Genomic DNA, 72,089 nt, shown 5'->3' with positions numbered 1-72,089 from the left:
CGCTTCACAAATCATATTCTAAAGGGTCAACCCAGGATGAGCTTTGTACAATTCGATTAGGCGGGGGTGGGATGAGGATCTGCTTTGGGGCAATATCAAAACAAACAGAAGAGTGGTAGGAAGTTGCTGGGGTGGGGTGATTTGGCACAGAACAGGGTAGAGCGAAGAAGGGGGGCAAGAACAGAAGCAACTCGTCATGGCACAGAGAGATGCGTGGTGCCTGGAATCCAATGGTGTTGTGAAAAGCTATGGAGCAAGGGCATTTTGGCACAAGCATTCATTCAACCCTTCCTTAATGCATGTCTTTCCTACCTGGCTTCCATCTAGAATGGACCAATTAAACAAGCAGGCAGTTCAGTGTATGCGATGGGATGGCAACCAGCATGAAGAATGTGTGGGGAGGGACACAAAAACACCACCAGAGAGGGCTGGAGGGGGAGAGGACCCCCTATCCAGGGAAGAGAAGTGCAAGAAGATGGAAAGCTATTGGTGGGGGGGGGGGGGGAGAAATAACTGTTGGAGGCATCGAGCCAAGATGGTGTGAGATGCTGTACATCGTGTACACTGAGTAGGAGTGGGAGCAGAAGGATGGAAAGGCCAAGAAATACAATGGGAATATGGGAGCATTTCTTTTAGATGTCAGTTTGGTACAAGATGGGGAAAAGATTATTAGGAGAAGGGGATGCATTGACCCAGGAGCCAGAAGTACAAAACGAATGGAAAGTCAGGGAGGGGGAAAGTAACAGATGCCGAGAGTCAGGAACAGGATGGGAAAGCAGTGAGTAGTGGCTGCAGATTATTGGTACTATGCGGGGGAGGGGGGCATAGGGAGGGGAAATTAGTTGGGATGCAGGGGCAGTGTGGGGCTGGGCGAGGGGACAGCATGCAAGTCACCTGAGTGGGAAATGGGGGAAGAGCGGGTGCACACAGGGAAAAAGGAGTGGGGTAGATTCCTCGGAGGGAAAGCCGCTTAAAGATCAGCTTGAGCGAAGTTGAAGGGGCAGCGTGGAAGGGGGGGCGGTCAGTGCATATGGGGACCGGCGGGAGGGGCAAGCAAACCTGGAGGGCGGCGGCATAAAAATGTGATGGGCAGAGGCACAAGTCTTCCGGGGGCAACATACAACTGGGAAGAGAGAGCACGAAACCGAGCGAGGGCAGCTGCTAAGAGGGGCACACATAGGGAAGGGAGAAATGGGGACTCATCAGCCACACAATTAAATGGCGAGCGAGGGAGAGCAGACAAATAACCGGGGACGGGGAGCCTGGGCGTGTGCTTAAGAAGCGCCCTCCCCTTGCCCCCCCCCCGTTTACCAGGGAGGTGCTGGGCCGAGGCCATGGAGCGCCCAGCTGGCTGCCCTGGGGCGCCCCGGGGGGAGCCGTGTGGGTGGACCTCCCCCCTCCTGGGGGGGGAGCAGCCTCGTCATCCCCCCCGGGGCGCAGTGCCCGGAGCGCCTGCCTAGGCAAGGCACCACCTTTGCTACCCCCACAAATGCTTCCCCCACCCCCCCGGCCGCCCTTATCCTGCTCGCCAGACGGATTCTTGCACGCAAGGGGGGGGGGTCGATGCAAGGGGGGGCTGGACTTACATCACCTCCCAGCTTGGTCGGGAACGCTCCTTCATCCTGAGGCGGTGAAGACTCTGCAAGCGGGCTGCTGTGGGGAGGTGCTTGCTGTGGGGCCGCCGGTGCGGGGAGCGACTCCCCCCCCTTTGTTTTTGTTGCTTCTTCGGCCCCCTACCCCCCTCGCTCCCCGGCGGATCGCGCTCCGGCTCCCCCTCCCCCAAGCTCACACCATAAAGTGTGCTTTCATCAGGCTGGCAGCGCCACAACGCGTCCCACGTGGTGGCATCACCTTTTGTGGCCTACGGCGGCCCTGCCACACCTCCCCATTGCCAGAAATAAGGCGGGGGGAGAGGTGACGATCGCGGTGTGGAAGGGGAGGCAATGTTTGCAAAGCGTCCTCTTCCCCCGCCGCCGCCGCCGCCGCCTGTGCCGGCTGGCCTGGTACAGTCTCCCCTCTCTGTTTCACTTGCTGTTCCAGCTCCTGTTTCCTGCTCCTGATAATGCAAACACGCAGAAACACACATTCACCAGAAGCAGGAAACTGTCACACGGCAAAAGAGGTACTTACTTCTTCCTTTTTTTTTAAAGAGAACCTGCCACAACAACAACGCCCCCCCCCCCCCCGCGTCCTTGCTGTGAAACTGATCACAGAACAGCAAGCCAAGCCACAAAATCAACTTGGTGCAACTGAGAAAGGAGTTGGGGGTGCCCTTTCGATTGTGATTATTTATTCATTCATCTTCGGTTTCAAGTCACCGGATAGTTTTTGAAGTGCGAGGTGATAAAAGAGTGGCCCTAACTTGTGTCCGTTCCACCCTTTTGCTTACTTTCACAACCCTGCACCAACCCTACAATTCAGAATGCTGTTGGAATTAGGGTGGGAAAGCAAATGCAAAAGCAGCAAATTCTGAAGCTTGATCCAAAATAGTCAGCAAGACTTTAAGTTGTAAAAGAAACTGTCAACATGACAGCAAAAAGGCAACCACTGAAAATATAACTGAGGATATATTTAAATACAAACAAAATGAAAGTGTCCAAAATCCTAAAAGTCAATTGCAATTCTGAATGATTACATTACCTGGAATGAATGCAAATATATTTTTCCATCTCCTATTACAATGTTTAAGTATAGAGGATGTCAAACACAGACTATATATCTCATATCCCGTAAAAGACAAAACATTAATTCAAGAGGTGGAAAAGAGCATTATGTCACAAACAATTATATAGGGTGAAAGGATTTCTAACGGTATAATATCCAACGGTTCCAATATCCAACGGTATAACATTATCAGGCACAAATCTTTTCAAGTGTGGTAAACTACTTTGCAGGCAATAGGCATATTTTATGTATGTAAAAGCCTTCATGAAGCCCTCTGCAAAATCATCTATAGGTTGTACTTGATGTATAAAAAGAATGTATAAAGTATGTATGTAAGTGACCTGCTGCAAAAATAGAACCCTTTATGACATGCAGCACATAAAATAAACATTACATTCAGTCATGGAAAATTAACATCAAGTGTGTGACAAAAATGGGTGGGGGGGAGCAGAATAAGTACTTATGTATTTTTATTATAATCCTTACGATCTACTGCACCGAATCCATAAAATCCAAAGTTTAACTGAGAAATCAGAAACTGAGTCACTTTTAAAATTACAGGTTAGTCATGTCACCTATCAGGGATGCTGTAGGAGTGAATTTCCGGCACCGGCAGGGGACTGGCTTTCCAGCTCTATGCTTCTGTAGCATACCTTATCAAATACTCTTCCAAGGTGAAGGCCCAAGTAAACAACATAAAGATCTTGGAAACATTGCACACTTCACAGGGGTTCTTCTCTGTAAAGGTTTCTCTGGTGATTTTGCTCCTGTTCCTCTGGAATTTACCACTCTTTGCAAAGGATGGAGTCTACCTAGGGAGGGATCATTCAAACCTTGGTAGAACTTTCATACAAATCTACCTAGTAGAATTGTATTTTGAACATGAGTTACCCAAAAGAATGGCAAGTCCTAATCACATGTGATCTGAAAAATGCTATATGCATGCGGTGAGGATGAATTGTCCCCCTGCTCTCTAGCTGGCCTCTAAGGTTTGGCATGGGCTGCACTGGATGTTTGCCTGGTTATCTTTGCCATCATAAAGACCAGAATTGTCTGGTCATAAAGAGTTGTTTGTTTTTAAGGGGCAATAAATGGAGAGCTCCAAGATACAGCATCCCTACAGTAATTTTAGCAGCTGCCCTTTTAGTGGCACCCTGAGCAATAAGGAAATTAGGGAAGGAACTAAGAACTAAAAACTAAAGAAAAGGAATTAGAAGAACATTAGGAATCTGTTCTGATAAAACCAAAGGCTCCTCTGGGCCAGCATATGGTACAATTAGTGGCCACCCAGTTGCTTATGGGAATCCTTCAAGCATGAGAACATGAAGACAGTGATACCTCTCACTCCTGTTTCCAGCAACATGAGGCAATATCCAGAAAGAAAAGGTGGAAAGCCTAAAGGCTGCTTAGGATATAACTCTGGGCTGCATTACCTTGGGTAAAATGATCATGAAATATCAGCAGTACGGCCTGAAACTGATCTTCTGATGTGCCATCATTTCCATTGTTCACACGGAGGTGAATTTCTGCATTCCATCACTGCAAGGCCTGCTTTGAAGCCAATGCAGCTCTCCGAAACCAGGTCTGCTGTTTTCTTGGCCCTGTTGTTTAAAAAAATACCTCTCCTTCCAGGTTAAATGCAGCTCTTAAAGAACCAGAAAGAATTAGCGTCCATCTCACCACCCTTCTGATCCTGAAGATGTTAGCTCTTGGGTGGGGAGGAGGAGAGAGGGCCTGCAGCTCAGCAAGTTCTGCTGTTACCAACCAGCTTCCAGACATGGTCCCCTCCTGCTGTCTCAGGAGCCTCACCTATGGAAATTAATGGGTTAGGGTAATCTGCATGGCAAAGCTCTGTTAGCAACATGGAACCGGGGCATGGTTCCTTCCAGAAAACAGAAGCCAGTGAAATTCTTCATGTGGTTTTGGGGTTGCCAGCATGGCCAAGGAAGACAAGATGCAATTCATTAAAAAGTAACACAGTCCTTGGCAGTCCAAATGGGAACAATCATGCCTTGAATTCTTGGAGAACTGCTGCCTGTCAGCCTTCCCTAACCTGGTGCTCTGCAAGTGTTTTGGATTCTAATTTACGTCAGTCCTACAAGCATAGTCAAGAGTCACTATGACAGAAGCATAGTCCCAAACATCTGGAGGGCACCAGGTTGGGGACTGCTGGAGTGGACTAAAGGTACCATGATGAAGCTAGACATAAAGAGGTTTCAGATGGCCTTGTACGAAATATTACTGTTCAGTTTTGTCATACTTGTATGGCCTACCATTCTTTCTCCATGGAGCTCAAGGAAAGGAATCCTGGTTCCTTAAAGAGTTCTACATCCAAGCACTGATGCCAGCTTAGCTTCAATGAGGTAGTTGCATCTAGTCCCATCAGACCATGCCCTGTGACCCTGCTTAAGCTTGAGGGGTCCATCAACCACATGTTCAGACAGATGGGCTGGATGTTGAGACCAGCCTTCTCCTATATGATTTTTTCAGATTTATTGGACTGCGAAGTCCCATAACTCCCAGCAAGTATGGCCACTGGGGATGGTAAGAATTATGGTCTGAACCATCTGGAAGGCACCAGATTGGAAAAAACTAGTTTAAACTCTGAAACCAAGCCTAGCAGTTGGTTTACCACTCCATAATGGTCAGACCCACATGTCATTTTGAGATAGATCTAAAGCCTGGGTGTGGGGAGGCAGGTGACTCCCCCATTGCCATGGCTTCCGGCTGTCACATGAGTCATGCAGACATACTGCATACTAGCATTTTCTCAAAACAACCCAAGTCCACTGATGCGCTGCCCACTGATGGTCTTCTCTGCCCATTATAAAATAGGCTTTCTTCATCCTTATCCCCAGCCCAGGTACTGATGTTACCTGCTCACTGTAGCCAAAATTCTAAGCAGCTTGCTCAGAGCTGCACTTTCCCATTGTTGTCATCCATTATAGTCCAACAAGGACTGAAGGTTTGTTGAATTCAGTGGTTCCTTGTGCTTCGCAGACTCAGTGGTTCCTCAGGCCTGATGCCAGAAGTGAAACTTTTCAATTCAGCAATTTAAAAATTGTGTCTCAAATGCTAATTTTACTAATTATTACAATATCGATTTTCAAGCTAACATACAGTTACGTAACCTTTTCTCTTTTGTAAATATGTACTTGATACTATGTTTGTGATATTTTCTATTTTTCTAATACAATGGCAATATATAAATTAGAATGACCACTACAAACACAAGACTTAAAACTATTCAAGGAAGCAATTTTAAAAATTGTTTCTCAAATGCCAATGGAGCTAAATATATTTTGTTCAGACAAGTGCCTGAAAGGTGTGCAAAGAGAGAGAGCTATCAGAGAAGGTCCCAACTCTGCATCTGCTCTCTTGCATCCTCTAGTTCAACTTCACCAACAGGTGGAGAGAGGCCTCTCCCGGAGCTTTTTTTTCCTTCTTAAAATGGCATTTGTATGGGTGGAACAGTTGCAGATACATATCAGAATATTCCTAATGTGATTTACATTGCTATATTCAGAACAGAACCCATTGATTAGCAGCCATTCCATCTGGCTACAGTAGCAGAAATCAGCAGACAGACCCACTCCATTGGCTCAGCTGAAAGACCAGCTGCCATCTGGTTGCTCAGCATCCTGAACTGTCTCCATTGAAGATGGGCATTGTCACTTTAAGAACCAGTGCTGTAGTTTGCTCAGTGTCCTTTCCCCTTCCCAGTTCTTTTTCTATTTGCATCTTGTTATTAGATTGTCAGCCTGCTGGCAAGGACGGTCTCACTTTTTAATCTCTGTACAGTGTCTAATATATTTTAAGTGCCTTATAATAATCATAATTACTGCCAGCATCACCATCATCACCATCTATTATCTTTATCATTAGAATTTTCCAGAGAATTATGCATAATCTTAAGACATGTTTAAAGTTGCATATTTTTACACAACGGTTTCCATCCCTCATGCTTGCATTTCAGGATGTTCACATTCACACTCATAAGGTTTTGAGATTGTGTCAGAGAAGCAATCCATCCAAGAGCAGGCAGAAATATTCACAGTCACCTGAGCTTCACTTAAAACAAATTCACAAGCACTTAAGGCAAAACTGACCATGTCTAATCAACAGATACAGTTTTTAGCATCACCATTTAGCCCTTAAACACCACAGGTAAGGATGCCTTTGAGCATGTGTTCCTGCTGTGAGAATTGATTTGCTAAAGGGCGGTATAAAAATGCCTTAATAAAATCTGGGATTAGCAGGGAGTTGTGCTACAGACTCTACTGTAGGTCCATATCCATCTTGGCCAGTACTATCAACTCTGACTGGCAGCAGCTCTCCAGGGATTCAGACAGGAGACTTGCCCAGCTTTCCTTGGTCTAGCAGGGCTTGAACCCAAGCTCTTCTGCAGGCAAAGCATGTGCTCTGCCACTAGCCACAATCACAGCCCCTGCTGGCTTCAAGGTCTACGAATATTGCTTCCACACAGACTTAAATGGCAACAGCTTTTGCTTAGGCAACAACCAAAGATCTGCTGTGCAGCCTGACAGCTGAATCTAGTTCCTGCAGGGCAGAAAGCAGGCAAGGATGAAGAGGCAAGGAAGATCTGAGAAACATTACAGTCCCAGCAAAGCATTTCAGCCACATCCAAAAATTGAGCTAGATCCAGAGTTAGTAAAACATGGGACTGAGGTAAGTTATGACTAATTTATTCCATTGAATTCAGTGGCTTCACACTAAACATGTATAAACCTGAACCCGGCCCTGTGTGTTTATAACAAAGCCATTATAGAGCGTGTTGAGAGCAACACGGATATATTTATCTTATTTATTTATTTAAAATTGCACAGTGCTTCCCTCAGCGATTCTTACAACAACCTTGCAAAGTAGGCTAGTCCCTCATATTACAGTGAAGGAGACAAACTGCAAGAAGTGGTTTGCCAGAGATTTCAGAAGTGGGCTGAGAGAACTCAGGAGTTCCAATTGAGCACTGTTAGGGTGCAGTCTCATTATCTCCATAACAGAAGCTTCTGAACTCAGAGGCTGGTGAACATCCATGGGCAGGTGTGAGGTGTGGCACTGGCAATCTCTGTTGCCACCTCACTCTGTTTTATATCTAGATGCTTGTGTTTGGCCCTGTAGGTAAATTGCTGGAGAAGTAGGGAGTCCAGGCATGGAGAGGAATCTGCCTAAACCCTCCGTCCCAGCCTCCCTGCCTCCTCTCCTGCAGCACACCCCTTCTGGTCCTCTCCAAGGCATAGTTGTGATCTGGGGTGGAGGTGGCCAGGGCAGGTTGGGTGTGAGGGTGCAGGTCAGGCATGCAACCTTCAGAATTCCAGCTCCAAGAATGGAGATCTCTGATCTGGGGCCCCAGAAAATCCCATGGCCTTCTGGACAATGTCAGTAGGCCACTGAACAACATCTTAACTGCTTCTCCATAATATTTTCCCGGTGTAGATAAAATGGCCTGTAACATGGAGAGCAATGGCAGATAATGAAGGGCCATTTATTGAAAGCCTTAACCAAAACCATTCTGCTTATATATGTGTGTTGGCTTCTATACAGGCCTCTGTATATTCAGAGGTTTGGATATGGGTTTTTATAATGTTTTGATATTTGTAAACCACCCAAGTGACCTTTAGCTATTGGGCAGTATAGAAAAGTAATAAACAAATTTATGAAAGGCAACCGCAGTCTCATTCCAGCCTCTATCCCAGGGGAGTGCAAAAGGTAGATCTCCAGATATTTTGAACTTCAGCTCCCAGAAACCCTTCCCACTATGGCTAAGGTGGAGAATGGTGGGAATAGTCCAAAACATCTAGTGATGTACTTTCTCGTAAAGTCCCACTCTACCCTTTACAATCCAAGATGCAGCAAGGCTTGCTAATGCAAGATTCTAGCAGAGCAAATCACTTGAGACGGCTCAGACAAACCAGTCAAGCTTCACTTTGTATCAATAAGCAGAAATAAGAGCATTGGGTAGCCTGACTTACCAGGAACTTCCTTGCCAACCCCTCAAATGGCTATCACTTGGAACCCATGCGTGAACAAAGCAAGGCAAATAGCACTGCCTTAGATTCTGTCTCTGGGCTGCACCTCATAACCCAAATTATAAGAGGATGCATAAAATAAAATAAAATAAGTGAGGAGGCGGTGCAAAGGAGACAGATATTTTGGATAGAGCGGCAATTTTCGCATGAGCACTTGCAAAAATAGCATTCTGATTAAGCCTGTTTTTGCAGAATTCAGAAATTTCTGGTTTCTTTTTCATTCCCTTCGGTAGAGCAAGGCAGGCATCTCATTGCAGCCTTCCTTGCCATGTCCCAGCTATGCATCACCAGAAAAACAAATCATCAGCATGTGCTAATTTATATGTACAGATGCAAATTTGGAAATAATCACTATAATTTAAATAGAAATACAAGACATCTCACCATAGCGGGGAAGACAGCGCCAGGTGTCCCGTGTACCTCCTATTCCGTTGGCTTTCCAGGTGCACACTATGGATGGCAACCTCAAGGCCCTGTCCTGCCTTCTGATCTGATGGTTGTCTTTAAACCAAACATGGATCTGACGGCCCTTCAAAAACAGGACTGCAGCACACATGGCCATTGTGCTCTCCCCCTCTCCACACAGACATTGATACACACATGCTGTGGGATTTTTAAAATGCAATTATACAAGCAAGACAGAGGAGGAGGGGAGAATCCTCTTTTGTACCCAAGATTTAAAAATAAAATCCTTTGCTCACAAATAGAAGTTGAAAGGAGAAAGAAGGGGAGAGGCAGACATTATTTCCTGGTTTTTCTTTTCTTTTCTCTCCATTTCCCAACTTGCTGCAGAATGCTTTGAAGTACAAATTAGGGCATGCCATCAGCTCTGATGTTAAAGTTGATGGAAGGGAAGCAAAAAATTAAAAAAAACTAAAACTAAAAACGAGCAAACAAATGGAGCACACACAGAGAGCATTTCTCCCATCTGCCTAGCTTTCTTGTGTGAAACTAGGCAAGTGACTCAGAGGCAAAGCGTAACATCTGGAGATATAAGAGAAATCAACGTTTTCCTACGAAGCGGCAAAGGAAGGAAGTCACCAGCTCCACCCCCTCTTCTTGGGCCTCCTTCTCACTGAGGCGGCAAGGCTGAGCCTGAGCTGTACCACTTCTGGAGCAGGTGTTTGAATGCTTCTCCCTGCAGGAAAAGAAAATCCCTTGACTAGCACTCCAAGGAGAACATTCTAGTCTATTCTTTTCCCTGACAGGTTAGTTTCCTAACTGCAAGAAGCACTTTGTATGGAGAAACACAGGGCCTCCACATGCACTCTGAGTTGGTACAGCCCAGACCCAAGTATACTGCCTCAGATGATAAAAGCTGTACCTTTTGCTGGTCCGACACAGCTGGTGAGGTGGCACACATGAGGGCTTAGCTCCACATTTTATCCCCGACTTCCTCTAGCAGAGGGCTAGCAGCGGACAGAGCCAGGGTGAGGGGTATAACGTAAAACTGAGACAGAAGCTCATGCATTGGCACACTGTCACCTTCAGTAGATTCCAGAAACCCCACTCCCTTTCTTCTCTTGGCCTAGGAAAAATCCTGTGGCATGGCCCATGTTTGCAGACTCCTGGAAGACTCGTTGTATAGCCTTTTTATGTGACCAATACATGTGCCGAGCTACCACCAACGCTGAACAAATGACGCATCCAGAGCAGTCTTCCCAGAGCTGGTGCCCTTCAGATGTGTCAAACTACAACCCCTACCAACCCCAGCCAGCATAGCTGCTGATGGGAATTGTCACCCAAGCCTTCTGGAGGGCATCAGTTTGGGGCAGGTTGTCTTAAAGGGACAAGGAAAAGGGTTGGTATCTAGAACAGCAAATTTCATGTGAAAGCTGCTGAATCTTGATAGTGTATTTGGCTTTTCATATTTTGATGCTGCGTAGAGCTAATAAAAATCCTAGCTAGTCATCAGCCTTAACATTCACTCCTTCAGCTGCCTGTGGTTCAAAAGAGCACATATTAACACAAACAAGTCTGCAAGTCAGTGATATATGATCACAATGGAAATCAATCTTTGGCAGTTGAAATACTTGCATATTTGAGTACTGGATAGTTTTAAAGCTACCAGTTAAAGCCACAGTATGCACACTGTGGTCAGGGGATGGAAAATGTTGGATCGTTTTTTAACAGAATTGGGTATGCATACACCTAACTTAATGTGCACTAAGATAGAGGACAAAGCATATGAGCACATCAGGAATGTGTGTATACTGATATATAAAGCAAAATGGGACATATAGTGGGCATCCATGTTGAGTCATAACCAATGAAATTATGAGCCCTATGTGGAAGTAAAAAGAAAAACTGATGAAATTTAGTGGATTATTTCCAGTGTAAAAGGTCAAATGCATGGAGATGAACTTCAGGTGTTATAGAAAGCCTGGTACTAGTTTCAGTTGAAAAGCTCAAAGGTATTATTAAACAAAATGTTCAGTGCTCAATAGTAAATCCAAAAAACGTAGGATTCTGGTTGCTACACTGGACCCAGGTCATCCTGAGGAAGTTATGGTATCCACAATGGCTTTAAGCTCTTTCCACTACCAGTACCAGAGTACTTCTGGTAGAGCAGTTCTTTGGAATTCTGGCTTATCAGGAACTAGAAAAGATGCTGGTATGTGCGATATGATTACTTCTGCTTGGCCTCTCTTGCCAAAGTGGCTAATCAAACAATCCTCTGTAGTTTGTTTAGCATTATGTCTAAAGTGGGATCGCCTAATGTCTCCTAACAAACCAAAAACATAAGCTGTGCTTTGTTCTTGGCTTATAATTCTGGCTCCTTAAGAGAGCATTCTGTGTCTGCAATGCCATCATTTCTTCCAGTCTTTTCTTAACAATTGCCTCCTCTTACTCTATATGAAACTAATAAGAAGCTGACTTATTTTGTAAACCTTGCACCATTATGTTGTTGAACACGGGTGCTTGTAAGCAACTTGCACTTGTCATTTTGCATCTATATGCATGAGTTTTTATCATATACCTACTTTAAAAGGTACAACTCTTTATGGTGATACCTTTTCAAACAATCCAGTTTGGACAGTATATGCATCAGATGATAAGGAATGAGTTGGCTAACAAATATGGTATGTAATAGGCTTGAAATAGCTGTATGTGATTGTTGAAACACAGCAGTCCAAAACCATAGCTTTTTTTCATAATTTCCAGTGGTTATGTCACTCAAGTCCTTATAGCAAGGGTCCCAACCTTTTTGGACCTGTGAGCGAGTGAATTACTGCTTTAGTGTTTGTCACCTCTGTAGCTCTTAGATTACATCTTATTCAGCAAAAAGCTTCACTTTTGTGTTTACCAGACACTATATTGTCTCTTTAATAAGGGATTGCTAATTTGGGTAATAGCTGGTGACACAATAAAACTAATGTTTCTTTTAAAGGTATGCTTTGGTAAAGTCCAGTATTGGCCTCTCTCTGTGAGGGAAGTTATTACATAGATAAATTTTGTACTGGAACAGTCTTTAATGTTCACTGAAGTATACCCTCTTTTGAATTATTTACAGTATTTGCTTCATGGAAAGAAACAAGTAAAAGGGGGAAATGGATTCACTACATCTTCAGCCAGCTAAAAGACTAATCTTTCAAAACTGGATTAACACTCACCTCCTATAATGCAATGGATTGAGGGCTTTACAACACATTTAATAGATGAATGGAAGCTATTTTAAAATGGATGCTTATTTGGATATTTGGTCCCCTTTTGTAGAAGCCTATGTTATTGTCAGAAAGTTTTATGTTGATCAAAGAAATGCATGTACCCATATTAAAAATGGAAAAAATGAATTGAGTGCCCTCAAATGTCATCATGGGAATCATTTGGCTGCACATCACCTTGATTTCATTTGGGGCTAGCATTGCCAAAGCAATTCATTAGTTTCAGAGTAACAAGTTCTCCCAAAAGCAACCTATCCCATGCTGTATATGGGACCTTGAAAATGACCTTCAGGATCATTCTGAGGGTGCCAGCCAACTGTATCAGTCCTGTGCAGCTGATTTGGGAAGGCACTGTTCCTGCTTCTCATATGCCAATGACAGTTACTCATTTTTTAAGCAGACGTGTATGTTAGCAATTCTCTTTATGGCTTGGATATTTGAAGAAACATCTTCACATGAATCCTACTTGGCTATTCAGTGGAGGTTTGATCATGCTTCAGACCCACCATGGTTTGTTAACCATGCTGCAATTGTGCAGTGTTTAATAAGAGTGTGGTCTTGAACTTGAACTGAGCTTGTTCATGAGTAGAATAGGCAGTGTGATAGAGGTTAGCATCAAGACTAGTACTACAGAGATTCAGCTGTCCGCTCTAGCATGAAGTTCATAGTAGATGACTTTAAGTCACTCCCTTTTGATCTCTCAGTGTCTCCTATCTTACAGGGTTATTGTAAAGAAGAATTGAAGGGTGGGGAAAGAGTTATGTACACCACTTTGAGCTCCTTGGTAAAAATACAAGAAAGCTCAAGGATTTTGGATCAGCCACTCTTCTGTGGTCCAAGCTCAAAGAATGAAATGGAAGGATAGAATACAAATGAAATAAAAACCAGAATGGTTACTTTTCATTAGTTTAACGCCATCATTCCCGATGGGTTTTCCCAACAACAGCAGCAGCAACAAAACCTTTTGCAGGTGCAGCAGGGAGAATAAGTCTTTTCAAAAATAAACCACTATTGATTTCCTATACAAAGGGTGATTCATGCTAAAAGGGATTAGTGAATACTATAGCCATAAATTTGGTTGTATAATGTGCCCAAGATACATCTAAAGCAGAATTGATCTAGAATTTAGATAAATTCTAAAGCAGGAAAGCAGTAATCAGTGTTGTTCTGAATGCAGCTGCCATAAAGATTAAGCCTGTGTTATCAGCTCATCATTGGTGATGGAAAGCTCGGTTTGGCTCCAGAAATCTGCAATTTGTGAAGTACCAATTCAATCCAAGTCCCTGAGTAAGTGCAGAATACCTCTGCTGTACCAGATAATTACAACACCCCCTACAGCACTTCCAAAATCTGAGCAGCAGTGTTCCAGGCCACTGTGTTAAGAACCCAGGCAGCTCTGTCCTAGAACCTTTCTTTCCAGAAACGAAGCATTTCAGGAGCCTAAAACTTCGCTCCTGAAAAAAAAATCACCTGTTCCTGCAAAAATATCTTATGTAGGAGCAGGCTTCTCCAGTCAACTCACTATGCTAGGGGGATGGAGAATGAATTCCAAAACAGTCTCCTGCCTTTATTTAGTCCACTGTGTATTTTTGCTGCCTTTTGCATTTCATGGCCTTTAGACTCTATTTACCACCTCTTAACCCCTAAACCATGAATGCCTGTTTCCAACTGATTATCATGTATGAGATGAAATGGGCTTTAGCCTCTGAAAGCTCATGTCACATTAAATTAACATGCCACAAAATTTGTACAACAGGCTTAATAGCTACCTGCTCTGGAGCAGAATAGACGAGTTCTATGACCTTAAAAGATTTAACATTTTGTGGTCTCAGCTTTCACATGCTGAAACACACTTGGCCATACACACAAAAATTGGTAAGAACACAAGGAAAGCTGTAGGAGAAAAAAGGTTTGCTGTAAAGGCAGAAGCAGCTTTTTGAAGTTTTTGCAACTCTATAGTAATTCAGTTAAAGTTTCCAATGCAACCACAAAGGTCCAGTAGAATTTGCTATTGCTAGGGACTTTTGCTTGAATCACTGACCCAAATGCCCTTCCTTGGCTATAATTTAGTATTTATTTGAAATACATACTTGCTCAATTATACTAAGATTATTTCAAGATAATTTGCTTGCTTTTGAATTGATGCAGATTCTTTTCTCAATTTTAGGCATGTACAAGGCCATCATACTGCAAGTCTGAAACAAATGTATTACAAAGGGAAAAATCCCGAGGTCTGGTTACTACAAAATTTAATAAAATCCAGTTTCTATGTTGGATTCATGGAAACCCAAATCTGCCAAACCACCTGAATGCCATTGTCACCTATGGCTGCCCAGCGAGTGCTTGAAATCATGCTATTTTTAATGTTAGTTGTTGCAATACTTTCAAATATTTCAATGAGCAGGCAGGAATTCTTCATTCCTAGTTCTTATACTAAACAGTGGCACACAAAGGGTTGCTTTCAAATGGTTTGTGAAAATCTAATGGTGTAGAGAACACATGCCTACAACTTCAGCTAGATGCAGCTCACAGGAAGCTCAGTTCATTCTCAAAGTAGCTCACCGTGTTTATGGGGTGGGTATCACTAGTGGCACAAGGTGTCAGTACTCCAGGAAAACCACCTGCCTACAAATCCCTTTCATATGGCTGTACCTGTAAACTCTTAGCTAACTGCTCTCTCATTTGAGCGAAGCATTGTATGTATAACCACAGTGCATCTCTATGCAGGGTGGAGGAGAGCAACTGTTTCATGTCTTTCTGTACAAATAGGGGATGGATAACACCATCAGATAGTATTTAAGGGGAGTGGGCAGGGCTTCCAGGGAAAGGCTATGATCCATCTCCCTAGACTGATCCCAGGAAGCAACGGGCCCCAGGATCATCCTAGTTCTCCATCCCTTCATAGAGCAGCAATTTCTGGCTGGTCATGCAGTAAGGACATTTTGATGTACACATCAATTTTGATCACTGACAGATTTTAACTGTTTCCAGACATAACATATTCCAACTTATCTGCACAAGCAGTTTTACCTAGACTTGAGGTAGAACAGGTATACAAGTCAAATTCTGCAAGCTTCCAAATGCATTCCTTTAAGGCTTTCAAGGGAAATTGAACTCAATTGCTTTTCTCTAAAAATATGTAGGAAAGGTTTTGAGTGTGTGCGCACAACTTGTTGTGCTACTAGGAAAGAGATAAATGGTAGTAGTACTTACTTGACAATCTCTCTCTTGCAGCATGCACAGGGTACCTCTACCACCCTTGTTGAAGACAGTGGCTTACAGAATTCTAACTACAGAGAAAAGGCGCTTCAAAGACAGAGGCTGATTTATGCTCTAGCCTCTGCCATTTTAGGAATTAAACACTGAATGGCAAGAGAAAAGAAGACACAGTTTTCCGTTTCCACTACTAACTCAGTGTACTTTATTCGCCTGCAGCCTACAGCTGAACAGCCAACACTGGACAGAGTTTAGTAGCACTGAGGAATGATCAGATCTCCCCTTCACATATCCCTCTCCCAAATTCAGGAATGGCTTTCGTTTTGTGGACAACTTTCAAAGAAAATTCCACCCCAAAGAAAAGGCATTAAGAAAAGGTGGACCCAGGTTTGTAAAAAGCCCATCTTTCAGACTCGTGCTGGAACTTCCTGCTTAGCCACCTGATTTTTTTTTTGTACATTGGTTCCAAAAGTTGGCACTTGGCGCTCCAATTCTGAACCTAGCACTGAAAGGCACACATCAGATACCCTGTACAAGAAACTGGCATGCTTGCTTTCCAATGAAGATGGAAAACTGAAGAGGATCCCAAGATGAGCCTAAGAAAATTGCAGAGGCAGAGAGGGGACACAAGAGAAATAGGTACTCTTTTTAAAAATGCTTTGTAGAAGGCATTAGATTCCCTACCTAACAAGGCAAGCTTGAAAAGCACCCAAGTTTAGAAGCCCCTAAGCATCAATAGCTGCCTAGTTAGAAGCAGGTACATCTCACTCCCCTCTGCCTTCTAAGAATCTTTGAACAGCTACAGAACTGTTGCCTCTCCCCATACACTGTAGAATATTTAAGAAAATGGTCTATAAAAAGTTGTGAAACTTTTATGCAGTTTCACAAGTACACTGTAGACCCTAGCACACAGCTGTACATCCAGCTATTTCTTTGTTAAAAAAAAGACTTCCTGTTTACTTGAAAGACCAACAGAAAATAAAAGTAGTACTGGGGGGAATGTTTGACACCATTTTATTAATCTTCAACTGCAGTGGAAAAATATAACCTTTTACAAGTGCCATCCTGTGTAAGCTCAAGTCAGTATATATATATTTATATAAATTTTTCCTTTTTGAAGTGCAGCAAGACTAATACCGTATCAGAATCAAATAAAGAGAACAAATAGGCCAAGCGGTTTCCAAATCGTACTTTTATCTTTTTTGCTTTGTTTGAACATTTGAATTTCAACCTCATTTTTGCAATCCAAAATATTTCCTGAAGGTTTTTCCCTTGTTTGGACTTTATTTCCTTTTTTAACTCTTTGGCACAATTGTGTGTGGTTCGGGCTACTTTGTTCACGCCAAGAGAGGGGCTTTGTCCCTTTGGGAGTTTTGTTTTTGCCAATTAATAGCAGAGTTATGTTTTATTTCAAAGCCTCACATCCCATTTAGAGAAATTGGATTCTAATCTCTCTTCTAACACGCGAGAGTTTTTCTGGACACCCTCCCCACCTCCCCCCACCCACCCCCTGGTTTCTACATTCACAGTTGAACAAAATAAGGAAGGAAAGGCGCTTTTTAATGAAACAAGATCGTGAAAAAGTGTCACGACGGGAGCTTTGAACATCCCACCAGCGATTCCCTAAAGAAGTCCTCTACTGAGCAACTTCTCTTCCCCCCTCCCCCCTTAACCTCTCTTATTCTTCTGCTGCTTCAAGTAGACTGAACTTGTTAGTTTATGAAATGCAACTGCTAATCTCTTCAGTATTTCTTTTGGGAAAGATTAACTGCAATGACAAAGTTGAGAATGTAGATACCGCCTCATTCACACACACTCACTCTTGAAAGAAAATCCTTCACCCTTCCCGTTTCTCTCGTGCACTGACAGCGTTGTGCGGCCAAAAACTCCCCTCCCCCTGAGAAAGGTGACTGAGGTGGGCTGGGGATTCCACCTCCTCCTTTCTCTCCCGCAACGAAAGCCAGACCTTATGAGCTCTCAAATAGAACCTGAAACTAGCTTTCCTCTTTCCATCATTTCCCTCTTCTCTGGCCAAAAGACACAGAAGTTAGTCCTTGTCTCTTGTCAGAAGAGACTGCATTGAAGTATGGAAATCAATCATTTTCCACTTCCTGGAGGCAAGCGATGACAAGGTTTTGTTGCTACGCAAGTCAGTGATTAGCTCCATTAACAGCGCTGCTGCTGTTTGCCGTGGCTGGATTTTCACCGTGGTGTGTTTTAAGCCTCTCACTCACTCATCCTCTCATTCCCAAACACTCAGCATCCGTGCACACTCCTCACTTCCGGGTTGGGTTTTTTTCTCAATAGATTGGAGATTTCCAGTGGGGGTTTCAGGTGTCATCCCAATGGTAACAGATCTGAAAGGAAAGAAAGCTGATGAGACTCAAAGAAAGATGTCAGGCTCTTCACCAATGGATATGAGATCACTTCCTCAATACCATGGATTTTCAGAACATTTTTTTTGCAGGGAATCCTTTCCATTTGGAAATTTGTCACATCACATGTACGATTCAAAATAAATTTCTACTGCTTGCTGTTTGTGTGTTGTGCTTCACTTATGACAGTGAAGAAAGGTTTTTCTCTTATTCAAACTTTGTTCCCTTTCAAAATCTATGGAACAATAGTGTGCAGTTCATGCTACTTTTGACAATGACCTTATGACAATGAACCAGCAGTACAGTCTAGGGCAGTTTTGTAGTGACAGAAAAGCTCCTCTCTTTTAAGTGAGCTTATTTTCCATGACTGATCTTCTCAATGAGGGACTGCTGGTAGGCTTCCAAGGAACCCTCAATGAGAAACATCTCACAAAATATAGTGGGAAAACTGCTGAGTTCACACATGCCAAATTTAAACTAGCAACATGAAGCTCACATGCTAAGCTATACTGCATCACACCAGCTTTCACTAAGCCGCAGGAATGACATAATTACAAGCAGGGTTATATGCCAAGAAACAAAAAAAATTCTGTTATGCAATCTGAATTAACCAGATATTATTTTGCATGTTTTATGCACCTACAATTTTTCAGCAAATACTAGGAAAATGAGAAGCAAATATTTGGAATAGAAAGAATTAGGGCCATAGACTAATAACTGCAAATTCCTGCTACATATTTATGACTAAGAAAATATTTTCACTGAGAACTTTATGCATGCACCCAACATTAGTTCTCTCTCAACTCCTAATGCAACTCAGCTGATTTGAGGGAGATAAATAGTAGCTTCCTTACCAAGCTTGATTCTTCAGTTTTCTCAGCTCTTTAGTGGCCCAGGTAGCAAGAGTTTTTGTTTTGTTCGTCTTTGACCTTCTTCCTTCAGTTAGCAGTTCATGTATCATGGGCCTAGCTTCTACCAACTTAAGGACATCTTTCCCAAATGCTGTGCACAAATCCCTACAGGAGAACACGAGTACAGAGAGAAATCTTTTTGTAAGTGTGTCTATAATCAGGAAGCTTCCTCCTAATCTTAAGGATTAAGATTAATTAACATAGCATGCTCTGTGTGGAGTTTACAGGTTCCTGTCCCACAGGTGGACAGAACTGATCCTGCAGCTTTGTTAGAAGTTCAAAACCTGCTCATCTTGCACTGACACTTGGCTAAGACCCTTCAAAGCATCTGGAGCCTGCATCTCAGTATCTTTCCCTTCAAAGATGCTCCAGCCTCATGATAGCAGGACCCTTTCTCCTACAGTGCCAAGACTATGCATGTACATTTAAGAAGAGAAATGCTCATCTCTCAATGATTTTGGAAAGTTGGGAGGCAGCTGGTAGAATTTTTATTTGCCTTTTCTATTGAGGGTCCACTACTTTATATTTTGTGCTGCTGTTTTTGGTAATCTTTTAAAAACAGCTATTTGTGAACTGCCCTGAGTGTAGCCAAGAGGCAGGAAATTAGTGAACTGCATCATTATCCCTCCAAAAATGAGGAGCCCCTTCTTTTGGATTTGGATCAGGGTTTGAATTAGCCAACAGATGCCTAAAGATTGAATGTGTAAATGAGTTCAAATAGACCTCTGGTCATCTTATGATATTCAACAGACTACTCAGGTTGTTCAACAGGTGGGTATGTTCATGGTCAAATCATGTCTTTTGATGTGATCCACAGGAAGCCAAAGCTTCAGTGTGGTACTTCTAAGCTACCCACCCCTCCCCAAACACCAATACTTTAGAATTTACCCTATCAGCCCAGCTGCACAGGCTACGACCACATCAGTATGATCTTCATCTGCAGCAATATGGTCAATGAAAGACAAGATGAATTCTACTCTGGGCTGGACCAGCATCACATCCGCTGAAAAGGAAGTACCATTTAGTTTTCATAAATTCATAGCTGCATAGCTAATTTCTGCCTACCAATATTAAAGACCTAAATCTTGTATGTACTGTAATTAACCATTCCTTTTAGAGCTCTTTTCCACAACAGGCAGCTTAGGCTCCAGGTGAGGCCTACAAAACTTTCATCATCTTCTCCATGCCTTTTCTCTACACCTCCCCTACAGTTGCTGGCTCTTTGAAATTCTGATTAGTCATGTTAAATGGCCACCACATTCAAGGCACTGATGGGTATCCAAGTAGCATTTCTTCTCTTGAGAATTACACGTGTATAAACATACTGCAGCCAGAGTAGCTAGTGGTCCCTGAGCAGAGGAAACATGAAGGACTGCTTAATGACCCAGGAAAATACATCACAGGGTGAATGCACGCTACTGCTTCACTACAGAAGAATGCAAAGGACTTATAACAACCTCAGAGGACAGCCCTTTACCACAAAGGTGGTGAGAGATTGGCTTAGGGCCATCTGGTAACTCCAGGCCAAGGATCTGAAAACAGATCACTTAAGCTTAGGCTCTATCTCCAACAGCCAAATATATTCCACAGAGTGTCTTCAACCCCACCCTTACAAAAGGCAGCATCCAACTTGGAAGGAGCCTTTCTCAGAAATTTATTGTTTGGGGAACTTAAAACTCACGATGCACATTCTCTTGATCTCCTTTCAGCCCCTGGATGATGCCTGTATATGCTTCCAGACAGCCTTCTCGTAGTTCATTCAGGTAGTCCACCATGTCATAGTCAGACTAAGGCCAAATGCAAACAGAAATCAGTTTGGGATTGTTACCCCAATGCAATGGCAATGTCTGAGCAATGGCCCAAATTTCCGGGCATTACCTTATCAACCTGGGCTTGAGAAGCTTGCTGTAGAGTATTTAATACAACCTCTAAGTATTTCTTAAATTCTCCTCCAATTGCAAGAGCAATGTCTCCAAACACTGAAAGAATCTGGGGCTTCACAGACCGATGCACATTTTCATTCTGTAAAGGCAAACAGCTATTTTATTCAGAGCTTGAACTGAACCCTTAACAATTACAGCACACATTTGAAAATTCAGATGTTTTGCAGTCCCAAAACTCCTCTCCCCAAAATGGTCAGGAATTGTCTCATTTTATCTCAATAAACTTATAAGGCTGTTCAATAAGCGCTCTGAATAAGTCTCAACAATTCAATGGGAATCGTTTCCAATAAGTGTGTATCAGATCACAATCCTATGCTGCAAAGTAAGAGAGGGCCCCAAGGCCACCCAATGAGCTTCACAGCAGAGCAGGATTTGAGCCTTGTTCCTCAGTCTAAATCCATCACTATTCACTGCATCATGCTAGGATTAGTTTTTTGGTTTCCCCTAGGACTAGCTAGCTCATGCCATCTGGTGCTGAATAGGTATAGGCTGCTTGAAGTTGCATTTTTAATCCAGACCTGCAGATTATGTTTCCATTTACCAAGCAAGCAGGCTGTACATAATCAGGAAGAAATGAAAAAGGCCTAACAATTCAACTTAATGATAGCACAAGTTTTATTCTTGCCTTCCCATTTTTGGCAGTGTAAGAACAATGTTCCCAGTGACCGCAATACTATCCATCACTGGATAACAAGCTTACAGTTTTTAAGCCACTGTGACTTTTGACCTATATAAAATGTCAGTCTATATCCAGTGAAAACAAGTGGGGGGGGGGAGTAGAGTAAAACATCATTTGCACACCAGAATTATTGAGAAGAAACTCACAAGGTAAGAGCATCTTGTCTTGATGAATGCCTACCCACCATGCTAACTACCAGTGGGTCTTCTAATATATTAAGGGTTTTTTCAAAGTTCCATGTGGAACTTTTCTCATTTTTAGATACTATCTGCCAGCTACCTTAGTTCAGACAGTTCATTCTGAGAGAGACTCACCCCCAAGTTTTCTAAAAGCAACTGCATAGCCTCATCACAAAAAGGCAGGATGTTGGACTGCAGAGCCCGGCACAAGTCACCCACTAGGCCCACTGCAGACAAACAGACCTGTGAAGAGAAATGCAGTAAGTTATACACCCACCCAAGCCATGAGTCACTTTTCACCCTCCCCACTCCCCTTGCCAGTGCTGATCATTTCAGCTGTGCCCTATTAAAACGCTAAATAAAGCTAGCAATGGCTCAAGTGTGACAGGTCTGGAAGAGTCATCGCTTTTCTTAACCATTTAGTGCTTAAGAAACCAATCTGCAAGCTAGAAAGATTACTTGGGAATCGGCTTCCAATAATCTAGCACAGGTTTGCACAAGCTGCAGCGTGAATATGGCCTCCAGACCATATGCTGCTGCTATGCATGCTATTAATTATCTAGATCAGGGCCCCAGTGTGGGAATGATGGGAGCTGTAACTCCCTGCAGCCCTATTGTGGTCCTGATCCAGATGGTGCCCTCTTGACTGCAATTTGCATTGTGATAAAGATTATGAATGGGAGTTTTTCCTAACAATAGTAGATGTGGAATGTCTGATTCAAACTGGACCCCCAGCAGGATGGAAAGGCTTAAAGTGTCCCTAACCCCCATGGCAGGAGATAAGACAGTTGGTATTTGCAATGTGTAGCTTTTCTATGTTCATTGGGGAAGAAAAACAAGTACCTCCCCCTGCAATCCACACAGAAGTTTTGGAGGTTGGATGGGAATACTCCAAAGGCTACAGCTCCCCATTGCAGGAAGTACTTACATAGCTGGAATTTTCCAATTTCCCATAACCCCTTCCTTTCGAAAGCTCAGGCCTTCTCTAGCCCATAATATCCAAGACTTAGGAAGCCGATATTCCCATACTCTGTACGGTGTTCTCTGGCCATCCACCCACATCTGGTTAAGTGTCTCTGCCTGCCACTACTGCATTTTGAGCCCAACTTTATCTCTGTATAACTGTTTATTTGGATAAACAGTAAGGGGAATCTTAATAGCATAGCTGCAATTTACATGTCAATCCACTAGTGGACCTGCAACATAAGAACCTTAAGAGTTTCATACTAGAAACAGAGCCAGTAACTCTTCTATTACTGGAGATGGGTTACCAATGAAAACCTTCAAATTTATCATATATACTGTACCAAGGCTTTTTATAAAATGGATTCTACATTTATTTAAAAGTGTTCTTCCTATGGTGATTCCAGTTACCCAACCCAAAGTGTTTATAAGACAAGGATGGCTATACCTGGTATTCAGCATAGTTCTTCAACCCAATGCTCAGAAAAGGTTTGAAGGCATCCATATACTTGAGAAATTCTCCTCCCAACACTGCAGAATGGAAGGGAGAAGACAGCTGAGGTCCACAGTCTAGATTCTTGCCAGATAGAATTCTGTAGTAACTTTCAGGCTAGGTTCAATAAAAAAAGTTCTATCTGCATTAAGCATACAGCAAATTTAATTTTTGATGCTCAGTACTATAAGCAGAGGTCCCCAACCTGTTTCTGTGTGGCCTTCCAACCTGCTTCTTTTCTGCTATCACCCTCAACGCATTTTCCATTAGACCAACTCTGTTCTTCCTGCCTCAAGGGGCACCATCTACTGCTGTTTTTCCTGTCCCTTTACCAAAACCAAAACAAAAAAATCCAACAACCCACAATAGCAGCATTGTTTCTTCTGGTCTTCATGGTACCTTCCATCAGCCCCCTCTTGGTTTTATCCTCCCTACCAGCATTTTGGCCAGTCTAGGTGCTTTGCTAGCCAGCAGAGCTCAGGTACCTGTACCTCTCAGCTTTTCAACTCACCCCCTCCATGCATTATTATATTGAAAGCTATATATGTGTGTAAGGAAGATAAAGAAGCTGTGTGAATGGGTACAGGAGATGTTTGGCCTGTTTTGCAAAAGGGCGGGGGGACAGTAAAAGGCCTGATATTTTTGCAAAAAAGGATAGTGTTTTGCATACCAAACATTTCTAGAAGCTCCCCCTTCAAGGCTCCTCCAAATGGCTTCCAAGGTTACTGGTGAGGTTGCTGGTTCAGGGAAAGAGCTGGTGGCTCTTTTTGCCTTGCTTGCTTTCTCTCCTCCCCCACCCACTCCAGCTAGGAGTCCTTCTCAGGCATCTGTGATTGCAGGAGCCAGTGAGTGGCCCCTTATTGAGAGGAAAGGACTACTCTCTTAGTAGCAAAGTTTATGGGTTCCCACATCTTCCTCCAGGCAAGGTCCCTTTTCTCTGGCTGCCATTTTTCTTCTCATGATTGAGGTTTGGTTGGCAGGTCGTGATACATATAATCTGAAGCCAACTTAATGGCATATTCTCTGCTCCAGGTGGGAGGCTGTCCTTTCATTCACTCTTTCTCTCTACCTGCCCTTTTCTGGAGGGCCCCCAATTTTTACAAGCATTAGCATCTGTAGATTTAAGTCTCAAGGGAGAATGATTTGTTAAGAAATAAATCTCATAGTATTCAATGTACCTGGGATTGTAGCTTTGCCACCTGGTAGGGTCAGATGCACAATCCATTTTTTAAAAATTCTTCCTAGCCTGTGCATATGGCCCAATATTCCTGAGAACTCAAGAGGCAGAAGTCTCTTCTGTTATTTGCCATGGTCAAAATGAAAATTCCCAGCTAACTGCAGCCAGAGTGGGGTGGATTTGATGGAAAAAAAGAATTAGATCCCTAAAACTGAACTTCTCATATTTTTATTTGTTCAAGAATAATATTGAAAATATGCAACTTTTGCTTTCCTAAAATTCTGTAAGGTGTCTGCAAAAGAAAGTGCTCTTTCAAAGAAACAAAAAATTGCAGATGAGCACCATGTCTTTAATGGCAAATGGAATGAGTACTTCTTTGATTTAAACAAGGATAAAGCAGTTTAAACTGTCTCAGTATTAAAGGAGTACAATGTTAAAAGGCACTCTGAATCCTGCCACAAGAGCTACTTAATGTATCAAGGAGAGGTACACTTAAACAAGATAAATTCTCTTTAAAAAAAATCAATGTTTTTGCAGCAAAATGGCTTTAGAAAGCAGGAGAACCTGATGACTGTGGGGGTCAGCTATCATGTTGCTAAATGTATTGCTGAGATTGCTAGGCCATTCACTCATGGTGAATTTGTTAAGAAATGTATGGTTAAAGTAAGGGAGAGAATGTGTCCTAGTAAGCTCTTTATGGTCTCTGTGCATCGCACATATGGGGGTGCTGTGCCTGTACATTGTCTCTGCTTGGGAAGAGTCACCCTGCTTCTCTTGGTATAAATAGGTGGGGCTCCCCCATTTCCATCAGTTCAATCACCAAGTGTGTTGAAGAACTAGGAAAAGAGCTGCACTGTCAAGGCAAAAAGTTTTGATTTTTTTTCCCTTTGGCATCTGATGAGAGCAATGGCATTATAGGCACTGCTCAGCTACTAATATTTACTGGGGGATAGATTCCAACCTCAGAATTACTGAAGAATTGTTTGCACTGCAGAGTTTGAAAGGAACTACAGCTGCAGAAAATGTATTCTTGAACATGTGAAAATCAGTAGAAAATCTTGGTCTGAGTTGGGATAAATTGGAAACCATCACAACCAATGGCGCAAGCAATACAGTGGGAAGTAAAGCTGGTGTAGTTGTGCAGAATATGGAGATGTCAGGTGGCTTAGCAGAGGCAAAGTCCTCAAACGTTTTTGCAGTCTTTGTAAGACTAAGTTGATGTCATTCTCAAGGAGAAAATTCCGGATAGATTTTTGATTTGGCTTTCTTAACTGATATCACATCTGAACATATTGAATTTAAGTGGCAGAGAAAATGAAAGCTTGTGAAATGTGACTTGCAGTCTGAACTGAAAGCTTTTGAAGAAAAACAAAACATTTTTGTGAAGCATGTTAGTGAAAGTAATTTTTCAAATTTTTCATGCTGCAATGACCTAAAATTTGTGAAGGATGGGAATTTACAATTCAATGTTGAAAGACACATCAAAGCACTAACTTATTGCACGTGGAATTCCAGAACAGATTCACTGATTGCCATAAACATGGAAAGGAAATAGGAGTGTTTCAGAATCTATTTGAAAGTAGCACCAGAAGATGCAAGTAACTTTTTTCAGATGGAACTAATTGATTTATAAACCAGCAATCATTACAGAGATATTTACAAAGAAATAGACTGTTAGATTTCTATTGTGGTCTACCTGTGGGCATGTTCACAGTTTTAGCACCACATATCTTGAGCCAACTTCTAAGATTAAAATTATGAAAACTCAGTATAGGTCAAGACTTCTAGATGAACATTTACATGACATTTTAACCTAAACTTGGACATTAAATGCCTTGGCTAACAGAAAGCAGCCACAAACATCACACTGAGTAGGTAAGCATGCATAGCTAGATAAAGGATTCCACAGTAAAATATTGTTCCAATATTTTGGAACAAAATATTGGATTGCATTCAAGTTAACCTCACTGACCTCGGAATGTTTACTTTTTATCTAAATTGGTAGGTTAATGATTGCTCCATTTTGATTTAAGATATGGCCCTCTTCAGACACTGGGCACTCTAATGTGGCCCCCATGTCCCAGAAGGTTGGGGACCACTACTATAAAGAATTGAAATGTGCGAAGAAACAACTTAAGGACTATGGTAAAATTGGCTGTTCGGAGGTAAGCAAGCTTTTCATTTGATCGAACAAGTGGATTGGCTATGTTTTTCACAACAAATGGGAGCATACTAGTTTCTTACATGTTCACAGTTTGGAAAAATAAATTAAAGCAGTTAACATCCATATATGGCATCTTGCCTAGCTTAATCATATCTCGTCTCTATTTTACAGATGGGGACCTGAAGCTGAAAAGAACTTTCCAAGGCCATGCAAAGGCTTCTTGTAGATAATCACACCACTGTCTAATTGTCTAAATACTGTTAAGAAACTCAAGTTCATATGCCTCTATTCCTGCCCATAGGAAACCTACACATTCTTTTGCATTTTAAGCTAATTATGCTTAGTGTTTTGTCAGCATGGGATTTTTACAAACCCAGGCAAGCCTGGAAACCTGGTCAACAAAAATGGCAGTAAGGGCTTTACTGCTAATCATACCAGCTTCAACAGTGAAAAAGGTACAGCAAGACTGTGCAAGCCCACAGGCAATGTCACACATGCTTTGAGCTGAATGAGGTATAAATACAGGCATTCTATAGGCAGACACAACACCTGACACAACCAACTGACAAATTTGTAATTTCCCAAATTTTTGTTCATGTTTTTAGTGGCCAACACTGAAAAATAAGCACAGTCCATGTTGTCAGCTTCAGCGGTAAGATTCTGTTAGGTTTTTTTTTTTAGATTCCAACTGTATATGGCAGTATATACATGCCACAAATGGGAGGAAAAAACAAAAATGAGTCAAGCGGTGCAACCTAAATTTCAGGATGAATAAATTGTTCTGATAATTGGGAAATTGTGCATTTATTAAGAACTTCAAAACAGGAGGAGGAGGGAAGAGGTCAATGTCCTCAAGCACTAAATATGCAATAAATTGAGCAGAAGGCAACCACTGAGAGTATAGAAAGCAGCAGTTTGGACAATGATCTCTGAATCAATATTGTTTATCCCCAAGCAGCCTCAAAATCATTCCCAAATTACATAATGAGCTAAGGGTATAATCTTATCATGTTCAACCAGCCATGCTGATTGGGGAATGCTGAGAATTATAGGACTTTTTCCTGCCTAAGTGTGCCCAGGATTGCACCCTTAGACTCAAATAATAAATGCAGGCTGTAAAGCTTTTCCTAAACAGCATTTGTTTGGTCCACAGGTAGATGTTCCAATATTGCTCTATATACACAGAAAAGCATCATGCCAAGGGGAAGACTAGACAGAACTCTTACTTCTCATCATGTAGTTCAACATACAACAGGAATTTTCTTTAAAGTGGGTTCTCTACAATTGCTTGATTCAGCTGCATCTGCAAACTGGGGTTGTGTATATTTATGTAATGTGTAAGCTAAGCATGCATAAGGGTACCTTGATTCTATTTAAAAACAACAGCTTCAAGGAGTGGCAATTTTGATAAGGAAAGCAGAAGGGGGTTAGCTCTTCTCAGTTTCCACATTTCACTATTTACTTGGCTGCAGTTCTCTCACTTGCATGCTGACTGCCTTTAACCAGGGTTCTAAGACATGCATACTCTTGACTCAAAACATTAAGAGGAAAGCAATTTAGGAAAGGTCTGGAGAAGAGAAGTAGTAGGGTGTGAGATTGGCTAAGACTCCTGCTCCCTCAAGATACACAAGCAAACTAATTCACTGTTTGAAGTTCCTGCCTCCCAAGGCTGCTTTTCTTTTAAAAATGTTGCCTGGACTTTGCACCTACATGTCTCCTATGCATATCTTCCTCTAAGTTAACTCTTTTAACATTCTTCTCTAAAGTTCTTATTTAAGGGACAAAATTAAAGCACTGCCTCATTGACAGAGCAAGTATTTTCATGAAACTGTCCCCATCATGACACCATCCAATAGCAAAGAGCTCCTTGTTCTCACAGAAGTCAAGGTGCCCTCTCCTACACAGCTGGTACCATTTACCCTATGCACCATAGGATACAGCTGCTTTTTCATTGCTATACATTGTTAATTTCTTTGCACTAGTACTCCTCTGGGGACTGGATGATTTCCTCAAGGACCATTCTTGTTTTTTTTCCTGGAAAATGGAATGTGGGTGGCCCCACCTATGTGCCTTTTATTTTTAATAAATTTCTCTGTTTGACCTCCTTGCTAAAAATGATGCTTCAGCTATAAACCTTTTTGTGGCTGTCACTCGAACAAAATCCTTTCTTTCTAAAATTGCCTTGACCTTATGGTGAAGGCATGGGACTGACACAATGATTTAAAATAAACAAAAAAATGTTCATTAAAGCATTTACAAAAGAGTAAAATGTCACTATTCAAACAGGGTGGGAATGCCTAAGTTTCCTAAATTAGGTATGGCTGCTTACCATTTCTGAGAAGTATTTCCCAGCTAATTAAAATTTCTCTGGCTTTTCCTTCAGATTCTATATACCCTAGCTCCACCCAACAGACAGGAAGAGGTTTACTAATTTTCCTCTACTTCCTTACAAATAGGATATGTCAGTCTTCCTCTGCCTCCATTTCTTCTTCCTCCTCCTCCTTACTTCTAAAATGATTTAGATATTCTACTTTAAGTTCCATCCAGTCAAACAGGACATAGGAACCTAAAACATATACCTTGGTTTGTTCACAAATTATCAAATTAACTATATTAAATTTAGAAGTATCATTTACTCACACAATAATTAGAAATGTGCTGAGTTAACTTTTAAAAGACTTTAAATATAATGGTAATTTTATGAACAAACCAAGTTACATGTAATGTAAAACATTAGGAAAATAAATGCTGCTTTACATTCCTAAGGCAACCTTTCCCAGACTTCTGCCCTTCAGTGCCTGACATTGCTAAAAACTGGCCATGCTCCCCAAGGCTAATGGAACTAAAAATGAGTACTGCTTAATTGTTCTCCAAATTTTTGTTTTTCCCCCATGGCCGCAAAGTTTCCAAAAAATTTCTATCTGTATGTGAAACTAAATCTGGATCTAGCCTAACAACTGCAAGTGCTGAGAATTTTAATTTAAATGTACCTGAAACTGTTCTAAACATGTCATATTCTAACATCAGTGCTTCATTAAACATTATTTGACAATATCTATTATATTGACCAATTAGCAAACCAGTTAACCATGTCTGACCAGTTAACAAATCTGTGTATATCTATTCTCCTATTTTCCCAAGGAACACATATACTTTTCATTCAAGTATATCCTGCTCTTAAGCAAAATGGAATTGGCTTCTTGCCAATTCATATCCTTTGATGACTGAGACAGCAATCCAATGAATTATAATGTCTCCAGTCTCCTGATGCAGCCACAAGCTTCTCTCATAGCCCATTCCACCCTTCATCCCAAAAGCCTTTTCTATCCTAAACTCAGAAAACATGAAAATGCAGCATTAAATCAGCATTTTGAGAGTTTGGAGGCCATGCAGTACATCTACACAACACATGCTTTACATGGTTCTGAAGAACTTCTCCCTCTCAGACCCCTCTTGTGCAGAGGAAAATACTGACCTTCTACTAGGGTGCTTACAGCCATGAGGGCATCCTCTTGGACACCTCCTGATCCTGCTGTGCTCTGGAACATCCTCAGGAGAGATGCCATCACAACATCAGAGATTTGCAAAGCATCCTGATGTTGCACTTTACGAAGGACATTCTGAGATTTAGAGAGTAAAGGGGAGATCTTAGAAAGAGCACCTTTTGTTACCCTTTTAATTCATTTCAGTTTCTATCCTATATCCACACACCCCTCAAATCTGGCCATGAAACAGATCTGCAAACAAGTTTTGAATGATGGGAATTTCTAATTCATACTGCAGTTTTAACACTGCTGCTGAAAACGGCAAGTTTTGCTCCAAGGAACTTATGGAAGGAATGGAAGAATGGAAGGAGTTGTAGACAGTTTAAAAGCCTATGTGGCAAAGTGGTTAGAATGCTGGACTGGGACTCAGGAGATATGGATTCTAGTTTCTACTCTGCCATTAAGCTTTCTGGGTGACTTTGGGCCAGTCAGGGATTCTCAATCCTATTTCACAGGGTTGATGTTGTGAAAATAAATATGGGATGGAGGAGAACTATGTAAGCTGTTTTGGGTTCCTCACAAGAGGAAAAAGTGCAAGATATAACTGTAATGTAATACTAATGATATCTAACCTTATAATTATTCTTTACTAAAAGGTGTTAAACAGTAAGTTTTTACCTGTAAAGTGGCACATAGCAAAGACTGAAGATCATTAAACTGGATTCTGTCAGATGTGCTCTGGATATGGGACTGAAAAGACAATATTTTTAGCATCCAAAAGGTGATTTGAAATGTTTAGTACTATCAAAACCATAACCCATATGTAAGTCATGATTAGCAATACTGGACTGCAGTGATAGTTCTACAGTCAGAATGAATTATGATACCAAGTCCCTCACTTAAATTCATGCAAACTGAAGTTTACATAGTGATTTTCCAGAGGGCTGTGGTAATGTTGGTGGCTACAGGCAGTTAAACACATTCAACAAGACTACAACAGTGAGAAGGGTATTACAGTCACAAACATTCACTTGAAAATTGTCAGTGCAGACAATACATGGCAGCAAACTTTTATCTTCATCTTAGAAATTCAGAATTCCTCCTGTTCCTCCATCTGCCTCATTTTAGGTGAATTTGGCAAGAAACTTGAGAAGTGTACAAAAATGTGTTTGGGCAGGGAGGGTTTCATACTACTCCATTAGGCCCCACTCAATTATCAAGGAACTCCCATCTCCTTATCAAGGAACATTTTTGCCATCCAACCAACCTCCATCTGGAGCACTTGTTGTAGCCGTTCCATAATGACTAAAGTTGTCTTCTGGACAGCAGGGTAACAGTCCTTGGCGCTGTTTTTCACGATCTCCATTATAGCTTCATATGCAGCACTCCTCAGGTTATTCTGGTGTCCATCAGGTCTGAAGCAAAAAAGGTAAGCCTCACTTTTAGTTTAGATTATAAACTAAAAGTGACTCACTTTTAGTGAGTCTAACCTCACTTTAGCTACCATAGCTTAATTTAACTCCTTTGTAGTTTATGTTCAGTCCTAAAATATAGAAGATGAGGAAAAGAATTCCTTTGAGTTCAAACAGAAACCAGTTGTGTAGACAACTCTGGATTTAATCTTATAGCACCCAAAGCTAGAACATGATATAACATATACTGAATGGATTCGAAACAGTGACTGCAGTGCTATCAAGTTTAATGTATATGTAAACAGAATTTCAACACTGACTTTCAAATACAACAATTTCGATTTCAAAAAATGACAATTTTCAAATATGAGAACACTAGTAAAAAAAGAAATTTGAAAAGGAAAGTCGAAAGGAACACATTTCTCCAGAACACATGTAGGAATAGTTAAAACCAACACAACAGATGCTCAGGTAGAATGTATGCTAGAGGCGATCATGGTTAACAAGCACTGTCAAGGAAGCTATTAAGAGAAAATAAGGCTTCCTTCAGAAAGCATACCTTTCCCAAATAAAGAAAAATGGGGGAAACTTGCCTAAAATTTATACCATAACACAATTGGAAATACACAAATCACAAGTGTGATTAAAAATGCTAAAGTTAAATTAATTATCTTCTAATAAAAATATGCAACATGTTTGGGAATGGGTCAGCATTTAAAACAAAGCCTTTGATATACTGAGGCAAAGGTGATTGTCAAGAAAGTTACTGGCACACTAGCTTTAATTGTGTTCCAGGTAAGTTTTTGGAAAGCTTTGTTAAAAATAAAACGAACAAATACACAACATAACAAGTCTAAAAAAAATGAATCAACATGACTTCTGCGAATGCAAGTCCTATTTCATTAATTTACAGAGCTTGCATAAGAACATAAGAACAGCAGACATGGGCAACCTGGGCTTTCAAAGAGCATTTGATGAAATCTGCCACCAAAGACTCCTGTCAGTATCAGTTTTGGTACCATAGACACAAAAAACCCACCCCCTTCAGGCACAACAGTAACACTGAAATAGGGATGGTGGGCAGGCTGTGGGAATGCAGGGATGACCACTCAAAGAGCAACCTGGCTTTCCTCTTCCTGGTTTCTGTGCATCACGCATTTGGGCAACTGACAAGCTGACTTCACAGAAGTGTCGTTAGTGCAAAATGGATGTCAACAATGCTAAACCAAAAGAGCAGGCTGCTCTGGCCTGAATGTCTACCTGGTAACGTCAGATGTAAGTGCATGGCTTTGTCTATGTAGCTCCATGACACAGTTCAGTCAGTGAAATGCCTTGAGCAAATGCTGTTGATGTAGCAACCACATGTATTCAGTGGGCTTGGATTAGAGCAATGAGTTTCAGACTCACAAGCTTGTAAGGTAGTACAGTTTAAACAATCCAAGATGACAGATGTTGAGAAGAGACGTGCAGTTCTTTGTTCCACTTTCCATTACAGATAAAAACAAATGGACACTTCTGAAACTTTTCAGAGCTTGTCTTATGAAAGCCCAGAATGCATCTAAAAATTGAGGGTATACATGGTCACTTCCAACAGCAGTAACTGAAGAAATCAGAAAGAACTCCCTGATTGAGGTGAAAGTTAGACAGCACTTTAGTGGGGGGAACACCTGGGGGAAGTACCACTTTCTCTCAGTGCAAAGTCAGATATGGAGTCCAACTCCAAAGCACAATGTTCACTGGATTGGTGAGGTGAAAAAAATAGTGACCAAGAGATTCACCTTTCATGAGAGTAACAGAAGATCCGTAACAGCCATGGGCTCAAAAGACTTCCCAGTGAGCACTTTCAAGTACTACAGAGAGTTTCCAGTGAAGAACAAGTGGTTCTCTAGATACAGCAATGTTATGAGCACCTCCAAAGAACTGGTTAACTTTTGGTGAGAAAATACTGAAAAACTGTCTATTGGGATGTGAGAGATTATATGCCTGTTGTCTGCTTAAGAGAAGAAAATTTTACATGCCTTTGAAGTAGCAGTAAGAGAAAATGCAGAACATGGTAAGTAGAAGGATCACATCCTGCAGATAGGATGACAGAAGGCTTCCCATTTCCTCACATAAAGAGGCTTTGGCAGAGGATTTACAAGTGGCATCTAAAATAGCTTGAAACTTATGTGGACGGAGGCCTAGTGGAGTCCCCAAGGTATTAGGTGGAATGTTTACAATCTGGATGCCAAAATTCAACCCTGATATCATGATGGAGGCAAACCGAGGCTAGCACAGCCTTCGAGAAGCAAGTCAGATACAGTTCATGTATTTCTGCAAGAATTTTCATTATTAGTGGAAATAGCAAAGTAGTACCAGTCCATCTCTTCATTGCAAAAGAAAAGCATTCCCTAATTTACACACCAATTCTAGCTCATACTCATTATAGGCAGCAACTTGAGTTTGTTGGAGTGGCAAAGAGAAACTGTTGGATTCAGTTCCTATTTGTGGGACACAGTTGGTATGTACAGTTGAGGGAATCCACTCAAAGGTTGTTGGTACCATCACTAAGAATAGTTGACACAGTATGTTGAATGGCCCACAGTTCCCATTGTAAAGGGTCAGACAAAGAAGACTTGAGATCATGGCTTCCTTGTTCATTCACATAACAGACCACTGCTATGTTGTCTGTCATGTTCTGGACATGGTGGTTAGTAGGTTTTGTTCAAAAGCACAGAAAACTTTCCATGCTGCTAGTAACTGGAGTATATTGCATGGTGGCACCTCTCGACAGATGGCCAATGGCCTTGAATTAACTTATTGCAATGAACACTCTATCCATGGAGAGAAACATCTGTTATGACTGCTTGGATCAGGAACAGTTGATGGAGAAGAATGCCCTCCTGAAGTTTAGTTTATCAAATCTGGCAACAAAAGGGCTTAAAGAACCTTTTATGGAGTACAGAAGCAACTCTGCCAGAGATTGCAATCTGGAAATAGCACTCTGAGGAACCATTCCTGAAGAATCCTCATTCTCAGGTGAGCAAAATGGATCATCATTACCATTGCTTCCATCAAACTTGAGTGTGTGATAGATACAGCAGGGTAAGTACGGCTGACCTGAAATGTAATCCAAAGTGGCTCCAACAAACTGTATGGTCTGGATGGAGTTCAAATATGACTTTCTTAGATTGCTATAGAAGTCAAGGACTTGTAAGAGTCTCACAGTAAATGCAAGTGCATTGTGTAGCTTGTTTCTTGATTTTGCTGTCAACAGACATCCAGGTATAGTTAGACCTGAATGCCTGGTGTGGAGGAAACTGCAGACAACCAACATGCATTTGGTTAAGACCCTGGCACCAAAGCCAGAACAAAGAACTAGTATATGCCTCTGAACCTACACTGAAATGACAAACAGCAGTAGGATTTTTTGATCATGGTATGAATACATGCACCCTTAAATTTATGAAAGCAAAGCACAGGTCTTTATGTACAATGGGAAAATTGCCAATGAAGTGATCATTCTGAATTTCTTCATGGTACTAAAGGCGGTCATGTTCGGTAGGTCCAGAATTGGTCAAAGTTATCTTCCTTTTTCAGAACTGTAGAATAATGGGGGTAGAACTGCTATAGCAATGGCAAGCAGGAACATGGCATATAACACCTTTCAACAATGAGGAATCACTTTCTTCTTGTATGCCTCATTCTCAGGAGAACAGCCAAAAATGGAGGGAGGATATTGAATTCAATCTGATAATTCCACTGAACCCAGGAATCTCTCATAATTGAGACCCATATTGGAAGGAAAGACACTTTAGTTACAAATGTGGGTTGACTGGCAGAAGCAAGTAGGAGATGGCAGGAATCAAGGCTGTTGCTTGGAGGAAGGGTACCCTCTTTTATGATACCTAGATGAAAGTTACTGTCTCCTGTATGCAAGTAGTTGCTGGGATCAGTAGGATCAGTTGTTTGGGTGTTTGGCATGGTAGAAAGAGAACTGAGCCCAGAGTCTGCACCTGGTGAGGTACCAGGGCAGTTGGTTTGGGCCCATCTGTTTTTGTAGTTGTCTCTGCAGTCAGCTGGTGCCTTAATGTATTGAGCTGATGTTTGGACAAGCAAAAAATCTCCAACTAGAAGCAAGGCGAATTCTTGCTTACCCTCGGGGAGGTATTCACATAAATTATGGTTTTTGTTCTTTGGGTTTTTTGTTCTAAGCCATCCAGAGACTTTTTCTGGTAATGGGATGTCATAGAAAACCCTTTAATCAATAAAAATAAATCAATCTCCAATCTTCTTCCATGAAAAAAAGTTGGTATCTAGACATGGCCACTTGTAGGTTTGCAACCTTAATGCCAAGTGCTGTAAACAAGTAATTGTATTTACCCATTGAAGGAGTCACAGATGTGTTTTCCAGGACTGTTGTACTATCAGCGGTAGAGCACAGGAAGAAAGGGCATTAACACAAGAATTCCAAGAGGATTGCATTGAAGACCAGATCCTCCACCCTTGGTACTGGCCATTTTTCTGTCTGTTGGCATCCTCACATGATGTAGTGGTGATCACTGAAAAACACCTGTGGTTCTATGATCAGTGATGGAGCCTGATAGCATTACAAGCTGTCTTGAAGGCCCTGGTTGCTGACACCTGGTCAGGACTGAGGGAAAATGATGATTCCAAGCATAATGCCAGTTATCCTGGTAATAAGACCCATGAGGAACACTGACCAATCCGCGAACTCATCCCAGTCAGAAACTGGAATGTGATCTTTTCAGTGCCAGTAATAGTCACATTTGAATTCTTGGTATTGGGACTATCCAGGATAGCTCACATGTTGTCAAAACACTGGTATAGGAGTGGTATAAGGCTTCTGAGCATCTTGAGCTCAACTGGGAGCATGATCTCCTACCTTCCCTTTTGGAGGTCAAGTCAATTAGAACTTGCTCCAATATTGGATAAGAAGGCTTAACCAATATGAGAGAATCAAGCAATAGTAGCAGCAGTTTGCTGCCAAACTAAAGATGACTGGAGAGGTTCCTTTGAGCCCTCCATAGAGGTAGCAGGACCTTTCTTTTTGAGGTTGTTCATTGCACCCTCTTAGATAATGTTTTTCCCAATGAAACACTGATGGAATGGCCTGCTACCAGGGCGTCCATTTGGCCCATATTTAGAGCAAGAAGGACTGATGGAAAAGGCAATGGCATAGCTTGTGTAGTTCTCATTGAAGAGGCTGCTTTTGGAGATGAGAATCATAACAGGATCATTGCAGGACAAAGAAATTCCACTGCATTCAATGCTCTTCAAAAGAAGACCAATGAGTCTGTCAGACCTGTTTCATCTGGCTAGTTTTAGGAAAAAACCCTGACAATGTGGGCAAGAGTCAACGACGTAGCCCACATCCATAGTGTGACTAGCAGTTAGAGGAAGCCAGAAAAGGGATAAAGCCTTAGTAGATAGCTGAGTATGCAGATGGTGAGCACTTGAAAAACATGGGCACAAGCAACATATGATTAACAATGAGAACACAAGTAGCATGCCCCTCCAATATACTTTTGGCTGAGTAAGAATAGATTCTTACCTACAGTTCTTTTAGAGTTTAATAGAATACAATCAAAATCTTGGTTTGAGTACAAGTACTACTGTTCTGTTCTTCCCAAAATCCTTGCCTGTGTACCATTCCAATGTAAAGATGGAGTAGTTATTAAAAAACATGCCAGTATTCTCAATCAATCTGATATTCTGATAGCCTGGTCCACATCATTTTTATGTTCATGTATCTAAAAACTCAACCAGAACACATAAGTCTTCTAGAACATGAGGAGGATTCCAATGAAGAAACAGGAAAATCCAACAGGTGCAAACTGAACAAGTTAAAGTCCAGCAATGTACAGAAAAAATTCAAGGGGGTTCACAAAGATTTCTGCAGTAAGTAACTTATTTCATCAGAGAATTTTTGCTTGGTGTAGATAAATACTGGTTTTACATGGGCTCAGAATTTAACTATGGAAAAATGAAACAACAACTACATTCTACCACTGCTGGATATACATCCAGCCCTGTTTGGGGGCTTCTTAGCTTGTAGAGGGCGAATAAATGCCAAGTTCCAAAAAATATCCAAAATGGGGTGGAGATCGTGATATTGTAAAATAAAAGCTGGCATCTACAACCAGAACTAGATTTAAGGTTTGAATCTTAGAGCTTCAGTTGTATATTTGTTCTGATTCTGTACAAATCAGAATACAGAAATGCAAGAATTTATCATCAATGATGTCTACATTAGCTAGAAAAAATGTGATTGAGAAAGTTTGCAAGGTACCAAGTATCTCAAATACCTGTTGGACTAATACATAGGTAGTATTTAGAATATTTTCTTGCTGATGTAATTCAGCCAACAACAGAGTTAATGGCTAAGTTCCTTTTGTCTGTAGTAAGTTCTCACAATAGAAATCACCCATCTCCATTATAATTTTATGCTTTATAAATATTGTTTTTAATCACATGTTCTAACAAGCATTTTTTTCTTACTGGCATTCTTTTATGAACCTGTTATTGCACAATAAATATTGACAGGTGTCATAGATGTGGATTACAATACTAAGCATTACCAAACATTAACCATGCTGGTTAGAGCTGCTGGATGTTGCAAATTCAGAAATCTCATATTCTCAACTAATGGTACTGGTAGTACAATGGCTTACTGGCAGGCTACTGCCCAAGCCTTTTATAAAACAGACTGCAAAGGACAACAGAAGTGTCCTTTGTGTTTCACTGGGTGCCATCCTAAATTACTGGTGCTCAAAAGAAGGGCTTACAAACAAGTTTTGTTGATAGCCAGAATAGAGATTGCTCCAATAAGTATTTCACCATCATATTGATTTCCTCATTCTCAAGGTAGTCCTCAAAGTGGTAGAATGCACTAAAGAAATGATTCTGTCTCAAAAATATTTAAAATCTGCAACCTGCTTAAATAATCCAAGTTGAACAAACTTGCATAATTAAGTAAAATTCTGCACATTTTACATAATGTATGCTGCCTTTGCTTGTCATAAGAACATGAAAGGGCATCACTGGAACTCTTATTCAGCCACTCTTCTTGGTTCTGAAATTTTCAATAGATTACCTGTGAATCTATCTTTGTAACAACATGGTCTATGCTTTCCTTTTTGTAAGTGCTGAGATTCTTAGTTGCATTTTTCAGGCTTTTCTGCACTCTGCTGAATCACGGCACAACAGAAGCCCAACTTCAACTAATGAAGTTAGTTTTATTCTGCCCCAAAGTCTTCAAAACAGGAATCTGTAAAGGATATTTTGATGCTCTCCCACTACAGGAATGCCAACAGCTCAGGGTCTACTGAAGAGACAGTGGCTTAGTTACCTGTCTGTAGTCTCTAAGAGTTTCTGAACTATTAGTTCAAATGATGACGATAAGCAATATGTTGCAGGTTCCTCCTGATCATCAGCCACATCAGCAGCTTCATAAGCAGCTTCTGCCAAGCTAGAGAAGGCCTGAAAGACAGCAGTTATCAGATTAGAAAGTGCTCACTAGTTTAGGAAAGACTCTTATGTTATTAATACAATTGTTTTGAGCCTTAATCATTAGTTTGCTGGCATTCAAATGAAAGCCCTTTAACCACCCCTTAACTTCTCCCGTCTCCACCATTCTTACATAAACTGAATTACAAGAGCACTGCCACTGCAAACAGTTTGCATTTTAGTATGACATTATTCCCAAATCTTTCACTCATACGTCCCAATATGACCCATGACTACGAAGAACATGTGTGCTGACTGAAACAATTCCTGATGAACTCAACCAGTCAAGTCTCATACTAGAAAACGTATTATGTCTTACCCAGCATACATTGGAGGCCACTCTTGGCTCTGCACTCAAGCCTTCGATGAGACATTGCAACAAAGGAGCGAGGTAAATATCATTTATGGCTGCTTCAGGGAGCAGCTCACAGATTCGACCCACAGTCCATGCAGTTGTGTCTCTGACCACTACACTGGGGTCCTTCATTAATTCTATTAAGGTAGGCATAGCCTGGAAGAAAAGCAAGGAATTAAGAACTTAAACAATGCACTTACAGCTGTACATCCTGCCTTCCAGTACAGCTTATAAATACAAGCCAAGAAGAGTTCAAGGGCCACTGCATGGGGAGGTATAGTTCTGAACTACATGTCCCTACAAACCACATTGAAAATGGGCTCAATATGCCGTTTTGGTATTTAAAAAAAAGTACTGCGGTAGTGAAAGTCACTTGTATAGCAGTTACAGACTGTACTAGGTCTAGAAAATTCAACTCCCTATTCAGTTACTGATCATTAGGTGATCTTGAGCCAACTTGTAGGACCCTTTTATCCTGCCCCTTTGCATCAAAAACAGTGCTCAAAGTGATTTACTTCATTTAAACATCACATAAATATTCCATAACATAAACAGTATAGACTGAAGTGCCTGATTTTGCCTATTCTTGGAAGCTAAGCAGGGTTAGGCCCGGTTAGAATCTAGATGGGAGACTTGAACCTTGCACTGATCCTTCTATGCCACTTGCAACTGTATGGATCTAAATAAGCAGATTAAAAACAACTAAGATACTGGGTTCAATCATTAAGAATCTAATTAAATTAAAGCTAGTCTGAACATAAATTTAAGATGAAAAAAGACAGTTGGTGGGCAGTCAAGCTTGCCACCTTGAGAAGGAAAGGGTAGTCACTCTAGGTGCATCCACACAGCATTACCCTTCAGATCTTATGGAAGAGACAAGGAGCAGACAGTCCTATCAGTACCTTGAAGTCATGATATTCAAAAGCTATCACTAGTACTTTGAAATATACTTCGAAATATATTGTAAGATAATGCAGTTTTTATATGATGTGCTATGCTACTTACAGTCTAATTCACAGGGTATTTATGAGGAGGGTAGGAGAGAAGGAAGACCATATATACCATCCCAAACCCCTTGGTGAGAAAGCAAATAGAAAGATAGCAGCAAAAAACTCAAGCTGAACTGCATGGACAGCATGATGCTGATAATACAATGTTTCAAGCAGCTGCTCTGCCTCCATGCCTCTATTTTGTCTGCATTTTCTCTTTCCCATTCCTTGTTCTTATATTCTTCTTATTTCTGTACTCTTATTAAGCACTTCCTTACAAAACAGGGATAAAAGTGAATACTTAGTTTCATTTTGAATGATGTAATCAGGTCTTGTTTTCCTTTTCTAGAAGGGTTTTTCTAACCTCCTGTTAGATCAAGCAGGTTATTATTATCAAAATCAGTAATTCAGTGTCTTTATTTCTCTGGCCAGTGGAAGAGGCCAGGATGCCTATACTTTCTGCAACTGACAGTTGGAGAAGGTTACTGATGAGGATAAAGGAGAAGAAGCAAACTCCCTGAAGATGTTTGCTCTCTGTTCAATGGCTAAAATCAAGCTATCTTCCTCCTCTCATGGTGCTCCAAGTGGGAGTGTTTCCACCCTCCCAGTGGCATTTGTCAGAAGCCAAATCGAAGCACAAGTTTCTTCTGGAAGGGAGAGAAGAGAAAACTCCTAGCAAGTGCTTGTTATCTGGCTAATGACTAGCCTTGACATTCTTTCCTGGGAGGTGTAAAACTCCAGTAGCACTTATTTCTCTGCAATCCCACAATACCAAATTAACTTGAAAAGCTGGAAGGCTTTAGACTTTAACAAAAATATAAAGAATGTATACTGTATTTCCTACTGCAGGCATGACTTTTGTCTACTGTTTTGCTACATCAACATGTATCTATCAACATGATGCACACTAGGTCTCAAACTTTCTCCTATGTCTCAGAATGCACTGAAAGATATTCAGTCAAAGGAAACACAACAGTAAACTCATTACAAAGAGAGCAGATACCTTCAGGGCTCAGAGGATCTCACGGACATACAAACATGGGGTTCTCTCACCTGAATGACAAGGGGTTTAAGCTGGTTGGGTTCTGGTCCTTCCAAAATACATCCAAATGCCATGACAGCTGCATCCCGATACCGCCAGTCAGGGTTCTTTATGTGCTCTTTGATGAAAGGTAGAACATGAGGGACAATGTCATCTTCACAACATGTCGCCAGGAGCATGAGACAGACCCCAGCAGCTTTGCAGGGGTTCCAGTCATCATCATCATCATTCTCATCCTAAATGCAGTAAAGATAAGAAAACAGCACCCAAATGTCTCTCTTGGAAAATAGTACCTTTTCATTTTACAATCCTTTTCTTCTGCTGCCAGGGAGATATAGCTGCTTTGCTGAATTTTACATTTTAAAACCATCTCAAGCAGTAGTCAGACTTATAATCCAAGCCCAAAAAGATACTTTGGACAACAACTGAAGGAAAACATGGAGGAAGGGACATGACTCAGTTGGAGAGAATCTGCTGTGCAGGGTTGGAAAAAATTGTCCGAAACTGGAAAGCTGCTGTCACAGTGTTGGAAAAACTACACTAGCTAGAACAATTGCTGGACTCAATAAATACAGCTTCCTATGATCCACTGGACATTTCTACTTGTCCAATATAAAAAAGGTTAAGCTTAAGCATGGCACTCTCTCTTGCAGCTGCCACACATAAAAAAGGTAATCTTTAACACTATAGTGTCCCATTACTTATAAAGAAGGGTTGACAGCCAAAAAAAAAAAAAAAATGGCGGCAAGATGAATGCTTCCTCTCAGGACAAGGCAGGGTGGAAGCATGCTACATTGTCCCTGGGCCCAACATTTCATGCAGTAGAAATGGTTGTTAGCTTCATACAGGGCACTAACACACACAAGAACACATGCATTTTGAGAACCAGTAATGACATTTAATCTGAATCAAGAGGATCCACTACATATAAACAGTTGATCCAGTTGTTTTGACACCCTTTTACAGTTAGAAACACAGATGCAATAGCTGGATACAACAGGAACAGCAAATCCTACTGAAAGTCTTGGATCACAAACTGGTTACACTCCTTTGCTGTTCACTGTTCAGGCAACAAAAAGACTGGCTTTAGAGGGGAAGTAGAAAGTGCCTCCTAAATTTAAGGTTTTCTTCAAAAAGCCTCCTTCATAGTGAATGCAGCAAACAGTGTTTTGGATAAGTAATAGCAATAATGCACTGCTGATCAATAGGGTGACTGCTGTGTCAGAAACCAAAGACTGTCACAGGTATTTCAGATCTCTTGTCTGAAGGAGAAGCCATATAGCTGAAGAGCGGGTACATCATTTTGCTAAGAACACACTATCTTTTATTGGAATGTTGGATGTATTTTGGGTCTCTTGTATAACTTCACAAAGGAAATTACAGTTGAACCCTGAAAGAGTTTTAACTTTCACAAATTTGATTATTTGCCAGTTTGGCCTCAATAATTAAATGGGATTGGGGGCCTACTTCAGACATCTGAAGAGCAAGAAGCGAAAAGGAAGAGAGAGAGGGTATCCAAAGCATGCCTTCTTGCCCCATCCATTTGGAGAAGGAAACCTCTCTGACATTTCCTTGTCGCAAAGAGGTGGCACTGGTGAATAAAAGGGAGGGTGGAGTAAGAACATTAAGAATGTAATAAATTAAGAAGAGAGGTGTGATGAATCAGGCCAAGGTCTGAGAGAGATAGGGAGAAGCAATCCAGTACATGTATGATCAACAGTGTTAAGAGTTAACGTTTGGGAGGGGGAGGGTAGAGAGATTTGTATTTTTCCACTTTTGCCAGAGTCCTGTGCCCCTAACCCCCATGAATGTGGGCCAACTGTACTGTGCATCCTGCAACTTGTCACTCTGGAAAGTGAGATAAACTTATCTACCACTTACCTGTTTGGTCAGTGTCTGGGTGAGAATTGGGACAAGATACTGAAGGGCACCCTTGGCATAGAATTTGCTGGTGTGCTCTGGAGGCCTTCCTTGCTCTGTTGCCTAGGGAAAAAAAATCTTGCAGATTTTTATCACTGCCTACTGTCTATGCAGTAAAACTGTCTGAAGTTAAGTCCTCCTGATTTACATCTAAATATTATACATTCTGGTGGGGGGGACCCCAAAAGCTAATTTAGTTCTGTATATATATGCATATGTTTACAATAGCAAACAGGTTAATATTCCAATTTCACATGTAGCTTTTAAGTACTACTCAACTGTACACAATCTGGAAAGATACAGTGAAAGGAATTGCAAGTCCCAGTTCAGTCATGAACTTTATAATTATGGGCTCCAATCAAGGATGTTTCATTTCCCTTCAGTTTCTTAAGTAAGAGAATTACATGATTAGTGTTAGGAAGAAGAATGTGTATGGTTCTGTATTTTCGTATGCATTCTGTCATAGCAAACAAACATGCAATAACATACTCAAAACCTTTCAGAATACATATTCCAGAACAAAAATACAGTTGCTTCTACTATTAGCAAGGTTTGGTCTCAGCATTCATTGGAGATGTATGCATCACCTAGGTCAGAGTGGTGCATGGTATCTCATCATGGACCAAAAGCTGCTTTGCAAATCAGAACTGTTATTTTTACTTAGTCACAACTGGAGAATGCAGTGTTTGAGAGTTTAACTCACTTCTGATGCCTCTATGGCCAGGTCCATTTCTTCATCACAGACATTTGACCAGAACTCAATTCCTTGAAGAGCCACCTCATCAATGTCACTTTTCATGGCTTCAATTGTGATCTTTAGAGGGACAAAAGGTGTTTCAGAATGATGATAATTTCTGCTTCAATAACAATACACCCATTAAGCAGCTACATTTTCATTCTGGAGCCCCTGTCTTGAATACTCACAGCGAAAAGTGCAGGACCCATATATGTCTCCATGTACTGATAATAAAGAGACATAATTTTCACCAAGTTTTGTAAGGCAGCTACACGCACCTAGAGACAAAGAAAGGGACAAGGTGAGAGGTTGGTCTCATTATCTCTTTGGGCACTTTGAAAAAGAAATAAGTGTTTATGGTATTTTTGTGAATTTCACAACAATGACTTACTAGCTATGCAAATTACCCACAACAAGACCCTAAAATATTCCCCCCACAAAAAAAAAGCTACAATACATACAACCTTGCCATCTTCCTAGGAATGTTCCGAGAACACATTAAAAGAGCTTGGAAAGAGGCAACCAATCCTATCTACTACTTTAAAGTATCAGCTCTTCTGAAATACCCATCTGTCTCAGCTACCACTTCTTGAAAGATGGTAGAAAATGAGCTTTTCAAGACATTACTTTGTCACAAGACTGGACAATTTTTCACAGGCCTACTTTGTCACATCAACAGTGATGAGAAATACTTCTTCAGGATATTGCTTCAACTTCAAAACACTTCTGCAAATCTGCCTCAATTACATGCATATATGTACAATTATTTACCCAGCAGAATCTTGACACATTATGGATATAACTCTTTGGTTATCCTGCCAAGTGGTAAGGATACACTGACCACCCTTCTACCTCCTATTTCCAATCAGCTGTAAAACTCTATGCTATTAGGAAGGCTATTTTTCTTTGTGATTGTTAAATGCATGCAAACGGTTGTAGAGGTATCACAAGGGTCATTTGGTCAAAATAAGTATGTTACCATAGTGAATAGTTATCTAGATTTACTATTTGCTCAAAGGTTGGTGGTCTTACACTAGTGTTTTCAATGGTCTCTTGGAGGCAATAGAGTTGTAAACCAGTACAGTTTGGGGCGCATAAGCTCAGTATCCTTGTTTGGAAAGCAGATGTAGGAAGTGAGTGAAGGAGAAAGACCCAACAATTATTATAGTGAAATCCATTTCTTGTAAAAGCCGTTATTGTAATGAAGTAGCTATACATTCCTCAAAAATGTGCTTGGATAGAAGCCTAGGAGCATCTACCACAGAGTTAGGCGGGGGGGAAACTGGAAATAGACTGCTCCTCCACTAGGGAGGGCATTTCATCACTAATTGGTGTATGCTTACCTATCAGAATAAGTGGAAGAGAAACCCATCAAAGGATATCATCTGCCACTGCAGGAAAGTGGAAGCGTGAACTGAACTACCAGATGCCGAAGACAAGTAATGCTGTGCCTCTTAGCTTACTTACCAATATTGGGAGAAAGAACACTGGGCTAGATAGAGGTTTGGTAACAACACTTCTGCAGCAACATATATCCCTAGCTTTATATATGACTCCTTTCTCTTTGTCAAAAATTTCCAGTTAGAAAAATGAATAAAAGCAGTACAAATGGAAACTGTAACACTAATAGCAACAACATAAGCAGCACTCTTTTTTCTTCCCCAAATATGTTGCTAAATCATATTGCTTCTCTTTCTACAGCACTTTTCCCCTTTATATATCAGAACATTACCTATGATCCTCTCTTCCTGAGCTGTCGTGAAGAGACTATTGATAAATCCTCCACATTGTTCTTGACTGCCCTAACTAGATGTCCTAATGTCATCCCTCCCTCTCTTCCACTAAAGCTCTCAAGTCTGTGTTCTCTATGTAGCCTATGGGCTAACCTTTCAGTCCTCCTCTACATCTGTAAACAAATGTAGCATATTACTGAATTTGCTCACATTTGTACTCTTGCCCACTCATACCTACCTCTATCATTTCTTGTCTACCCCACAATCAATTTTAGATTTTAAGCTTCTTTGGGGCAGTTTTACCAAAACATCAAATATACCAATGATACTGCTGTATAAAGTACAGTTAATAAAAAGATTATTTTAAGAAGTTTCTCATTCTTGTTTTTGACAGGTAATTACCATACTTGGACCTATTCTATACACTAAGCCCAGCATTAATTGTAATTGCTTTTAGACAAGAATTTAGAACTTACCCTTGTATCTGGACATTGTGTTGCTTCACAGACTACTTGCATAATAAAGTGCCTTTCAGACTAGAAATTTAGAAGGGGAGAGGAGAAAAATAAACAGTTAGGTCCAGATATTGCACATATACCTGACTATTTTAGCATTCAATTCAAACTGTGACTGTCAATATGCAAGGGCAAACTTATCTTGGGAAGTAGGCACAGTGTCCCACAAAAACAAATCCTGTTTGATCAGCATATGAATGTATTGTCAGGGTAAATAGCAATGCCACAGCCGTTATTTCCAGGTATAAGCATTCCCCCAACCCCACAAACTTTTTAATAGCATTGATTTGATACTGAGGCCCAGTGAATTCCCTTTAAAAAGTTCTACTTCAAAATAAAGTGAAAAAGAATGAAAATACATAAGCTAAGTGTTTTTCCTTAGAGCAATTTACTAAGAATGTTTGACTCCCTGCATTTCAGTTTCACAGATTTGTGATCCCATTTAAAGTGTTGCATCAGCTTAAGTTCTAAATAGCTTGGGACTAGTGTATCTAAAGGACCACCTCCTATGTGAGTTTGCCCACTGAAGACAGAAGTTCTACAATGCATTATCTCATTGTTCAAGCAGTGGCTCTCAAACTGTGTGATACAAAGACTCACCTTGCCTCTCTCAGAATGTTTTTGCCATTTTGTGAAAACATCTCCCTTGGGCATGTATTGGCCTCCCAAATTTGTGACTGCTTTCTATTTCTTGAAATATGAACTTAGTTATTCACTATCTCTTGGTCTCTTAATTGTGTTTCATATTATTCTGCACTGCTGTAAGCTGCCTTCAGCATTTTAGGTGAAACGAAGAGTTTTAATAAATGCATTTACGCAGAAGAAAGCTTTAGTTTTTAAGGTTTTCAAGCGCTTGGATGCAAGATCAAGCCAGAAGGCAACAATTTTGGTTACTGTCCATTGAAGGTATGTGCTGTTCAGAAAAATGATAGGTAATTAACTCATAACAATAAACCATGGTCAACAATACACAGCTTGAAGCAAGCACTGGGCTTATGCATTTCGTCCAAAACAGAAACTGCTGTTCCTAACTAAACACAGATTAAAACAAACTAGCTTCATAACCCATATTTTAAAGTTGGCTTCTTTTGCATCCAGCCACAGTACCTGGACAAGACAAGACAGAAAGCTGTGGCTAATTAAATCCTAAAGAAAGAACTTTTAAACTTCTCCTAGCCATGTAGGAGAAAATGTGCATGCCTGAAGTTTGCTTCATCGTATGCATGTCATCATAAATCTTGGTTTATTGTGAATTTGGACAATATGCATGATTTTGCCATTGCTCTACAGCTTATGATACTTTTGACATAACTCTTAATGCTAAATATATCACCCACTACTAGACATTAACTTTAAAGAAACTGGCAGCAGTGTCTCATTAGTATAATATATTCTATAATAAGTCCTGGTATTCACCAAAAATTCTGAACATTCTACAAGGCAACAAACCTTCTTGATAGCCACATACATGAAATTACAAAAATGTCTTACCTGGAATGGAGAACATATGGATATTACTGAATGCATTCAATAGGCTAACATGTGGCCACTGTTCAGACATTTGGATCTTAAATAACTATCTTAAAGAGGACAGACTCCTTTATCAAAGGAGTTGCAAAGAAATAATTGTGCCCATTATACCACCACCTAAGAATGTCCCTTAATTTATTCCAGAAGCTCAAAAAGTAAGGACCAAGGACTTGCATCAGACTGAGTATCTGTTTCAACTGACTAAACAAAAACAAAACAAAAACAAATAAACCACAATCTGCCTCCAACATCACCTGCGCACCGAATCTTTAACAATTTTCAAGGTACTCTAAGGGTTCAGGGCCCATGTAACTCTTCATACTGGCTCATGAAAGTGTAACTTAGGCAAGATCTTATGTCAAAGGATCATTGCCATACACTTAGAACACACAAGTGCCTGTTTGAAAAATTGCATGCAGCAAATTCAATAGGTTCTGTATTCAGATGCAGAAACTGCCAATATCACATCCCAAAATGGGAAAAACATGAAAATCAGGCTCAGAGCACATTATGCTGAGAAACAAACTGCAGGCGCTACATACACAAGCGACTGCCTCAGTCTCTATGTACTCCAACTATGTGATCTCCAACAAGGGCATGTAAGGAGTGGCTTCTATGCTAGCGCAGAGCTACACTTAGAAACATAGAAACAGAGCGAGTCAGAAGGGACCTCCCGGGCCATCTAGTCTGACCCCCGGCACCAGCTGGCTCCGCTCACAACATGCCCACCATGTGCATGTCCAGCCTATCTTTGAACACCCACACCGATGGGGCCTCAACGACCTCTCATGGAAGCCCATTCCACACCCTCGGGGTCCTAACTTCTAGGACAGTGTTGCATTACTCCCTTCAGTACTCTCAGATATCAGTTAAAAAGACAGGAATATTTTCAGTGTGTTCCATTTTGGTTCATTTCATATTATTTTTAGTGTTTCAGTTGAGAATTTTCACATAAAATTTCTAACATACATAAATCCAAGTCTCAGCAAAGATGGAAGTACATCAGAAGTCAGAGTGGTGCATGGTTTCTCATCACAGACCATGGATTCATTTTTCAGGTCCCTGGTGGATTCCCTGTTACTTTCTCTGTCCTCCCACTCCTTAAAGGCTCACTTACCTCTTTGTCAAAATTTGCTTTGGTGAATTCCAAAGAGTTCAAGAGTGCATTGGTAGCTGCTAGCTTCACATTATTACTTGGCTCTTCTTTCCTCATGCCCTGGATGATGGCTGTCAAAATCTCATTGGACTTGTCCTGAAGCTGTTCTGGGTCCTGAAACAGGAATCAAAATCAGGTGAGCTATGTGAGCACCTGTTTTGCATAAAATTTTGTCAACAGGAGTTTTTGCTGGACCACCTCAGGCATGGAGGTATAACTGTACATAGAAAAGTGCAAGTCTAGAACTGTGTCTACTCCATACAAGCAGAGAACAGTTTATGTATCTCTCAGAAATGTTACTTCCAACAGTGTAGTAGACTTGGTAATGAATGCAAATGCTAGTCCATGAACATTTATGTTCCTGTAAGACCTTTTCTTGAATAGTGGAACAGAAGAAAAAAGATGATTTAGGACAAAAGGTCTGGAAAAAAGATGGTAAGTGAAGCAGAAAGAACAAACTTTAGTTCCCACTCAACTATTCTGGTGAAAACATTCACACACCTTACCCACTTTCTAAGTGAATAATTTCCTTTATAATTAAGGGAACTGCAAGTTGTGTTTTAAGAATACTATGTTTCAAACAGATCTTAGCGTTCATTATAAGAAAGCAGAAGATACACAACAGGTATAGCTATCTACGAATCTCCAAGATTCAGACCACCTTCAGACATGGAGACAAAGAAAGCACCAACACCTCACATTGTGTTCATACTTCCACTTCATTAAAAACAGAACTTCCACATCTCTCTCCAGTGGGCAGATAAACAATTTTTGATAAGGCAATAGATAGCATCTATCCCAGTCGCGGTAGATGCAAAAGGCACACTCATGCATTTATGCTTCTCATTTCTCACACCTTTAAGCTTAATCATCAAATCTGGAGGTAGAGTTAATCAATGGCTAAGAAAGACTTAGCACATGCTCAGAGGGAGTATTGCTTTACTACACATAGAGCTCCGACACTTCATACATTTGAGGAAAAAAAGCCCACTGTTTTGCATGTCAGATTGAAATTAACTAATCAAGACACAGAGAACATGTGCAGGCAGAAAAGCAAAATGCATAGCATTGAAGACACAGATAGCAGCACTTACAATATCCTGACAAATGTAGCCAATGGCCTCCAATGTTGACTCTTTCATGTGCTCTGTGCTGTGTTGGTTCGTAACATTGGCTACCAGCTGAGGAATAAGTTCAGGCCACTGATTCATGGGGATCTCTGCACAGGCGATGCCAGCAACGCACTGTGATGCTGAGCTGGGCCTGTAGGTTTCTGTACCCAAAGTCTGCAATACCTGTAAAAGAATGGAAGGGGTCAACACACCAGCAGGTGAGTCTACCACACTTGTAATACTGAAGTCAAGAAAAGAATCTCAACCTCTAGAGACTGAGCACATAACTTTTACCATATTCCCACATTGGGAAAAGTAACAGAAGACCAAAGTCTTACAAAGATGCAAAAGCATATTAAGTAGAAGCATAATGTATATTCACCAGAGAAAGACAGGGAGGCTACCTGAACAAAATACCAAGATTCAGAAGTTTTACATACATAATTCTTGACTTCTCGGCGAGCATTGGCATCGATTGCAAGCCATCTCTGCTGGTGCTGGGCCTTTACGTCAGGATCTTTTGATGTCAGAGAATTCTTGATCTGCAAACCTGCTGCAACTCTGGCCACCTGGCTGTTTCCTGGGTTTGCCAGCACTCTGGACAGTTCCACAAGGAAAGTTGGCTGGCCAATAAAAGATGTGAAGACATTTCAGTAAATGAAACCTAATACACCCTTCCCACTAAGATGGAATCACGCCTGAACCCAAAGTTTTAAATGAGTTGACAATATTTTCAACTGAACTTGAAAACAGAACAAAAATGGCTAATGAACTAGTGAATAATCTCGACTCTTAAATTCTCTTAAAGCTGAGAAATCTATGTGTATCTATACTAGTCCTTCTTACTAGTCATTTATATTGCACTTCAAAAATGAGAAATAGCTAAAAGTAATTCAGTGAACACATATTCAAGCTCACACTTGAACTCATGTCACAAAGATCCTGTTCTATTGGACCAAAACTGAATCTTTTCTCACAAATTCACTCAATCCAGAGATTTTACATTGGTGGTGGTAACTCCATCCAAAGATATTTTGCAGGCAGCAAATGGTATACACACTCCTGCTATGGCCAACACACAAAAAATCTTGCTACATCATTCAAATGCTAATTTATCCATACAGGGTGGATAAAAATCAATGATTTCCTAAAATAAAAATTCAGTTTTATTTAGATTGGATTTTTGAGGAAGAATATATCTAAAGATTGTTTTGTTTAAGATGCATTATAATTTAAAGTCTTATCATGAAATAAGGATTAGTTTTTAATTAGGTAGCATGAGACTATATATTCATGCAATGTTTAAAGTTTTGGTAATTCCATTAATCCATTCACCTTTTCATGCTCTTCCAGAGGTTTCTCTAAGATTATAGGGCAATTTTTCTATCTAGAAGATATTATTACAGATGTTTAGTTTTGCAGTTCTCAAAACTGTGAATCTGTGTCTGCAAAAATCACAAGCCTCCTCTTCACAGCAAAAATGTTATAAAATAAACATACAGAGTTGAGAAAAAGACCTTAATAACCATAGTTCCTTTGCAAATCTATGTACCAAATCAACCCCTTACCTATTAAGTGCTTAGTTTCAAAAATTCAATGAACAGAAGATTGTTGGGAGTGGAATAGATCTAAGAAGCTAAGTGTCAGGAGGGAGGGGCAAGCGGTAAAACTGAAACTGAAACCTTTTGAACAGAATACTCAGTTTTGGAACTTTTTTGCATATAGCCTAAGGTTTATCATATTATTCTTTCCCTGGAAAAGAAAACAGATAATGGCAGCAGGCCATAAAAGAGATCCAATTTGGAAATATTTTAATGAAGTTCCTCTACCTGCAAATAGGTCATGCATGTGTGCAAATTAAGCAGAAAACCATGATTTAAATCTAGTTTTACTGACTAGTGATTTAAATTGTGACTTAGATTGTGATTTAAATAAATTTGATTTACATTTATTTAAATCCACCCTTAAACAGATTGATTACATTAAGAAAGCCATAGCCATGAGGTTAGGAACTGGGCTGTCAAGTACAGGACATTTTTGAGACCATTCATTCACAGGATCACCATAAGCCAGAGATGATTTGTTGGCACAGAATATCATTCCTTTTCATTGTGCCACCTGAAGCAGGTTGTTTCACTCTGCTTCATGGTGGGAAAGCCAGATAACAGCCCTCTCCTCATCTATCTACACTGATTCCTTATCTCTACATTTTAGCCTTCTGCTCCTGATTACCATCTCTCCTTTTTAGCTCCCTTCTCATATTCAATTCAAAATCAGGTTTTATTTATTATGTGCAATCAAATCTTCCTTCAACTTGTCTGAAAAGCATTATACACTTACTCTTAGGAACTATCAAATTCTAATCCAAGTATGTGCAATTTTCTATGAAAGGTAAGCAGGGCACACATAGCACCCCCACAGACAGCATTGCAGTAGAAGCTTCTCATAATTTTAATAGAAATGCAAGATGGGACTTAGAAGTGTGAATGAGCTATGCTCCTACATAATACATAGCAACTAAGGAAAACCGAGTTACTTTGGACTCCTTTCTCAAGTTACACTTAATCATGTCATCAAAAGGCCAACAATAAATGCATCACATCCATCATCTGTGGTTTGGCCAAGATCTTCACAGTATGCAAATTATGTTAATACACAGAGATACTTAAGCTCATGACATTTAATGGGGATTTTAGAGCTGAAAAGGCTATCATGCTATTAAAAAATATATGTGACTAGAAGTCACTAGCAGTGGTTCTAAAATACTCTGTCTCGCAAACAGTATGGGTGTTGTTCATGTGTTATAACCTAATGAGTAAACTCATGGTCTGTGTGAGTTACTGCAATAAACTGGGAACTTCTTAGAAAAATCACACCACTTTCAGCCAAGAGAGCTCTACAAAAATCTAGCCAGCATGGGGTGGGGGCAGGGATTTGCTGAGAGGCACCCATCAGTTTTTAATGTCCCTTTTAAGTTTTAGCTATACTGGAATGTGCTGGCAGGCTGGCCAGAGTAAATTTACACTGCCAATGGCTGCAGAAAGTGTGGGTGAAAAATCAAAGAAGGGTTAAGGTGGGGTATTCAATATGGCTAAGTTTTACCAGGTCTAGATATAAAAGGTACGTATCTGTAGAGCCCCAGTTCATCTCTCCCTTCCTTATCTGTTCTGTGTGTCAAAGCATCCAATTTGTAATATCCCAACATGACTTGCTTTTACCCAGGTTTGGGACCCAATGAAATTCCTTCCCAAGTCTAAATGATGCAGCTTGCAAGTAGACAAGATCTGACCTACACACTACCATTTACATCAAAGGTATGAAAGCTGGTGCCTTCCAGATGGGTATCCTAAGCTGCAGCCAGCATGCCCAATGGTGAGACTATGGAAGTTGAAGTCCAAACCATCTGGAGTACACCAAATGACATATGGGGTTAAGAAATGCTTCTAATGTTCAACTTCTTTCTCATCCCCCTCTTAAAACTGTAATCATTTGGCAAGTGAGAAGGAGCTTGGAAAAACTTTTATATGGCTGAAAGGGATGCACTAAGAGAGTTAAAGAGATGCTTATGTTTCTGTGAACTGCAACTGATCTGCAGGGCAGCCAATTAAGGTGGAAATACAGTTTAAAACACTCAGAGCCAAGCTGAGACTTGGGACCAGGACAATTTCAGATCCTTTTCCTCACGCCATTTATTTTCCTGAGCAATCATGGTATTTTTGCAAATATTTATGTATTACAGTTTTTAAATATGCATAGAACTCTTGATTTAAGGAACGGGAAATGTTATATGGGTGTGGGGCAGCTCACTGAAATGGATAACTTGTCATTATCCCCAATTCTGCAACTCAAGTTCAACTGAGTGTAACACTACTAATTTCTAGCCAGACCTATCTAACAAAGCTGATCTGCTGCCAAGTCTACTATGCAGATGACTATGGGCAGCATTACATATTATCCTGGTGAAGCATAATCTGAAGCCATTATCTGCCAAAATGTTGAGGTGTCAGCAGGGGCAAATTAGTTCAGGAGAGTGCTGATCTCCCTCCTAATTCTCTTCAGAATTCAACTCTCAAACTGATTTACCTGTCTCACACAACACAGTGAGAGTAAAACAAGTGAATCATTGAGAGCCTTTTGTGAGGAAAGTGACCGGAAATTCAGTAGTTGCCTCACAGTGTCTTTCTGTGTTGCCTTCCCCAAACCCCTCCAAGCCCAATTTTCAAGATTAATTCCAAATTACTATAACTTTTACATTAATACTCAATTATTGCCTTTTTTTAATCTGTGGGCAAGGTTACCCCAGTCACCAAGGGCAGGGGTGAAGAGTTTGGGCAGTGGTGTCTCTTACTGAGTCGTTCATGGACTGTATGACAGCCAGGGTAGAACCGCATCCCATGATGGCCAACTGGTCCCCAGCTGAAATCATCTGGAGCACTACTGGACAGAACTTGAGCCCTGGCTTTGATAGACAGACAACCAAGTTGCCCCAGGCTCAAGTTCAAGTTGGAGAATTGCTCCCTAGCTGGCACTTTGGTCAGGGATTTGGCTAAACTATGCATGAGCATTCCCAGAATATTCTTACCCCTGCATCAATATGCTTTAACCCAAGAACATTGCTCACCCATCTATTCAAGAATGTATAAAGTCATAAAAATCATTCTGAAGTTCCTGTGTTGCTTCATTTTATAGAAAAGCAAATCACTCTAAAAGCAGGAACACCAGTAGACACATGCAAGAACTTTTAAGCAGCAAAGTTAGCTGCTGGAACTTCCTTTACTTCTTGTATTTTAATTCCATTTTTATCGAGAGTGTAAGAACTGAAACTTTTACTGGTAGCAAACTTACATAAATGTCAGTTATTTCAATGTAAACCTGCATACAGTGTATGGACTTGCAAATTAAACAGCAGCAGGCCATGGGAGAAATAATCTAAGCACCTGTATGAAGACTAAGTTACTGAAGCATCTGTTCTATACACCCAGCCAACAATGCTAATATAATCCATAATGTGCAACTGGTAAGTTTTTTCTCCCTCCAGGATTTCTGGAGTCAACCTAAGACCTCAAGGAATCCTGTGTGCTTTAAAGGAAGGTCCCAGTAGCCACTGAACCAGTCTCTCATCAGATGAATGCCATGCATCATTATCCAACCTTTGTAATGTCATATTAATAGTTGATTGGAACACACTTTTTGGTGTTTTCATCATATGCTGTGTGATCATTCCTAAACATCTAAGTAGTTCATTATAAATATAGATTCAGTTACCTTTATGAACAAGCTAGAATTACATCCAATTCACCTTTCGGTTCTACTTGGACAGCCATTATACTCAATATACGTTAGCAGCCCATTTCTCCTTCTGTATTTTCTGAATTAAACTATGAACTGTATTCTATACTATCACTATACTTTATACCTTTTAAGCATGTCCAAGCTCCAGCATCTACATATGTTTAGTCAGTTATATATCTAGAACTCAAATTTAGATGGGATCCCTTTTGCACTTCATCCCTAGGGCTTTCTTAAGTACGGGTAAAGAATTATTTCACAAACCATTAAAAGGTTTAAAAAAGTTTGAGACACTAAAATAGATTTTAATCAAATATGGGTCCTAGTCATACAAAAACAGACCCCGCGGAAGTAACATTAGTTTTAGAACAGGGAAATACAAAATAAAATTATACTGAACGCATAAATGAAATGGACTGAAAGCCACGACCTCTGCTAAAGTGAGAAAAGCAACCAGTATAGGGCTGGACAAAAAAGAGGAGACGGGTTACCATACGGAGGCATAGCATGGCACGCCTTAAATTGGGGAGGGCGGGGGGACGTAGCAAGAAAAAACGTAACCTACAACTTCGCAAACCTTAAGCGGTGGAGACAAGAAAGAACATAGCAAGAAAGAAAGAAAACTAAAGCAGGCTCGACTACCAGCTCACAGAAAGAAAGGGGAAGCCGGCTACGTCTACGCAACTACTTATGCCGGCTTCCCCACATGGCCGGGTCCCGCAGGCCCCATCTATTCACCTCCCCCACTTTCCCTCCATGCATGCAGCGCGGCAGAGCCAAACTGTCCTCCCCTTCCTTTTCCCTCCCGCGGGCCCGGCTCGCCCTCAGGATTGGGTGGCGCGACTCCCGGGAGCGTTGCCATTGGCTGCCTCCTTCCTTCTGCCCCTCCCCACAAAAAGAAGAGCGAGGGAGCGAGAGCGCCTTCGGTTAGGCTGCGCCCCTCTATGGCGGTTCGGCCTGCTATAGTTTTTTTTTTAACCCCCCCCCACACACACACACACACACACGACAGAGCGAGGGGATCCCGCTTTTCCAAACCCCACCCAAAGCCAGCTCAAGCCCGGTTTTTCTCTTACCAGGTTCTCGATGGCTGCTTGTTCCAGGAACTTCTGAGCCGCTTCGAGCTCGGTGCAGTCTGCAGTAAATGGGGTTAGGGAGAGAAGATACACGGGGGGGTGTCAATGGCGGCCCCCCGATCCTAGTCTCAGCCCAGCATTAATCCTGCATTTTCTCTTCCCTTCCTCCCAGCTCTACAATTGGTCTTCTTATCCTGCCACCTAAATCAGGGCCCAAACCGCCCTCCATTGAGGTTCTCATATTCTCAAAAGGAGTCCAAACCTAAAGCCCCTTCAGATACTGAGGGCCTTCCAACCTAGTGAAACTTCGCTTCATCAGCAAGCAGCACAGGAAGATTTGCGAGGAAGGGGTTGTCACTTTTTCTGTCTCACTCAAGAATAGCTGAAGGGGAAAGCCACCAAGGTGCAGGGTCTTCCCTACCCCACCCTGACCATTTAGTCGATGAATTACACAACTAGACTCATATTACAGAAAAAAGCCCCCCCACTCACACACACCTCTAAGTATACTTTTAGGAGGTGAGGGAAGAGATGCGCTCAACTTTTATCAGCTTGAACCAAGACCTGGCTACACTTCAGACCTCATCGCTAACAGAAGTCCGACAATCAGCTACAGATCACCGCCACCCACCTACTGATTTGGGGCCTACACCCAAGCTAGAAGACCACCCTAGGCAAAGGCTGGGCCCCAAAATCAACACGCTGCCATGAACAAGCATACATTCCTGATGCTTTCTCTCAATCCATGTGCCAGCTCCGTCTTTATTTATAAGGAGCCCGCGGCCTTATGCACGAACCTCTACGTGACCCGCTGCAGCCCTTCCCTCAGTTTTCCTCGTTCGTGTAAGCAAGCACATGGGTGGAGAAACTCACCACCCTCCCGACACTACCAGAAGCTTTGCCCCACAGACATATGCCAAGTACAACAACAAAGCCAGTGTTCACCCCACCCTTTTCCTACTGCCACGAGAGGCCACTTCAGCCAGGCCCTTAACAAGACCCCCATGAATTCCCTCTCCCCACCCCACCCCACCCCACCCCCCACTTTTGCGCAGCGAGGCCATTCGTATCTCCGGATACTTGCCACCACACGTGTAACATTACACTCCCCAACTGACCCCAGCCGATTCAGACATGGGAGGGAGGCCGTTTTATGTCTAAGCACCCCCTCTTTCCTGACCTACTGCATAAGACCACAGCGGAGGAGAGACGACAAACCATCCCCGCCCCCAGTTCACTAAGCCTTCAAGCGTACCTTAAATCGCCCCATATTAGAGTCCCGCTTTTTTTTTCAAATGCCCCGCATGGGGGGGGGGCACTTTACTACTATTCTTTTCCACCTTCTCCATACCCTCAGTTCCAAATGTCGCCCCCCCCCATCCCTACTACTAGCCTCTACCCCACCATCCACGTTTGGGGGCTCTCTCCGACCCCCTAGATTCATATCCCCCAGACCATAAAAAATACCCCCCACAATCCTCTTCTTCACATGGGGGGGGTCTGTTTCTCCCCAACCACCAACCTCTCCCGCGTATCTACATGGACAGGTCAGGTTGTAAGATATTCTCCATTCCTCAAGCCAAACCTTCCCTTTACCTGGCGAGACCGTCTTCTCCAAGATAGTAATGAGTTCCATGGCGGCGGCGGCGGCGGCGGCGGGGTGAGGTTAAACCGGGAAGGGAGAAAGGGGGGAGGGAAAGGGAAAGGAGTGAGAGGACCAGAGTCGTTGGTGGTTGCGGCGGCGGCGGTCGTTATCGTCGCCGCCACCTCTCCTCGCTCGCTCGCTCGGCCGGCCGGTCTCTCCCTTCGCGCGCTCTTTACTTCTCCCTCAGCTGCGGGGCGGCCCCACCCCCGGCGGAAGCGACTCGTCTCTCCTCTACTACTTCCCCTCCCCCTCCCCACACACAACTCCTTGTGGCGGCGGAAGAGAATGAGGAGAGAGGAGGGGGAGGGAAAGAGAGGAAGATGGGAGTTATAAAAAAAGCGCGCGCGGTGAGGTGAAACGAGGGATTCCAGTGAGTTCTACTGAAAGGGAGAGGGGAGCGGAGGAAAACAAAAGAGCGCAGCCGCCCTGGGGGGAAGCTGAATCGCTTTCCTACTGCTAATTCACTGACTGACTGGACTGGTCAGGCCTGCCAGGCCCTAGCCCGCCTTCGGGCACGTAACGTTCCTGCGTATGCAACGTGCTCACGCACGCCCAGGTTCATGCCAAGACGCATGAACAGATCGGTCTTGGAGCGCCTCCCTCTCGCGTTTTCTACCGGCCGACGCCCGCCTCGCCATCCCTCGTGCGACGATTGGCCGGCTGCGCTTCCTGCGTCATGACGCCGACAGGTCAACTTGAGCGCAGGGTGGTTTGCTGTTTTTAAAAATGTGTGAATGCTTAGGTGAGATGAGTGGAATGAAATAAAAATAAATATGCAGGCTTAATTAACGCGCACTTCCTTGGGAGTCAGGCGGGATTTATTCTCAATACTGGATATGTTTTATATAGTGTATATTAAACAGTTTAACGTATGTATGTTAAATATATTTAAGTGCATTCCTGTTTTTTGTTCTACGAAGCATTAGTTACACTGATTAGTGCTAAATATATTAAATTCCTGAAATGAAATCGAAGAATTGAATACATTTCTCATTGTATGTGCTTCCAGATGAGACTTTTATCATATCATTGTCCCAACTTCCCAGAATTTTACAGGGCATGCTTCTTGATAGAGGGCTAATACTACCAATGAGAAAGGAGAGAATGTGAAAGCTAGAGGGGAATAGCCTAGAATGATCCCTTATACTTTTTTTTTTTTTTAATTCAAAGCATTTTTACCCTGACCTTTACAGAGGTCGGTCTTAGGACAGTCTGTGGCCTTTTTTTTTTTTTTAAGGACGAAGAGAAAAAATGAAAACTAGTGGGATGCATTAAAGACACTCAATATTTAAGAACAAAAACACTTTCAGTATTAATGAGTACAGAAAAATGGTTTCTGTGGAGGTTTCATTGCATATTTCATCACTTTCATCTAGTTATGCATGACTGGCAAATTTGGTTGGTTTGGGTAGCTCTACAGTTGGTGATCTAAACTAGTTCATTCTGTTCCAGATGTTTTCTGTTTTTATTTCAAGTACAATGTTTGAAAAGTTTTTAATGCATTCCAGTTTTTGACATCAAATTTATTTTAATAAAGGTTCTGTTCCATTCTTGCTTTTATACAGTCCCATCAAAAGGCATTGTGTAGCAGTTAATGTCTTCTTTTCAAGTCAAACATGGGTAAAACATAAGAGTATGATGAGCTTAAGAGAAAGTAACAGTGTGATTGCCCTGTAAAATCTGTCATCCAGAGATTGTCATCTTGGTCTTAGAACCATGCTGTATTTTTAACACCACTGTACCATTGTTCCTTTTTTCTTTGTACCAAAGAAAGAAACAGACAGGAGTAAGGTGCTGTATAGCTGCACACTATATGATTTGGAATGGTAAATGCTGCCTGTGTGTAAGCATATGTCATACTTTAAGTTCTCTTATGCAAGTCTTGTTGAAAAAATGGGAGCTGCACCAGAGCTGTAGTGTACATAGGAGTATGCCATATAGTGCAGTTAGGCAGTGATTGCTGCATGTAATCTCAGTTATCACTATGCTAGATATGGGCAGAATATAGATCTTCAGATGTTTTGCATGTCAACTCCCAGCAACGGTCCTGCTAAGTGGAAGCAGCTTTTCAGTTTTTCATACAGAGCTGGGAAAGATCCTTGTCTGGAGATATACCAGGAACTGAACCTGGAACTTTTTTGTTAGCTTCCATTCAGCCATTTCTCTCCCTGTAGAGTCCTGGTTCCATATGGAGATCTTACAGCACCAACAACATGTTGTATAGCTTTTCCACCTCCTTTAGTTAATGTTGTTCTGGTCAGTAGCGGTGGGAAAGCATGGGAGAGTCACTAGTAGGAGAATCATATAGTCATCACTGCTCCATGAAGATTTTTTGAAAAAAGGCAATGTGATTCCACGCAATCTCATCTAAAAACACAAGTTCTGTGCTTTGATGAACTCTGCTCATTTATCACTGCTTCACCTTTCTTAGTTGTGCCATGAAAAGTTGGAGTTGTATGTGACATTGTATCAACAGAAATAATTTCTGTATCTTTGTATGAACTTAAGTAATAATAAGTTGTTTTATTCATATTGTATCATACAGGCATTGGGTTTCGGAGTGCAGCCTAAAAGAACTTTCTTTTCCCTATAGTTCCATGTCCCACTATCATATGGGATGTTGATGTTAAAAGCCCCAGATCATGGAGTCTTGCTGGCTGCTCCCCTTAGGATGGAAATGCAAATTGACGGACTAATGACAGAGAGATTTTCAAGGGAATCTAGGAGAAAGGTGCAGGATACAAAAATTATTCTGGTCACCAGAAAGGCAAATGTGAACAGTGGCCAAATTTGGCTAATCAGTTACTAATCTGCTTTGGGCAACACAGGATACCTCAGTGAGAGCAGAAAGTCCCAACAATATAGGCATAGTGCAGTGTGAGACTCAGTATCCTGTCTGCTCAAGAGAGACACAAACATTGCAATGGAATGATTTTGCAGCAGTAGCTCTATTACAGTAGCAATTACAGTAGCATTGGTTAAATTCTGGACATCCCTTGTAGCAAACTTAGTAAAATTAGAAATCTCAGCAGAGTGGTCTTAAGAATAAAAAGGCCATGTTGGATTAAACCAAAGGCCCATCTAGTCTAGCATTCTGTTCCAGCAGTGGCTAACTGGATGCCTGTGCAAAGCCCTGAGGTAGCACACGAGAATGATAGATTGTTGTGCACTTCAATGAGCACTTTGCACTTTATTTGTTGTAGCAGTTTTCAATGACTATTCTGTTTTTACATCATTCACTCACAGCTTTTGAGTGGTCTGTTCTCTAAAATGCATCTGGGAATTCACCTGAATTTTGCAGGGAGGAACTTTAGTATCCTATTACAGATTTTAGTGGCAGGGGGAGATGTAGCAATGAAATTTGGACTAGTCAGGTAAGGAAGGGGAGACCAACACATGGCCCATCATCCTTTCTGATCCTTCTTCCAACCTCAGCAACCCAAGTTACTTTACTTCCAACCTCAGCAACCCAAGCAAAATAGCAGCTTTCATGATTTGCTCATTTATTTATGAATGACTGAATGTACTGACTTAGACTGCATTAATGATATTTGGACAGATTAATTCCTGGGCTCTTGGTGCGGTTACAACATAGGCTTAATGATTGAGGAGAGAGAGAGTTCACTAATGTAGACTTAAAACAGCCAAGCCTAAGTTTCAAGTCTTTGTATTAAGTGTTGGGTACTAAGGTCAGATTAGGGGATATTGTGAGTATATTGAGTACTCCAGTGTTTAACAGTCTTTTCTACCTGAGCTGACAGACGGATGTTCTGGTGTTAGGGACACCCCAGGTTTATTGTCCAGGGGGAATATGACACTGCTCAACTGGTCTGACACCAGATAACATTACAACCGCCCCCCTTGGCTCTTCCTGGTCAGCAGTGTCTCCCCCTGAACAAAGGGTGGCGTGGTTTTCACTAGCTCCTTAGCTTATCTCAAGGCATGCAGGACTTGGTATTTTAGCTAAGAATTCTGAACCTAGCTCTTCTTTTAGTTCTGACTCATATTTTAGTTTAACCACCTTGGAACACTGTATTTGGGAGAAGCAAGCCTAGTTTCCACACAATGTTTGTAGCAGACCACACATTTATACATTTGATACGGAGTAGTTTCAGTAACCCACTTGTTACGGCCTGCTGCTGCATGGTGACATCAGAGGATCCCCAGAAGCCCACTGACCCATGCTTGCGAAATATTTCAATGATACATTCACTCACTATCCACCTCAATTTGGGCTCTACCAAGTTTGGCCATTCATTTTCGTAAATGACCTTGTACCAAGGAGCTCTGCCAGTGAGGAGAGGGTGCTTGGGATCATAATGTCAACTGTCTGTCTGTTTCTAATTCCAGTGAAAAGAGTTTAAAGTGGCGCACCAGTCATATCAAGTGGAACCTGCCCTCCATTTGTCTCCTGAGTATACCATTCTAGAAAATCATTTTATATTTTGCAATGTTAGAGCTGTTTGTTATCCACTTAGAGAACATTACTGTGTGGATTACTAAAGGTACTAAATAAACCAAAAAATATTTGAGGGGTAATCCTTCTGGATGCATACCTTAACATGATGAGGGGTTTTGAGAGTGTCAGAGAGTGGAAAACAATGCTGCCAGGAGGCCAGACTCTTGCTAGGCTGGTCTCTCTGAAAGACCACCCAAGGTGGAATGATCAAAGCTCGAGACACCAGACTAAGATGCATCCACCATTTTCAGGAGTAACACTTGCATCAGCAGAAAAAATGGTTATCTCTAATGGTGATTTGGTTGAAGCTCCTGAAAGGGGAGGTACTGGGCAACACTAGCAGAGGATCTTTCACAAATACCAGCAGTGGCACTCAAACTAATTTTGGTTAGAAATATGCAGAAGAAGGCATTTCTGAATATTTGTTACCTTGATACCCTATGATGGAACAATCCAGAACGAAACAAGAGATAGTGCCAGAAGATGAGACTCTAAGATCAGAAGGCACTCAACCAGCTACTGGGAAGAGCAAAGGACAAGTAGTGCTGTCACTAATGACACAAAGATGAAGGGAAATCAAAACCAATCAAAGCTGAAGGGAAATTTAGTAGCTGAAATGCACAGAGACAAAGGAAAGTCTGCACAACACATAAAATTGGAACACGGAACTTGAGAAGTATGAATCATGGCAAACTGGAAACTAAAGAAAGAAATGGAGCAGTTAAGCATCACAATATTTGGTGTAAGTGAACTAAAATGGGCTGGAATGGGGCATTTCATCCAGACAAATAAAAAAAATTACTCTGGAAATGACAAATTCAGAAGAAAAGGAATGGCTCTAATACTTAAGCAAGATGGTAGCACAGGCAGTAAGGGGCTATAGCCATATAAATCAGAATTTGTGGAAAACCTATCAATGTAATCATCACTCAGGCTGAAATTCTGAAAACAGTTGCTGACGACGAATTGAGAACTTTTATGCAGATGTCCAAAAAGAAATTGATATGACACCAACATAAGACATGCTGAAAATCATAGATGACTGGAATGTACAAGTAGCAAACAAGGTAGAATCCAATATTGTAGGAGAATTTGGCCTACGGGTCAGAAATGGGGCAGGAGCAAACTCATAGAAATCTTTGAAGCCAACTATCTGTTTATTGCAAATACATACTTTAAGCTGCCACTTGGATTACTGTGTACATGGAAATCAATTCATCCAAAGCAGATGATGGAGAAGCTGTATTCTCACTGCCAAAATAGAGCAAATTGCTGTAGTGATCATAAACTATTAACATAAAAAATCAGAGTAAAACTGAAAAAAAGATTATTAACAGAAGCACAGTGCCAAGCTACAACTTAAATAACATTCCTGAGAAAAGTAATATCCCCATAAAAACAGATTTACATTACTCAACTGACCACGAGTCAGAAGAACTATGGCTTGAAACCAGAGCTATAATTGGGGAAAGTGACAAAAGACAATTCTTGTAGCAAAAAGAAAGAAAAAGCATAGTTGAATGATAATTGCTAAGGACAAGTGAAAAGCAAAAGCAAGTGGAGATAGAAATATGGTCAAAATCCTGAATGCAACTTTTCAGTGACTATTAATCAGAGACAAAAAGAACTATTACGATGACCAGTGCAAAGAAATAGAACAAGAAGAGAGGAAAAACAAGAGATCTCTTCCATAAGATCCAAGAAATCAAAGTGAAATTCAAACCTATATTAGAAATGCTGAAAAACCAATAGGGGAATATATTTTCTGACCATGATAAAATAAACAGATGGAAAGAATATACAGAACTATACAAAAGAGATTTAAAAAGATGAAGAGGAATCCTATGAGGAAAAAGCTGCATTATTAGAAAGTGAAGCAAAAGCTGCTCTGAAAGCACTTGGAAGGAACAAAACACCAGGAGTAGATAAGGTGACCAACAGAACTAATCCAGGCTACAGAGATTAAATCAGTCAAATCCCAAGAAGAGTATGCCAACAAAAAATTGAAACAAAACAATGGCCACAAAATGTTCAATATACATTCCAATCCCCAAGAAAGAAAATGCAAAGTGCTGCAGGAACCATAAGACCATTACATTAATTTGCCATGTAAGCAAAGTGATGCCCAAAGTACTGCAACCATTTTACCCTCTATGGAGTGAGAAATGTCTGACATTCATCCTGGATTCCATACAGGAAGAAGCAATCGCGATCATACTGAAAATACACCGGTCACTGGAGCACACCAAAGAATTTCAGATCAGTCTATGTTTTATTGTAAGGACCAGGACGTGGGTGGCAAGCTGGGGCAGGCATTATGCCAGGAACAGGGCACCTGTGCAAGGTGAGGCTTCCCAACCTATTAGGGACCTGAGGCAAAGAGTGAGTTACCAGTCCAAGGTCAAAGCTGCAGGAAACGTTCAGTCCAATACTACATAAAGTGATAGCACAGTCCACAAAAGAATGCAGAGGTCTAATACTAAGAGTAGGCAAGGCTAGGAATGAGGGATGCAGAAGCAGGCAGGAACATACTGGAGCAGAGCTGGAGCAAGGCAGGAGGAACTGGAATGGGGCTGGAGTGAGGCAGGAATGAGGAGCAAGGTAGACAGATGCAGGAGCCAGAGCATGAGTCACAGGGACAACTTGCATTGCTGTGACAAGGAGCAGTCCTGCAGAGCAGCCTTTTAGCTTGTTACCAAGGCCCCAGCTGCAGGGCATTGTCGTCTCTCAGGTGTTCCCTGCAAGCCCCAGCAGAGGTGTTCTTGGTTGTACAGACACTTGCAAGGTTATGCCAGGCCCTTGCCCTTACATTTATATGCTACAGCAAAGCCTTTGACACTGTGGATCCCAAGAAGATATGGATGGTCTTGAAAGAAATAGGTGTGCCTCATCACTTGATTGTCCTCATGTATAATCTGAATTGTAGGCAAGAAGCTACTGTTAAGGACAGAAAATAGAGAAACAGAATGGTTCCCTATATGCAAAGGCGTCAGACAACGGTATATTTTATTTCCTTATCTTTTAAGTCTATATGCAGAACATATAAATAAAACAAGATTACAATCAGATGAAGGAGTGAAATTGGTGGGAGATATATCAGTAATTTCAGATATAAAGAGGAAACCATATTACTTGGAGAAAGCAGCAGTGAGTTGACCTGACTCCTGAAGAAACCAAAAGAAGAATGTGTGAAAATAGAACTGCAGCTAGAGAACAAGAATCATGGCCGCAGAAAAATTAAACAGTTTTAATTTCAACAATGAAGAAACTGAGATTGTGAATGATTTTGCATACCTTAGATCAATCATCAGCTCAAGTGGAGACTACAGCCAAGAAAGTAGAAGACTGAGCCTTGACAGGGCAGCAGTGAAAGAACCAGAAAAGATAATCAAGTGTAAAGATGTTTTACTGGACATCAATGCCAAGATTATCCACACTAGTGTAATCCCAATCAATAAGTATGGTGTGAAGGCTGGACAGTAAAGAAAGCTGAGTGAAAGAAAATTAACATGTTTGAAAAACAGTGCTGAAGGAGAGCTTTTGTGAAAACCTCGGACCAACAAAAAGATGAACCAAGTGAGTCAAGACCAAATCAAGCCAGACCTTTCTATGGAAGATAAAATGGTGAATCTGAGGCTGGTGTACTTCGTGTACATCATAAGAAGGCAAGACTTTTTGGAGAAGACAGTAAAAAGAAAAGAAAAGTTGAAGGCAAAAGAAGAGGAACAGCAACTATAAGGGTCATGTTCCCCTTATCAGTGTGCCAGGGTATTAAGATCAGCATTGAAAGATCTTTACGCATACTACCACAGCAATTAACCATTTTCTTGGTCATGGCATCCTGCTTACAGATTCTCCCCCAAGGGAAACTCATCTGGTGATTACAACTTCTGTTAAGAAACAGGAAAATTTTTTAAAGTTGTTTAGAACTTTTCATTACTGATTTTTTAAATCTTCGCTGGCTGTAATATTTTATTCCACTGTCAGTTATTGTGTTACTGTGTTTTAAGTATTATAAATTGCTTCAAAATGTTGATTCTTTAAATTCATTATATGTTGGGATAAAGTTGGAGCAAAAATTTAGAGCCCATAAAACTGTTGATTTTCTATCTGTACTGTCCTGTTATGCTCAATGCTTACTGCTTAACTTCTAAAATGAGATAACAGGGCTCAAACCTGCAGAAAAAAACACATTTTCTATGATCACAGCAGCTTTGCTCCCAATGTAGTTGTGGCTGCTCTATGGTAGGAGTTCAAAACTTGTCAGCCATAGGCCACTGGGAACCCTAGATGCCCTCTTTGGCAGTCCCTCTAGGATAAAAAATTAAAGAAAAACACGCTAATTCTGCTAAGCAGATTGTATGATTCTATCTAGAGGCCCTGTTCCTACAATATCTCCAGAACAGTGCTTAAAGTGTCCTAGCACTCTGGGAACAAGGCTTCCGTGTGTGCATGTGCATGCTCCCCCAGCAAAAGTTCTAGAGAGGTCCAGGATATCAGGATCCTTCATTAAGAGAGCTGATTATTGAGGAGGAAGGGTTACGGCCAGAAATACTGGATGACTGGATGGTTTGAAAGCTCACGTTCTGAAAGAGTGTTTGTTTCATCTGATAAAAAAAAAAATCCAGGCCTCTGAAATATGCTTCAGCAGGAGTTGGATGTGAGCATGTTTTATGTTGCATGTGAATATGCATAGAAGCATACATGCAAGCATATGATTTTATTCATTTACTGTTTCTATGATGTAAGGCAATTTGGGAAAACTGTTGAGGCTAAGAAATGGATTAAATAAAGTGTATTGCCACGTTCAACATGGCACTACTACTTAGAACAGCTGGTCTAAGAAAAACTGCTCCAGGATACGCACAGTTCAGAACTATCAGTAGGTGGCATCTGGACAAGAGAGGACAGAAGAGAGGATAATCAGCTGGGGTGAACTTCTTGCAACACCCATCCCAGGTAATATACTGCAGGATTAAAATTTTGCTGCAGCCATTAGGGATCTGCAAGGGCTCTGTTAAGTGTCAGGGCAACACCCTGCTCCCTTTCTCAAAATGTGCTTAAACCTCAACTTAAGCACAAAGGCTTAATCATTGAGTGGAATCAATATTTTAACAGTACCACATGTTAATTCTCTGCTGCTTTATTCTTTAAGACAGTAGAAATACTTTGGTAGACATCAACTTTACAGCATAATGCTGTACTAACAGAGGTATTTTGTTTGGTATTTAATGCATGTTGAACAATAAGCATGCAGCTATCAGTCTCCTTACATATTTCCTTTACATGGTCTGGGATGTGTGCGCACTCTACTTTGTTGTAATCTTAGCTTCCCTCAGTTTCCCTTCATTTCCCTTAATGGTACAAATGGTATGGTATATAATGCTGTATTATTAAGCAGCATTATAGCACTACCTACTGACAAAATAAAGATCATAGACAGCTAAATATAACCCTTGAAATATGCCTGTCCTCTATTTTTTTCCTTGGTTTGACTCCTACTTTTCTGTAAGATAAGACTCCACAGCTTTCAACAAGCAACTGGGTTTGGATGGAGTGGGGAGTAAGCTAGAACTGATTAGCTGCATGGAACACTGCACTGAAAAAAAAAACCTGTTCCAAACACATTTCAAGTCACATTGGGTTTGCATTTTGATGCCAGAAATGGAAAATCCAAAGTGCACCCGTGTACCCTCTCCACATGCACACAGGTTAACATCATGCTGGATACAGATAATTTTTTTTTGAAATTGAGTTCCACTACAAGTTAGTTATGGATTAATGTAGTTTCCATTCAAATCAATGGTATTTAAGTGCCACTAACTTAGGATTGGATCCAATTCACTGGGCTATCATGTTACCTACAGGCTTCACCTCGTTCAATGAACAAAAAATGTAAAAGAAAGCAAGCTCACAGCCTCCTCCCACATACAGACTAATTAACAAGAAGCAGAACCCACTGGGGAGTTCTACATCAATCCCAATGAAATGAATATGAACTGCATAAGTGTATTATTTCAGCGAAGCACATGCAGAAGAATGCCCCAATAGGTTGTACTTGATGTATTTGAGTCCAACTATCAATGCACTTAACAGCATGCAAAATCTGTCACATGAAGCATAGTAAGCCGACCTCTGGATTTGCATAGAGCATTCAAAGATGCCCTTCTTATTAAGGGGGAAACTCATCTGTGTACACCACAACCCATTACAACTGTTTCACAGGCAGGGTAATACTTCCAAAGCTGCATACAAAAAGCAACTTCTTCCAGTTTCTCCAACATACATACACCAAAGACTCTTCAGTTTTACATTGACTTTCCTTTTTATTAACGCCAACTTGTTTTAATTTTTTCCTTTTGTTTTCTTTTAAAACAATAGCACAAAAATGTGTTTCCAGGGAAGCAATTTGACAGCTAGTATCTGATGACCTTCTCAAATAACAGTTAAAGCCACACCAAGTATGAATTCCTTTTTAAAAAGGTATTTTAAAAAAGGGTACTGTAAACGTTTGAGAGAGGAGTGGTGTTGGGTTGGAAATCTGGTTAGCAGGAACATGCTACTCTGGTAAGCAACTGATGGCACACAACTTAGAATTTCATCATCATGCCAGCTAGTACAAGTTTTAAGGCTTCTGAATCAAGTTACCAAACATCACCAAAGAAAGGGGGATGGAAAGCTGCAGTCACAAGGAATTTAGGGTAGTGTTTTGTTTTTTTTTAAACAAGTCCTTCAGTCAAACTACAGAGTTATGCATAAAGAGGGGCAGTACTTAGAGCAGCCCAGAAGGATTCAGTCACAGTACTAAATCTTATTTGCATGCAGTGGTAGGGTATAATTTAAAGGAGGATGGAAAAAGGAGGTATGAATTCTTTCCTTGTTTAGTGTGGCTGAGAAAGATATTTCCCGAACAGTTTTTGTAATCTCTAAGAAGGACATCAGCATATGAAACTAAAAGGAAGGGATGGGAGCAAACATTTTATCCCCCTACCCCAAAAAACCCCACGGTTGTGATGGGCAGGATACTAACAAGCCTTCAAATATGAACCAAGATTACAGGATGTCTCCCCAAAACCTGCAGCTCAGCACTATGCACTAGAGCCGTCTTTCATAATTGAACCATTTCGCACAACACATACGTGTTTTTGCTGACTTGTTGCATGCTTTCTGGTGTGCTCAGAGGCATTAACCCATTTCAACTTGCCATAGAATTCAACTTGCCTAGAAACCTCTGGCTTCCTTGCATTTTGGTTTTGGTTTTTTTCTTTTTAGAAAAAGAGAGGGGGTGGTTAAAAAAACATTCAGCAGTAAGTGTAAAGAAGGGGGAAGAGTGTTAAATATTTTGACCACTCACAAGGCTTAAGGAAGTTTCACAGTTTTGTTATGCTCTATTTTATTACTATTATATTTACAGGGTGGTTGGTTTTGTTTTTGCTGAATTGTTGATAAAATTTTTAATAGAATTTAGTTCTGGAGTGTGAGCAGGAACCAGTTAACTACATTCATTGTCCAATCCCCAATGGTTTGAGAAAAGACTCCAATTTCCTTGGCGTATTATTCAGCTGTTGGGTAGCAGCTCCTCCTCCTCGCACCGAGGCAGTTGGGCCACAGCAGTTGGGATATCCGAGGTGGTGAGGGTGGGTTCACACAGCGGTTGGTGAGGCCTTGCGCTGCAAGAGATACTGGTGGACATTTTCAGCATCACGCTTCAGCCACGCAGCGTTCAACAGAATGTTTTCACAGCACTGCTGGATGGTACGCTCAGCTGACGGAGCTGGGTGACTCTCAAAGAAAGCCTATATGGAATGAAACAACAACTGCTCGGAGGGCCATATCTGATGACATTTTTAAAAAGTTTCCACAAGATAGAACAGAACACAGGTGAGGAACTGTGGCCTGACCATTGACTATGCTGGCTGAGGCTGATAAGAGTTGGGAATACCTCATCTGGAATGCCACAGGTTCCTGGTGCAGAGGGTTGGCACATGTGCTTCTGAAGACACTACCTATGGAACATGCTTAACATTAAAGCAACCAAGGATGCATTTGCAAGTATCCATATTCTTAAACTGTATTTTGATTTTTTCAGGTTTGCAGCAATGACAATGACCTATACTCTCAGGAAAGCCAGGTATCATGGCATGTGTATGTTTTAAGCTTGCATCCATGAATTCAAAGAAATATTTAAATTGTCTTTCCATTTATCCAAGTGCTCTGAGTGACACAGAGAGGATAAAATACTAGAACAAGCTTAAACAGAAACTAAATAGCCAAATTTCTAAGAACTATCATTCAAATTCAAAATAACTATTTTCACAGGTACTAAAACCAGTTTTGGTTAAAATTATGAGAGTGTTCCTTAGAGCCTTGCGCAGTGCTGCACATGTAAAAGCAGTTAATATGCTTCTTTCACAAAGCCGAGTGGGACTTGCAAAGCCTCTTTCAATCTTCTATTCAGTTTTCATTGCTTCTATAACTCTTTCTGCCTTCTATCTAAACCAATGCATTTTAAATGTATTTAACTTGTGTTTCCTGCAAAAGTTATGGTCAAATCCCTCCTTTGCCCAAAGTACACAGAACTAGTGGCAGCCACCAACATGGAAGGATGACAAGGCAATTAACTCTCTCAGCAGTTTGAGTAGCAGTGGTGTATGGCTCCACAATACCCCAGCCCTATGGCTTATGCCCACTGTGATGCACTAGCTGATTACTCCCTTTTGAAACCTTAAAATGATGAACTCATCCCATACTCTGATATGCTTACAACTGATGGCTCTTTCTACATGACAGATCTCTATAACTGTGGCAATATCCTACAGTGAGTCCCTTAGAAATTTAGATTTCTTAGTTTTTTTTCAACTTTCAGCAGCTCCATCAAATTTTATACAACATACAATCAATTTACTCTGATGGGCTTACTGGGCACTGATCCATCCATCTCCCACACTAGAGACATTCAAGGTAAAACTGGACAGCCACCAGAGTGGGATGGTATAAATTGTGTCCTGCAAAGGCAGGGGGGTGGACTCAATGGCCTTCATGGCCCCTTCCAACTATAGTATTCTATGATCTGAAGAGTGCACAGCCAAAAAACATACTGAGCCAAAGAAGGGTGTTCTGGAGTAACTTCGTCTAGGACATGCTTGCACTCTCCCCTACTTCTCTTCTCAGTCAAGATGATCCCATAGTGGGGAGAAAAGGCATATTGACCCATTCACTGGTTCTGAATTTAAAGGCTCTTGCAAGGTCAAGTAACCAATTGCCTTACCTTAACCTCTGCAGCCATTTTGTCAATTGCAAATCCATCTACTGATAGCTGAAATACAAGACAGAACACACTGTAAATCAGGAGAAGAAATCGTTAAAACCTCATGTTTTCAATTGCAACTGTAGTCTTTTTGCATACCTTAATTAGCCTGGATATTAAGAAGCCCCCCTGGTAGCGATTATAGAGCTCCTCCCAGTTGTCTCTGACAAACTTCCAGGCAGCTTTTCTGCCTTGTTTACTGCCTCCAGCCACTCCACCAATAACAGACACTGTGTCCTGGGGACGTACCTCTTCCTGAAAATGAAATAAGACAGTGCAGTAACCCTGATCAACATATTAGGTTACACATGTAACAGTCCAAGAGATGCTAATACTATATGCA

General features: G+C 41.2%; 3 protein-coding genes across 4 annotated transcripts in view; all 3 read right to left on the bottom strand.

Annotated features, from left to right (window-relative positions):
* TBKBP1 (TBK1 binding protein 1) overlaps positions 1 to 1,609 on the bottom strand; it is a 71,268-nt gene extending 69,659 nt beyond the window's left edge. For both annotated transcript variants that reach the window (XM_044444654.1, XM_044444655.1), the window contains exon 1: positions 1,587 to 1,609. The gene's annotated coding sequence lies outside the window, so the exon portion shown is untranslated. The remainder of the gene's footprint in view (positions 1 to 1,586) is intronic.
* A 14,157-nt stretch (positions 1,610 to 15,766) lies between these two features.
* KPNB1 (karyopherin subunit beta 1) lies at positions 15,767 to 58,425 on the bottom strand. Its single transcript, XM_044444557.1, has 22 exons — positions 57,932 to 58,425; positions 56,336 to 56,394; positions 50,411 to 50,593; positions 49,953 to 50,153; positions 48,820 to 48,972; positions 46,134 to 46,193; positions 44,113 to 44,202; positions 43,892 to 44,002; positions 43,150 to 43,251; positions 41,280 to 41,504; positions 39,202 to 39,393; positions 38,725 to 38,855; positions 31,229 to 31,376; positions 30,640 to 30,711; positions 29,952 to 30,096; positions 23,091 to 23,173; positions 21,815 to 21,922; positions 20,757 to 20,900; positions 20,560 to 20,665; positions 19,767 to 19,881; positions 18,822 to 18,983; positions 15,767 to 17,949 (listed from the first exon to the last, which is right to left on the bottom strand). Coding segments are annotated over exons 1-22 (2,631 nt in total). The 5' UTR covers positions 57,972 to 58,425; the 3' UTR covers positions 15,767 to 17,948.
* Positions 58,426 to 68,745: 10,320 nt separating this feature from the next.
* The window catches only part of NPEPPS (aminopeptidase puromycin sensitive), a 78,896-nt gene continuing 75,552 nt past the window's right edge, over positions 68,746 to 72,089 (bottom strand). The window contains exons 21-23 of the mRNA XM_044444603.1: positions 71,846 to 72,001; positions 71,708 to 71,755; positions 68,746 to 70,235 (exon numbers count right to left, since the gene is read on the bottom strand). Coding sequence (XP_044300538.1) covers positions 70,083 to 70,235; positions 71,708 to 71,755; positions 71,846 to 72,001 — 357 coding nt within the window. The 3' untranslated portion in view covers positions 68,746 to 70,082. The remainder of the gene's footprint in view (positions 70,236 to 71,707; positions 71,756 to 71,845; positions 72,002 to 72,089) is intronic.

This window comes from Varanus komodoensis, unplaced genomic scaffold (assembly GCF_004798865.1).
Source record: "Varanus komodoensis strain SLA01 unplaced genomic scaffold, ASM479886v1 scaffold45, whole genome shotgun sequence".
NCBI classification, from domain to species: domain Eukaryota; kingdom Metazoa; phylum Chordata; class Lepidosauria; order Squamata; family Varanidae; genus Varanus; species Varanus komodoensis.
This window is presented reverse-complemented; position numbering and strand designations above follow the sequence as displayed.

Coding starts and splice junctions, on each gene's coding strand:
- KPNB1 (XM_044444557.1), bottom strand. CDS start 57,971: ATGGAACTCATTACTATCTTGGAGAAGACGGTCTCGCCAG. Junction 43,252..43,891: donor TGGCCATAGAGGCATCAGAA/GTGAGTTAAACT, acceptor TTTTTTCCCTAG/GCAACAGAGCAAGGAAGGCC. Junction 30,097..30,639: donor TGCTATGTGCCACTTTACAG/GTAAAAACTTAC, acceptor TCTAAATCTCAG/AATGTCCTTCGTAAAGTGCA.